The sequence below is a fragment of the Diabrotica virgifera genome, chromosome 1 (assembly GCF_917563875.1).
Source record: "Diabrotica virgifera virgifera chromosome 1, PGI_DIABVI_V3a".
NCBI lineage: Eukaryota > Metazoa > Arthropoda > Insecta > Coleoptera > Chrysomelidae > Diabrotica > Diabrotica virgifera.
Window position 1 is genome coordinate 166584777 of NC_065443.1, and position 72089 is coordinate 166656865.

At 33.2% G+C, this 72089-nt stretch overlaps 1 protein-coding gene and 1 long non-coding RNA gene across 2 annotated transcripts; both read left to right on the plus strand.

Annotated features, from left to right (window-relative positions):
• Positions 1 to 18293: 18293 nt before the first annotated feature.
• Positions 18294 to 19124, plus strand: LOC126892002 (uncharacterized). The gene has a single exon (XM_050661406.1). It carries the CDS (start codon positions 18294 to 18296, stop codon positions 19122 to 19124), a length of 831 nt encoding a protein of 276 aa, XP_050517363.1.
• A 12212-nt stretch (positions 19125 to 31336) lies between these two features.
• Positions 31337 to 32295, plus strand: LOC114327041 (uncharacterized). Its single transcript, XR_003651940.2, has 2 exons — positions 31337 to 31796; positions 31853 to 32295. It is a non-coding gene; the product is annotated as an uncharacterized LOC114327041 (long non-coding RNA).
• Positions 32296 to 72089: the final 39794 nt, after the last annotated feature.

Below are 72089 nucleotides of genomic sequence, written 5' to 3' on the forward strand. Positions count from 1 at the left end.
TTGAATGAGTCATATGTGTACCAAATATCAAAAAAATATACAGTGTGGTTCTAAAGTTATGGCTTAGGAAAAAAATGGGCAAAATCGATAAAACACCCTGTAACTGGGTTATAAAAGTCGGTAGGGCAAAAACTGTAGTATATCTAGAACCGGCTCGGTGACCTCTATTCATCATTAAAGTATTTCCGTTTCCCAATGAAACACCCTGTATAGTATTAGCGATATTTTAAATAAAAAAACCATCGGTATGTATATTTATGTATACGATACCTATGCTATAGGTTATAGTTATTGGGGACTTAGCAATTTTAAACCAGTATTTTGAATTTCTCTAACAGAAGGTTTGTTTAAACAATAATTTTCCCTTTTAGGCTTTATCTTATTAACTGAAAACAATCACTCTCGTTTAAGAAAATTTTTATTATGTAGAATATTTCTATTTTCCTTTGGACTGTTCTTTAATGTGGTAATGATATAACTTTTATATGGTTGTTTTACTATAATTTATAACTTTCCTATGGTTAATTATTTTATAGAGAAATTCAAAATACTGGTGTAAAATTGTTGTAAAATTCAAAATATACTGAACCTAATATACAGTGAGGACGTTTGAGTTTTAATAAATTCATTATTTCGAGAATGGGCGAATTTGGAAAAAAATCTTGAGACAGGTCGATTTTTATTTTTAAATTATGACTTTTTGGCATATATATCGTACTAGTGACATCATTTGTCTGGGCGTGATGACTTAATCGATGATTTTTTTAAATGAGAGTAGGGTTTGTGTGATAGCTCATTTAAAAGGTTGTTTAATTCTCTATTCAGTAACATAAACTTTAACGCCTTAATAATTTAAGAATCTACTTCTGAAAATAAAATACAGGATTTAGTTAACATATTAGGGAAACTGAAGATGGTGATAATGCGTGATGCCGTTAGACAAAGAAAAATTACTTTTAAAAAACTGGCTTGATATGTGCTCAAATTGATCTAATTTCCTCAATGACAGAATTAAATGAAACAAAACGTTTAACCGTTCATTGAAGCTGTGCTAAATGCAGAAGGAAGCACATCAATAATAGTACTAGAGGAAAATAGAAATACTCCGCCCAATAAAAATATTACTAAACAAAGGAAATTAGGTTAAGAAAAAACTCATTATTGGCGTTTGAACAAACCTTCTATTAAAGAAATTCAAAATGCTGTAAAATTGCTACATTCCCATTGTGATATAAATTATTGATGTTTTTTATTTAAAATATTGCTAATGCTTTACAATTAGTTATTAGGTAAAGTATATTTTGAATTTCATTTATGTAAATAATCGAACAAGCGAATGAGATCTTTTATTTACTGTTTTAAATAATATATTTATTTTAAATATGCTTTTCAAATATTGCCCGCCAAATCCTGACTAGACTGTCAATTGTCTAGAAGCTCGCCAGCTAAAGTATTATGTTTTCTCTAACCGCGAGTGACACTAAGGGCCAATTTCTCATATCGAGTTCAACTCCAGTTTAACCTGAACTTCTAGTAAACGTCAGTTTAAAGTCAAAATCGTCTTTCTCAATTCCCGTTCAACCGATGGCAGTTTAAACTTGAACGATGCTTGAACGGTGGAATTCGGCCGTTCAAAGATTTCAGAACTCAGTTCAGATGATTTCATGGACTACGCATGCGTTGTATTAACACGAAACGCTGTCATAATATAAATATATCCTATTTTATTATATTAAGCCTAACGATAAACGATAACATTATTTGTGTTTTTATAATATTTATTTATAATTATTAAATGACTATTTGATTATAAATACTTAAATTTAACTTTATTCAAAAACAGCATAAAAAAGGTAGTACAAAATGGCGACAGGTTTTTACCTTTTGCCATCTATTGGCATTTCTCGAAAGCTGTAGAACGAGCACTGACATGAACGCGCAATGAGAAATGCATTCCAAACAGAACCGGAGATCACCCGTGAACCCGGTTCAACTGAACCATAGATTAACGCAGGTATGAGAAATCGACCCTAAGGGTCGATTTCTCATACCTGTGTTAATCTATGGTTCAGTTGAACCAGGTTCACTGGTGAACTACTGGTGAACTACCGTTTTGTTTGGAATGCATTTCTCATTGCGCGTTCATGTCAGTGCACGTTGTACAGCTTTCGAGAAATGCCAATAGATGGCAAAAGGTAGAAAACTGTCGCCATTTTGAACTACCGTTTTTATGCTGTTTTTGAATAAAGTTAAATTTAAGTATTTATAGTCAAATAGTCATTTTAATAATTATAAATAAATGTTATAAAAACAAAAATAATGTTATCGTTTATCCTTAGGCTTAATATAATAAAATAGGATATATTTATATTATGACAGCGTTTCGTGTTAATACAACGCATGCGTAATCCATGAAATCATCTGAACTGGGTTCTGAAATCTTTGAACGGCCGAATTCCACCGTTCAAGCATCGTTCAAGTTTAAACTGCCATCGGTTGAACGTGAATTGAGAAAGACGATTTTGACTTTAAACTGACGTTCACTAAAAGTTCAGGTTAAACTGGAGTTGAACTCGATATGAGAAATCGGCCCTAAGGGCCGGTACTTTATGTCTTGATTAACAGCCCGTTAGTTAACGGAGGTTTAATCGGGACCTCTTTAGGGTCTCTTGCGTTGTAATAAATGCAATTACAAATTACAAGTATTATTATAATTATAAATAAGTATAATAATAATTATAATTGCATTTATTACAACGCAAGAGACCCTAAAGAGGTCCCGATTAAACCTCCGTTAACTAACGGGCTGTTAATCAAGACATAAAGTACCGGCCCTAAGTATTTCAGCTGGCGTTTCTTTATTATATTGACCAGTTGTGTTGTTTGGTTCAGCCGTCTAAAAACCTCCTGGTTAGAAATAGAAGACATGGCTCCGGCTGCGCCGTGCCGTCGTGTTCGAAGAATCGCGCTTGGTTTAAAGACATCAATCATATAGTATTATTTTATAATGGCAATTTGCATATTACTATGACCATTTTGTTTCACCAATTGTTTTACGTATAAAATAAAATTACCCTTCGTAGTTTGTTTCTTGACAAACATCCACCCACTCATGATCTAAAGAATCTGATCTTGAAAACTTCTGATCTTCAGGACACATAAAATTTCCAAAACATCTTTCGTGAATATTCACATTTGCATCTAAAAGAAATCGAACCATGGATGGATCTTCATTAACGATGGCAATATGTAATACATTTTCGCCTAAAATAAACATCAACATATATTACATTTAAAATGGTAATCACAAATTTAAGTACAAAAGTAAATGATGATTTTAAAATTAGAGTGGTACATTGGTTTCGCCAAGAAAACGGTCTAACAATGAACATCAAGAAGACAAAATGTATGAGAATATAAATAAAATTCAAAGAAATCACGGGAGCTCCTCATAAACGGAACCAATGTCGAACGAGTAAACCAATATGCATATCTTAGAACAATGATCAACTCCACAAATTATTACTTCCAGGAAATTAAGATTAGAATAGAAAAGGCTAGAGCAAATTTTAACAAAATGAGAAGAGTGCTTTGTACCAGAAATTTGAAGTTAAAAGAGCTAAAACTTAGTTTTCTTTAGTCTGCTTTTAGAGCTAAAACTTAGTTTTGTTTTATGGAAGCAAAGCTTGGACATTTCGAGTTGTGGGTGCAGGGAACAATTGGGAAAATATGGACAGAACACGTCACAAACAAAGGTGTTCTGAGAAAAATGAATAAAGAAATGGAAGTCTAAAATAAACTCAAAACCAGAAAATTGGAATATCTCGGACATGTGGAGAAAGATGCAACTTGCCCCTACTCATTATGCAGGGAAAGATCCGAGAAAAAAAAAAGCATAGTGAAGACATAGAATAAGATGGCTACGCAACCTGAGAGAATGGTATGAATGTACATCAAATGAAGTTTCAGAGCAGCCATCTCTTAAAGTCCGAATAGCTATGATTATTGCCAATCTCCATCGGGAAGATGGCACTTAACCCGGCACCTGCTACGTGGGGTGCTACCAGCACCCCATAACACATTTTTATCAAATATTTGGTATTTCAAGTTTGGTAACCGAGCTGTGCGTCACAGTAGCTTTCTTTAATATTATATAGCATATATGTGTTAGTGTTTGAAGTGGTTATTTAGAGTCATTCTGAACTTATAGCTCTAAAGTCGAATTGGGGTGTAATCATCTGGCACTTTAAGTTTTAAATTTTTTTTGTATTTTTGATAAACAGGTCAAATTTACATTTTTTATTGAAATAACTGATTTAAATTATTAATATAGACTCTATACTCACTGAATCTTAATTTTTTTAGATATTTTACTTGTCTTCATTTATTATGGCTTGGTACTTGCTAATTTGCTTATAACACCTTTTTCATTTTATTTTTTAACTTTTATAACATATTAGTGGCTAATAAGTTAATAAAACATGTTTATTTATATTCTTGTGTTACTCAACACATTATTTTGTTTTTAAACAAGTAGATCACAGAAAATTTTTGAGGGGTGCTGTGAGCACCCCACGTGGCAGTTGGCGCCTTGCAAAGCCACGTGGCAGGTGCCGGGTTAAAGAAGAAGAAGATAGGTTTCGGGCTACATAATCCTTAGCCTGAAGTTTATTTATGAAGTTTTGAAAGTTAATATCGTGTATTCAGTCAAAATAATCTTACTATGTAAAATTGCACAATGAACAAACCTCGAAAAAAACTGATATACTACTTTAACGTCGTATACTTCACATCTCGTCTACCTGTAATTGTAGGTATTATGCATTTATGAGATCATCAGAATAGCTTGCTGATTTAGACAAGATGATAAACATATCCATTCGTATCATCATCATCATCAACAGCGTTACAAATATTCATGAGTTTTTGCCGCGTTTACTATTGCCTTCCATGTTTGTCGGTCCTGTGTCACTAACACCCATTGTCTCACTCCCATTTTCTCCAGATCTTATTTGACTGCATCTTTCCACCTTTTTCTAGACCGTCCTACGGACCTTCTTCCATCTGGCCTTTACCAGAACATATTGTTTATATACAAGTAATGAAGCTTTAAAGTAGAACAAAACCTCGTAATTTTTACAGAATGGATCGATTTACTTAAAAATTTTAAAATAAATAGTGGATAGTCCAAGGATCAAAATCTATATGATGCCGGAAGGCGCTTTTACCATGGGGGTGGTTGCCACCCCATCTCGGGGCTGGAAAATTTTTATTATATTTTGACCGCGAAAGTTGGTAAAAACATTCATTCTAAGCAAAAAACATTCTATAAATTTTTTTGATAAAGTTAATAGTTTTCGATTTATTCGCTATCGAAAGTGTTGTATGTTTTCGTTGTATCAAAACAACTTTACTTGACAAAAATGTACCTTTTAAAAAAATAAACAAAACCGTTTTTTTTTTTAATTTTTTTTAAGACCAATAGTAATCGAGCTATATTTTATTATATGTTAGCTCTTCTTCGTTAAATGCTAAATATTGTAGTTTCAAAGTCAAAAGACGGGAAAACTATGCATTTTTCGAGGATAACTTGTTCAAACTAATTTAAAGTATTTAAAAATATCTATCACCAGAAATAAAAAAAGTCTCTAGCTCAAAAATTAAGTGACTTATAATGAAAAGAATGTCAGTCCATATTTTTTTCAGCGAAAAGTGATCGGAAGCAACCTCCTAATCACCATCCTAATTAAAATTAGTCACTGACCTTATTTGGTCTTCTTTATTTATGTATTATTAATAGGTTCTAGAAGTTTGACCGGCTTATAATGATTAGTTTTACAAAAAATGGAATTGAAAGCGAATAACAAATTTTTGTAGTTTGGAAAAAATTATTTTTTCTTCAGAATAGAAAGATTAGCATCAGAGATACGAAAAGATGTTTAAATATGAAATTGTAGCTTATTTAATTGCCCAGAACTTGCTTTGCAAAAATTTTTTCTACAGCAAAAATTGAGTGAGCTATTGACAATTAAAACTTGTAATAACACGCAAAAACCACCTTTACCAACCCTTTCAAAATCACCTCTTTTTGCGACTGAGGACTTAATAAGTTAAAAAGGATTTAATATTAATAGGCTTATAGACCTTATAAAAATCTACAATATTCTTTTTTTAACAAACTCTCTAAGATAAGAAATAAAAAATTACCGTTAAAAAATCGATATATTTTTTTGAGAAAAAAAAAACGAGAAATCCAATTGTAAGCATAATAATGTAAGTTAGCGGTGTGTTTAGTCATTGGTCTTATTCAATTCTTATTTTTTTATGTATTATTAATAGATTCTAGAAGTTTGACTGGCTTAGAATGATTAGTTTTTAAAAAACTGGAGTTAGGTAAATCGAATAACGAATTTTTGTAGTTTGGTAAAAACTGTCATTTTCTTCAGAATAGAAAGATTACCATCAGAGATACGAAGAAATGTTTAAATATGAAATTGTAGGTTAATTAATTCCCAAGAACTTGGTTTAAAAAAAAATTTTCAACGGCAAAAATTGAGTGAATCTCAAATGAGTATTATCGAAAAACATTGCATTTTTCGATATAAAACTAACACTCTCTATAGCGAATAAATCGAAAACTATTAATTTTATCAAAAAAATGTATAGAACATTTTTTGCTTAGAATGAATGTTGTTATCAACTTTTGCGGTCAAAATATAATAAAAAATTTCCACTCCTGAGATGGGGTGGCAACCACCCCCATGGTAAAAGGTCCTGGATAAGGCGATTATCCATTCGTATATCGGTGGTTAATTCAAAACCTTTCAATCAGCCAACGACTGTTGCACTCTTTTTGTTTTCTTATCGTCTTTAGGGTTCTGTAGAATAGCTTTCGGTTACTTTTGCTATCTTCTTCCATTTTATCTCAGAATTTTTCCCAATTATTTCTCTTTGGTGCTGTTACTAATATTTTTACTTTTTTTCTCTCATTTTTATAGTTATAGTAATTCTCGTTTATTTCATCTTTCAGATATTGTTTCCCTGCTTTTTGCTTCACTTTTACTTGTTGATTTATTTTTTCGGACCACCACGCTGTCATCTACTACTCCAGTAGTAGATCCTTATAGTTTTTCTATAATAAGGTAGGTGTATACAATATCGCCATGTTTGCAATTCCGCCAGTTTCCTATATTTCTGTTGTCAGTCTACTTGAGTAAAGATGGCGTTAGGGATACCTTCTCTTACTATGAACTTAGTGTTGTGGTGGTAGAAGCACATATGATTATAACCTAAAATTTCAGTTCCATGTGTCGTTTAACCGCCACTGGAATATTGTGAGTAGTTTCTTATAAAAAGTTCTGGTATTTGGTTAGCTCCTCCAGGCTCAAATTGCCGGTAAGTGTTTTTGTCCATTTTTACAAAATTGATAGGGATCCTTTCCGTTGCTGATAACACAAAAATAATTTTTTTCTATGTATTTTTACCGGTGCTTTTTTCACGAAAACAAATTACGTCATTGTTGCTAATACCGCCATTCTTAATGGTTTGCAATATCGCCATTGGCGATATTGTCAAATCAGTTATCACTCTTGGCGATATTACTAGCAATTACAAAGTGACTAGAGAATATGATAATAAATGTTTTTATTTCAGAATAATTATGCCAAACAAACGAAATAAAGGTATTAGAGGAAAATGGAGGGAAGAAAACATGAAAAATGCAATATTAGCTGTTGGAAATGGACAATCCGTTAATTCAGCAAATAAGGAGTTTCAGGTGCCCAGAGGTACTTTGAGGGATTATTTAAAGAAATATCTTACCCCAAAATGTTCCATAGGACGAAAATCTGTTCTTACGAATAATCAAGAAGAAGACTTATGCAATAGAATAATTCGATTGGCTGAAGTAGGATATCCACTAACAGCCAAAGTTTTGCGGCATTGTGTTTTCAATTTTTGCAACACTAACAATATCGAAATTGCCTTTAACAAAGATTTTATGATAGCTGGGCGATTTTGACTCAAAGAATTCCTAATTAGACATCCACAAATAAGAAACAGATGCGCTCAAAGCATGAACCTAGCAAAGGCGCAAAAACTGAACAAATTCATTGTGAATGATAATTTCAAAAAATTTGAAAATATAATGAATAACTTGGATATCATGGACAAGCCGCAGTGCATCTATAACAAGGACGAAAAAGGCTGCAGATTGTCACTGCATCACCAACAATCTGTACTAGCAAAGAAAGGGGCGAAGAGAGTACATCTGGTAGCGAACGAGCATGGTCAAAATGTTACAGTAGTGTCATGTGGTAACACTTTGGGCGCCGCCATTCCGCCTTTGATATTGTATAAAGGAAAGAGAATGAAGCCGGAATGGGCAGATTCACTCCCGCCGGGTAGTATGGCACTAATGACGGCCAAGGGAAGTATGACCATAGAAACATTTAAGCAATGGTTACAACATTTTTCGCAATATCGAACTCCTGGACCTTGCCTTTTAATATTTGATGGTGCCAAGTGCAATTTAGATTATTCCATTGTAACTGTCGCCAGTGAACTCGGCATCACCTTGTATTGCTTGCCAAGTAATACAACGCACGAGCTTCAGCCGATGGATAAGACGGTATTTCGTAGCTTCGAACATTATTGGGATGAGGAAGTTTTAAAGTATTGGGCAAGGTATAAGGAACGGTCCATCACAAAACAACGCTTCGGAATAATTTTTTCTATAGTTTGGGACAAATGTATGACTCCATATAACATAAAGTCTCGTTTCTCGGCTACAGGCATTTATCCGAATAACTCTGACATTCTTCCTCCAGAAGCATTTGCCCGAAGTAGCGTAACAGAAGACAAGAATGTTGAAGGTCCAGGACTACAAGATATTCTGCTAAATAATGAAAAGCAACCAGTTAGAGTCATAACTCCACCCCCAGGGCCATCAAATGTTAGTAGAAAACCTCCGGAAACTGAATTAAGGGACAGTAGTGATTCAGGGGATGATGATGAGTCTGAAGCAAATGAATAGGAGAATAATGAATCTGAAGATGACGAATATGAGCCAACTAAAGAAATATCCTTTAATGAAATGCTTGAAACACCTGAAATGGTATATAAGTATGGTACAAGGAAAAAAAAGGCAGCATTAAATAGTTGCGCACAGGTCGTCACAAAAGACCTTTTTAATAGGAATTCTGACTTCGTGCCAGAAAAAACTTTGACACCAAATGTGTCTGAGAAAAATTCTAAAACTAGGAAAGTCGAAATACGAAGAAACGAACACAAAAGCAAGGATGAAAGTTGGTATTGTAAAGCTTGCAAAGAAGATCGAGTGGCCGACATGCGTCTTTGCGTTACGTGCAAATGCTACATGCATGACGAATGCCTGGGACTTACAAAAGACGACATAATTGCAGCATACATATGTCCTTATTGTTCATAAGTATCGTTAATAAAACATGTTTGGTGTAAAATTTATTTAATTACCCATTTCAATTCCATATTCCATATTAAAAATAAACCTATGCTAAAATGTAACTCCTGGCGATATTGACAACAGGGGTTGACAATATCACCACTTAACGTTATTATTTAAAAGGCCCTAATTAATTAGTGATCATTAGGATAATCTAATTAAGAGGTCATCATTTGTTGGTATATAGTATAGGCCATAAAATGACGGCTTGGCGTTTTCTTTGTTTTAATATTTAATCCTACAAATGTGTGATTTTTCTTAACATGGCGATATTGTATACACTTACCTTATGTTGTTTATATCATTATTGCCTTCAGTTTCTTTTATTGTTTCGAGGTTTTCGTTTACTTTGTTCTCAAATATTTTTGCCATTTCTTTGTTTCTTCGTTTAAACGTTTTTATCGTCTCTTTTTAAATTGGTTTTTCCTTCTTATTTATTTCTTCTCGTATCTTAGTTACGACCATGTAATGGTCACTGCCTATTTCGGGTCCTCTGAGTACTTTTTATCCATTATTTTTCTCCAATCATTGCTTTCAACTACTACCTATACTAAATTTACAATCAAGATTCAGTAGAAATAAACAAACCAAGATACGTTAAATGCTGCTAGGAGCATTCCCTTCATAATTATTTACAATGTATATACATTGCAAATCCCAAATCATGATTTCCAAAGTTTATACATTGTAAATTATGATTCGGGAGTGCTCCTAGTGGCATTTAAGGTATCTTGGTTTGTTTATTTCTACTGCATCTTGATTGTAAATTTAGTATAAGTAATCAATTATGGATTTATCATTTCGACTTTTAACTTCTCTTTTATATATAATATCTATGTACTTATTTGTTTTTAAAAATGTATTAGTTATTGTCATATTGTATGTATTCGAAGGTATGTAATTTTCCTGTATGCACTTTATAAAGTGCCAAAATATCATACCGAGAGATAAATACTTCCAAATAAATCCAAGTTTACACTATAGCCTTACTTATGAGCATAACCAATTTCGCTATAAATTCCAAATAAATTAATATAATAATTTATCCTTCTATGTCTATTCCTTCCTTAAATGTATCACTACTTTGTTATCTCTGTTATAACATTATTTTAGGTTGTAACTAGTAGATTTCTTTTTAACTTTTAAAATTTACTATTTAGCGACTTTGTTATTACCATCACTATTTTCGTTTTCGATTTTTTTTTATTATACTACAGAAATAGTTGGAAGACTCACCGAATGTTAAAACAGCAGGAATAAATTGTCTTAGTTTACTTATTTCCTCTACTTTTTATTATAAAATGTGTCGCATTTAAGATGAAGACAGCCTATATTTCGGCTATCACAAAATAAATACAGATTTGAAGTTTTGCAGTCATACAGGTTGAATGTTCACATTTTTTAAGATACTCAATTGAAATTTAAATTGTTTAAATCGCAGCCTACTGCGACTCCACCAAGGGGGCAAATTTTCGATATTTTGCTTTGCGTTAGAGATACTTTTCGACACTATAAATTAGTTCTTCAATACCATTTATACCATCGGGCAATTACCTAATGGTTGGTCCAATTCATTGTTCATAGTTCTACCTAAGAAGACAACAGCAAAAACTTGTGCTGATTATAGGACCATCAATTTATTAAACCATTTATTGAAAATTTTTCTGAAGGTAATACATGGTCGTATTTAAAATAAATGCAAGGAATGCCGAAGTGACACCCAAGTTTGGAATGAACGTACTTGTTCAAAGATGTCGAGATATATCTGTAGGCATATACTGTTGTTTTATTGACTTCCAAAAGGCATTTGATCGTGTTAAGCACTCTATATTGATCGAAGTTCTACAATACTATGGGTTTTACGGCAGAGATGTTCGAATAATTATTGCAAATTTATATTTATATACAGTTCCACAGGAAGTTGAAAAAGTAACCTGTCATATTTAAAGACTATGATGTACAGCTCGTAAAAATAAGAAATGATGTAACAACACTCACTCCATTGTGAAAAATAATCATTTAAAATATAATAAACTAGATGTTGTAGTTAAAAATGTATTCACGTATATTGTCAGTGGAGATGGTTAGGCAAACTACATTACACAAATGTTTGTGTTCGAAAACTAAAGTCGGTAAACAAATCTTGTTGTCAAAAGACCTAAGATTTAAAAAAGCAATTTTGTGTTGATTTAAAGTTATCGAATTTATTTAACTTATTGGTGGCTGTTGGAATTTGTATAAGTTTAAAAAGAGATCACAATGGGGATGACTGAGGTGTAAAAAAGTCTTAAATAATCTAGGGGGATGTATCATTAAGAAAGCACAAGCTTAAACTTAGGCGACGTATTCCTAAAGCCCTCGCATTCTGCCCGGATTCCTAAGGGTTTAAAAACCAAACCGCTATAAGGTGAAGATGACAGGGGGGGATTCCAATCGAAAACTAGTTCTGTGATGTAGCCCTTTTTAGGGATTTTAAATATATACCTTTTATAAAGGATTTTATTGTTTTTTCATTTAATTATTGTTATAATTTCAGATATTGTTTTTACTTTTTCTACCGCTAATCGTACAAGTAATTGTAATGCTAAAATATTTCTATTTTGGGCGTCGTTATTATCTTAGTCGTTGTCTAGAATGCCGTAGTACCTAGTAGTACTTATGTATAAAAACGAAGGAGATATTCAATCATCTAATATGAAAGAGAGTAGACGGATACTTGAGGAAACAAAAATATCAAAAAATGAGTTTGGTTTCTGTTTCTCGCAATGCACGGTACTCATTAAACTTAGAAAAGCAGATGGATCGATACCTTGAGAGGTTATGATGTGAGCACTCAATTGTGGGTTTCCGTTGAGAATGTGAATAGTTTTAGAGATATGAATGGTTATGATTGCAAACCACAGTCTAAAAATAAGCGTAAACCACAGTCTAATAAACAAATATTATTGGATTGGATGAGGTTTATTATTCTTACTGATCATATTCATTTTAGTTATAAATCATATAACTGAGTAATTATAAAGTGCCATTCTTTGGTGTTTAATGTACATTTATGATATGATGTTAGTAGGAAATACTGAAAGGAAGTAACAACATAGGCTCAAATAGTGGAGATAATATCTTAAAGGAATGGATTTTAAGGTAGAGTTAATACTACAAAAATATTCTAGATGTTGAGTATATTGTAAAATGTAAGAATTTTATTTTTAAAACTAACTAGGATCAATATTACAGAACAATGGGGAAATAGATAGAGATGAACGCGCTAGAGTTAGAGCAGGATAGATCAAATGGAAAGAGGCGAGTGGTGTGTTGATGAAAAATTTCGCATAAAACTGAAAGGCAAGTTCTATAACTCTGTTCATAATCATGTGTGATATGGAATATTGAGTAGTTAAAACGAAAGAACAACTAATCATGTGGCGGAAATGCTTAGATGGGTGAATAGAATGACAAAAAAGCTCAAAATCAACAACGATTACCTATATTAAGCAAAGTCGAAGTGTTGTAGCCAGTTGATACCAAAACGCAAAAGTTGGGCTACTCCAATGACTGGATTTGTTCAACGCTGAAATAATAATTACCCAATACAAAAAAGTTTAAGGTACAAGTTCTTATATGCATAATTGCCCATTCTTCTAAAACAAATTTTTAATTCAACAAATAATGAAACAAAAAAAAAACAAAATAAACAAAAAATAAATATTCTTCTAAAAATATTTTTCAGAATTTCTTTTATAATATTTAATTTTGTTAAAAAAATATTTGAAATATTTACCATAATATTCATCTGACATATAAATATCGTTTATCATTCTGGGATAGAAACGCAATAACCTTTTTGCTAAATCTGCGTGCAAGGACGTAGCGTTTAGTAAACAAAGGTGCATCAATGTCTCCCCAACAGCACCTCTGTCCCTTATTCGCCAACAAAGATGCCGATATAGATGTGGATCTGAAAGATAGAATTAGAAAATTTAAATACAATTTGACAATATGTTCACTGTGAAAAGAATTATTTTTATTTAGAAGACTACATAATTAGTAAAATTTAGCTGAGGTATAAAACATACTAAAAAAGGCATGGGGATTGTTGTCAATCAACGATATTGTTGGGTAAGATTTCAACAACAAAATAACTCAGAAAATTGTGTAGGTAAGAAAACATAGGTGGAGGTATGTGTGTATATTATATATTATAACACCTCTTTCTCATAAATTGTTTTACAACTTGCCCCTTATTCGTATTGTTACATCCAAGTCTTACGTTCCAGTTTAGAAACTTGCCGAACAATTTGATTGCTCGAATCGTTACTCAACGGCACCTACCGAGAGATTTCTATTAAAATCTAGAAGCAAATAAAAAGAAATGAAATTGTAGAAGTTAGCTGATAAAATAAATTTGTAAGGTTAAGTAAATAAATGTTATAAATTAATTGTGTTTTAGTATTGGTGTTAGAAAACTGTAAATAAATTAAAATAAGTGTTAAAAGACTGTAAATAAATCAAAATAACATTACATTGGTGTCAGGTGTGAAGTATTTAAATAAATTAAGTGAAAAATGGCTACGAGAGTTAGCCATTTTTAGAGTATTTAAATAAATTAAATAAAAAATGGCTACGAGAGTTAAAAGCCATTTAAAAGTCACGGATTTACGACGTGAGTTGGACAATAGATAATTAAATTCTGTTACTAAATACTGTAATTAAGTCTGAATAAGTCCAACTGATAGAGGACGCCCTGAAAGAATTGGGATTTATGTATTTGATAGTACGAGATCCGAATAAAAGTCGATCTGTACCCATTGCTTGCCGGATGAGACATTTTTTTATGAAATTTCATACATGACAAATATTTCTAACATGGGCTTTCTGTCGAAATCGTGTCATAGCTATTCTTAAGGGGGCGTAGGGGTTCAAATCAATATTTCAATCACATTTTTTTAAAGTATGGTAGATTTATTTTATTTTTAAATTAAATAGGCATATTCAGTACAAATCATGGAGTATTCAAGAAAAAATTCAAGCAAAAATATTGAAAAATAAGCCAACGGTGGCAAATTTTTAAAGACACCTCAAAAAACAATGGATTATGAGGTGGGCTATTCAGAACTCATCATTGTATCATGGTAAGCAAAAAATTCAAAAATATTTTATTAGCCTATGAGTTTCTCTAGGTAAAGCTGTCGATTTTTTTAGTTTTATCGAATTTTGGCTTTTTGATATCACTCAAAATTCAAAACAACGAATTTTTGTTTTGCAAAAAGGGGTGAAAATCAACCTATTTATTATTGTTAAACAAAAAATAAGCATAAAACAAAAATCATCTCGACAGCGTTACCTAAAGGAACGTCTAAAGGAAATATAAACAAAATTCCATGTGGATTGGACAAGTACTTGTTGAGTTACAATGTCTACATCCTTTGAAAAGGCAGTTTTGAGAAAAACGCGTTGAAAGTATTTTTCAACTTTTACTTTTAATTTCTTTTTGTCAGCCAAATCGTAAAGTGATGCACACCGCAATATGTTCTTGAATCGCGGAGTAATTTACAAAAGAAAATGAGAACAGCTGTTGACCGTTTCTCACTACGCCCATGCGCGCTGGCGCGAACTTGCTGGAAAGCGAGTCGAAGGTAGGGAGATAGTGTTGAATATCCATACCTTCTACTTGCTTTGCAGCAGGTTTGTGCCAGCACGCTTGAACGTAGTGAACAACGGTCAACAGCTGTTCTTATTTTCTTTTGTAAATTACTACGATATTCCGGATATTCAAAAAAATATATATTCCGGATATATATCCGGATATTTAAAAAGATATTCCGGAGTGCATAATTTTACGATTTGACAGACAAAAAAGAAATTGAAAATAAAAGTTGACAATACTTTGAACGCTTGTTCCTCAAAACTGCCTTTTTCAAAGGCTGTAGACTTGGTATATATTTTATTTAGATATTCCTTGAGGTAACGCTGTCGATATATTTTTTTATACTTTTTTTTTGTTTAACAACAATAAATAGGTCGATTTTCACTCATTTCTGCAAATAAAATTCGTTGTTCTAATTTCTGAACTGTATTAAAACGTCAAAATTCGATAAAACTAAAAAACTCTACAGCGTAACCCAGAGAAACTCATAGGTTAATAAAATATTGTTGAATTGTTTGCTTACCATGATCCAAGGATGAGTTCTAATGAGTCCACCGCAAAATTTTTTATTTTTTTTCAGTTCGTGTTAAAATTTCAAACGAATCGGTCGTGTATCGAGTGAGAGTGAAATTACACAGGTTTGTATAGTCATTAATGGACAATATTAATATGGATAATGATATACCTCCTGAACCACCAGAACAACGAAGGCGAGATTATGTAAACAGAATTGGAAACACAAGGATTAAGTAGTATTCAGAAAAATACGCAGGTAACGGAAAACCATGATAATAATAAATAGTCAGAGGCTCCGGTAAGTCAAAATAATACTTATAATCAAAATACAGTAATATCAAAAAGATTTAATTTTACAAATAACAGTCATTTAGGTGATGTAAATACCACTCCGACTGTAAACAACAGTCAGATAATTAAGAACTCAAACAAAAACTTGTATACTGCAACCGAAAATGGACTTTTTATGTTTATATTGAAACTAGCAAACATCGGATATTTACATCGTATTAGTACAGCAAAAATTATAAATATTGCGGTTCCGGAGATTCAAAATAATATTAATCAAATAATCGTTATAGGTAGAAATAATGTCAGAAACTTTAGCTATTAAAAATTATAATGCGTATTTACCAAATTTTCTTATTTAAAAAAAGGGCGTAATTAAGTTGGTAGATAAAGATTTAGATACAAAAGAGTTGAAGTCAATAATTAACCAAGATACGGATACAATATTGATGCTATAGACGTCAAAAGAATAAATAGAAAGGTTATAAATTCAGAAGGAAATGCAAATTTTGTTCCTACATCTACCATAATTGTTACATTTAAAGGGAAAATTATGCCAAATCAGGTAGTTATAAAATAACTAGTGTACGAGGTAGAAACGTATTAACCGAGATTAATTCAATGTTTAAAATGTTTACGGTATGGACACATTGGTTCACAGTGTAGAGGAACAGACAGGTGTAGGTTTTGTGCTGGAGAACATGAGAGTTTAAAATGTTTAGATAAAGAGTCGGTAAAATGCATATTATGTAACGGGAATCATTCCGCAACAGATATAAGGGCTGTGTGCCCAGAAAGAGAAAAACAAAAGAGTATTAAAAATATAATGAACGTAGAAAAAATATCTTATTACGAGTCTAAAACTAAATATCAAAAAAATTTCTCATCGGCAGTAAAAAATAATCAAATATCGAATAACAAAACGTAGAAGAAGAGAAAGTGTAAATTCGATAACAAACGACACGACAACGCTTGAACAACGTAAAGAAATACTAAGTAAACCGAAACCACAATCACAATCAGCATATAGTAATTTTCATAATGTTCCACAGTATCATAATATTTCATCTAATTTACAAATAAATAAAAAAAATGTATGTGATAATATTTTGGAATGCTTTACAACTATTCTAAATAATTTAAATAAATCTTTAGAAGCAAATACATTGTTAGTTTTAAAAAATACTATCGAGAAAATTCTTACTAGAAATGGCTAATATAAATTTCCTACAATGGAATGGTAGATCAGATTTATCAAATAAAGGTTCTTTAGAGACATATCTTTTTGACTAGAATATATCTGTATGCTTTTTTCAGAAACTTGGTTTAAACCAAACATAAATTTTAAATTCACAGGGTACCTATAATATTTTTCGAGAAGATAGAAATGATGGATATGGAGGAGTGGCTGTACTGCTAAGAGGTATTGGTTTTTCTCCATCTCCAGCATTTCATAAAATAAATAATGTAATGTGCAAACAGGTAACCATTCACTTAAATTTAGGAAAAAAGATAAATATACTCTATTTATGTAAAACCAGGGTTAAATATATCTAAAAATGATTGCCAATCTTTTTTTAATAGTTTAAAAAAATATTTTTAGTTGGTGGAGACTTTAATAGTCACACTATGGCTTGGGGTTGTAGTACTACGGATCGAGCGAGTAAAAATCTATTAGAAGCATGCGATGAGAGTGGTACTGTATATTTAAATACTGGTAAAGAAACGGTCTTACCAAGGCCGGGATTTTTTAATAAATCAGCTATAGATATTATCTTTTGTACAACCGATATTGCCCATTTATTTGAATGGGATGTAGACGATACAACACTAGGCTCAGATCATTATGTAATTTGTATGAAAATGAATATAAACGTTAGTGTAAGTAATATAGAATGTAAAACTAATTGGAAAAAATTGAACGTTGATAAAGCAGCTTAGGAGATTTTTTCCTCCCATATGGAACAGTATGCACAAACTCATAAAGGCAGCCACATATATACATACCAAAATTTTATAAACATTGGTCGAATCAGGAATGTAGTAGGGCAGTCGAAGAACAAAAGGTAGCATTATGACGGTACAAGAAAAAAACAACAATGGAAAACTACATTAATTATAATAAATGTGTAGCCCAAACGAAAAAAATTATACAACAGAATAAAAGGAAAACGTGGAAAGAATTTTGCATGTCTTTAAACAGAAACACAGATATTAAAAATATTTGGGGACAGGTTAAAAAGCTAAAAAATGTGTACAAACCACCAATAAATTAAACAATAGAAGGGAATAATACAATTAAAAAATTTAAAAATAAACTTCCTAAGAGATTATTCCAATTACCCAACACGTATTAGAGATGTGATGTTTAAAGCTGATATTAAAGACCTATCATCGAATGCTTATCAAATCTACATCGATGCTTCCAAAAGTACTAAAGGAACAGCATGTGCAGTATACGATCCTCAAACCAATGAGAGTAAGATGTTTAAATTAAACGCAAATAGTAGCATATACTCAGCTGAACTAATACGCATATTAGAAGCCCTAAAATACTGCCATCTTCCAAACAAGACAATTTATATTTTCTCTGACAGTAAAAGTGCTTTGCAAAAAATTAAGCACCTTCAATCTGCACCTAAAATAAATTATATCATCTTAGAAATCTTACAAAAAGCTGAAGAATTAAATAAAAATTTCAAAACAATACATCTAATATGGGTCAAAAGCCATTGTGGAATACTGGGCAATGAAACAGTTGTTGTCTTAGCTAAAAGGGCCATACACGAAGGAGAAGGAACAAAATACAAATGTACAATAAATGAAATAATAACAGTTATTAAAAACGTTTGGAAAACAAAATGGGAAGAAGATAATAAAAACAATCAAAAAGGCAAACATTACAAAGAAATTCAAGAAAGGATTCCCCAAAAACCAAGGTTTATAAAGGGGAATCTTTCCAAAAATGCAATAAGAAAAATTTGTCGTTTGAGGATTAATCACGTACCTGTTCCCAAATTTCTATTTAAAATTCGTTTAAAAACCGATCCATATTGCAAATGTGGAGAAATAGGAGACGCAGAGCATCAAATATTAAATTTCTCACTAATACAAGCTCAAGTGAAAATCTTTTTGGACAAAATATGTAAGTTAAAGGATGTCATACATCCAATTAATTTGAAGTTCTATGGTTAACTATCTGTATTTAGAAGCATATAAATATTGTAAAAAAATGTAAAAACAGTGAAATAAGTAAAAACAATGAACCATTAAGAAGACGGATAACCTCCGAGATGTTGAATTGGGTTTTAGTCTTACCGTAATGAAAAAAAAAACAAAACAAAAAGCAAGAAAAAAAAACGAAACAAAAAAAATATCAAAAAAAAATAACAAAACAGGAAAAAAAAATTGAATATAAAAAATGAATTATATTATAATGAAAAATAGAAGTTAAATGTTAATGTATAATAATAATAATAATAATAATGATATGATATACTTATATGATATGATATGATATACTTAGCAGACCACCGCTACCACGAATAAACTCTTGTAAGAGACTAGGTGCCCTGTTACAAATTGTGAATACTGAGTCCTACCCAATTATATCGTAGAAGCCCACACATTGGAGTATCTGCATATGCTAATCTACTGTGCAGCTACAGCAATTGCCAATGTAATGGGCGTTAAGATCAGAACACGACGGGGTACTAATAACGGAAGGACTGGTAACAGAATTGCACCCTGGGAAAAAAGACTTCTCGGAAAAATTGAATTACTGCGTAGGGATATTGGTCAAGTCACAGAATATATAAGAGGTGTTACAAGTAGAAAAGTCATTAAAAGAGCTGAAGAAATAATGCGGAGCACTGCAAGATACTCGAGATACGATCCAGAAAATAACACAGCCCAACAGTGTCTGGATACGTTAAAACAAAAACTCTCCGTCTATTCAGGACGATTAAGAAGGTATAAAGTTAGTAACAGCCGAAAATGTGACAATGCACTTTTTGAGAACTCTGAGAAGGCGTTCTACCGAAAACTCAATTCCACCGTAGAAAGTGTCGACAAGTCTTACCCAAGCCAAGAAGAAATTCATGAGTTTTGGGGAAATCAACTTTCCACACCAGCTGCTTTTAACAACAATGCTGGCTGGATAGAAGATACGACGCACAACTGTCACCACTACGTCACTGCTAACTACGAACCATTCACGACTGAAGAACTCTCAAATGTCATCAAAGAGCTTCATAACTGGAAATCTCCTGGACCAGACGGAGTTCAGAACTTCTGGCTTAAAAAGTTTTGGAGTATTCATGAGTGCTTATCAACATTAATTAATCATGTTATTTCTAATCCGCAGGAATTACCATCATTTCTAACTCAGGGAACTACTTATTTAATACCCAAGGATCAAAATAACACCCAAGATCCATCCAAGTACCGCCCAATTACTTGTCTTCCAACTTTGTATAAATTGGTCACATCCTGTGTAACCCGGCGTATCTACCAACACTGTGCTCTAAACAATATCATAGAGTCTCAACAGAAAGGATGCGCTAAGGGTTCCATGGGTTGCAAAGAACAGCTTATCATCGACTCAGTCATTTCTAACCAGGCATTCACTAAAAAAAGGAACCTTTTTACTGTTTTTATTGACTATAAAAAGGCCTTTGATTCAGAACCGCATGAATGGCTAATAGATATATTGAAAATATACAAAGTAGATGATAACATAGTGACCTTTTTAAGGCATATAATGAGAGATTGGAAGACTAAAATTCACCTCCAAATACCTGGTGAAAACAATATCGAAACCGAAAATATCGCAATCAACCGGGCCTATTTCAAGGAGACTCGTTGAGTCCATTGTGGTTCTGTTTAGCTTTGAACCCCCTTTCCCAACTATTAAACTCCACTGACTCAGGTTTTAGCATTAAAAGCAATAATACTGTGGTAGCGAGCTCAATCATCTGTTGTATATGGATGATTTGAAATTAATGGCTTCCACTCGAGAACACCTAGAAGAGATGCTAAAAACTGTAGAAACATTTTCTAATGATATTAGTATGCAGTTCGGTCTAGACAAGTGCCGTGTTTTGAATATAGTCAGAGGAAAGGTACAGCCCGGTGGATTCGATATGCAAAATGGCCAGAACATCGAGGCCATGGGCGACAACGATATGTACAAATATCTTGGAGTAAAGCAGGCGCGGAAAATTGACCATAAGCAAATGAAAACTGAGATAACTACTGAGTTTATAAGAAGGGTAAAACAGCTGCTTCGTTCACAGCTTAACAGTAAAAATTTGTTTAAGGCTCTAAACACCTACGCTTGTTCCGCGCTTAGCTATTCATTTGGTATTGTTAAGTGGACAAAAACGGATATAGAAAATCTTCAGCGAAAAGTACGAACACACCTCACAAAGGCACAAAAACACCACCCTAAAAGTGCAGTAGAACGAACGACATTACCCCGGTATTTAGGAGGAAGAGGACTTATGGATATAGGTGAGCAATTAGATAAACAAATTGCTAATTTAAGAACTTATTTTCAGATGCAGGCTGAGACATCTACTCTACATCGCGCTATCTGAGCAGTAGATGACACAACACCGATCAAACTGAGGGAAGCAGAACTGCGCATAAACCACCTTACTAAGGACGAAAAAGTGCACGCCTGGATGGGTAAACCTTTGCACGGGCGACATCCCAATGAGGTCAGCCAAGATTATGTCGACAATATAGCGTCGAACTACTGGTTGACATCAGGAAAGATGTTCCCTGAAACGGAGGGTTCATTACTGGCCATTCAGGATCAGGTTATACCAACCAGAAACTACCTGAAATATATCATAAAAGACCCCCAGGTTCAAAATGACAGATGCCGATATGGATGTCAAGCCCAAGAAACCATCCAACATCTTACAGGGGGCTGCCAGGCATTTGCTGCAACTGAATACAAGGAACGGCATGACGCAGTGGGAAAAATCCTTCATCAAGAGATAGCTATCAAGCTGGGACTTCTCCAAACGGACCATCTCCCGTATTATCAATATGTCCCTGAGAGTATGCTTGAGGATGGCAACTACAAGCTATACTGGGACCGCACTGTGCTCACAGACCAAACAGTGGCACATAATAGACCAGATCTCGTACTAGTTAATAAATTAACAAGACAAACAACACTAATTGATGTGGCGATACCTAACAACAATAATCTACGTAGTAAATTCACTGAAAAGATCGCCAAGTACAGAGATCTAGAAATTCAAATACGAAGGCAATGGAGAATGCAAAATACCCAGACGATACCTATTGTTATATCTACTACTGGAGTCATTCCGAAGAACCTCCTCGAAAGCATAAAAAGGCTGGGTCTAAATGAACATCTTTACAAGACCATGCAGAAAGCTGTACTACTCGCAACGGCCAGATGTGTACGAAAATTTTTGGGAGATACACCTGCATACCAAGTCACCTAGGGCTCGATAACACGGAAAGAGTCCCACCAGAGCTCAATCCTTTTGATACCGTAGGTATCTGGGATGAGTCAATTTTCCCCTTAGAGGGAGTGTGAGCCGTATGGCTAAATCTGGATGATATGATATTGTAATGTATTAATAGTGAAGGAAAATAAACATTATGTTTAAATAGAGTAGTTGAAATGTATGTAAAAATGAGCAAAATCGGCTAGATGGGCGAATGGACCCTAAGGTCCGCAGTCATACAAACCCAAGATAAAAATATTTTTTTTTGAATTTTTTCTTGAATATTCTACGAATTGCACTGAATATGCCTATTTAAATTAAAATGAATACCAAACTTTAAAAAAAAATGTGATTGAAATATTGATTTGAACCCCTACGGCCCCCCTTAATGATAGCTATGACACGATTTTGTTAGGCAACCTATTAGAAATATTTGTCTATGTATGAAATTTCATAAAAAAATGTTTCATCCGGCAAGCAATGGGTACAGATCGACCTATATTCGGATCTTGACTATGAGAACAATGATGCCGCTGTGATTTGTTGGAAAGTAAAGTTTTTTGTGATATTTCAAAAGTTTCTGCTGACATTTCTAAAGTTGCTACGGATATTGTTTCTTTAGACAATAAACTTTCTAACGATATTTCTTTAGATTATGTAAGTATCACATACAGTCGGAAAAATGAAAGAATACCCATAAACGATCACATAAATCACTTTTTTGTATTTGCTGTCTTTTTCTATAAATAACAAACGTTTGTTATAGAAAAAGACATAAAATACAAAATAAGTGATTGATGTGATCGTTCATGGGTATTCTTTCATTTTTCCGACTGTAATTAACGATTATGTATCTTTGTTAAAAGAACAAATTAGCTGCCGGAATTTCCTCTTTTGAAGAAAAGATAAAAGTAATTGAAAATAAAATGGAGAAAACAGGGACAACAGGCAGAAAAATTCGCGATGAAAAACAAAGTATCTGGCCTCTGTTGGAATAAATTTTAACCACTATAAGAGGTATAAACAAACCAGAAAATTGTTGATTTGAATGGAATTTGGTAACTATTAAGAAAAAAAAGTATTATTTAATAAAAAGAGTACATTAAAATATTTTAAATCAAATCGGTATTGTTCTATTCCTCAAATGAATGTTTGTTTATACCATTTATATCGGCAATTTTCCTGCATTCGACCTGCCCCCTATATTTCTTTTCAATCGCGAATACCATAAATTATAGTAGAGATAAAAGATAAAAGATAAAATACACATACCGGCAAAATTAGCCGAACACGTTAAAAATGAGACATGTTTGATGTCTCTTATTTCATAAACCAGTGGTCCGATTTGAGTGATACTTTTAGTATATTATAGCCTTATTTTTTAAGAATATCGTTGTAATAATATTGTTGCTAGACAGGTAAATACCATTTTATACCGGGTGTACCAATCATACTGTGTTTTTTACCGGGTGTACCAATCATACTTTTCTCCCCTACTATGAGGATTTATTGATAAAAAACATGGCTAGTTGTTAAAGCACATAACTTTTTTATTTTCCAACATAAGCAAATGAATCAAAAAAGAAAATGTTAAGAAAGCATAATTCTACAATCGAGTTTTAATTTTAATATTTTATATATGCTGGGATATTCCACAGGGTGTTCCGAACTTTAAGAAAAAACACAGTATGCTTGTTACACCCGGTATAAAATTACGTTTAACTGTCTAGCAACAATATTATTACACCGATATTCTTAAATAATAAGGCTATAACATACTAAAAGAATCACTTAAATCGGACCACTGGTTTATGAAATACGAGACATCAAACATGTCCCATTTTTAACGTGTTCGGCTAATTTTGCCGGTGTGTGTAGATAAAATAGATAACAGAGAGCAAAGAAAGCAAAATATTTTAATCAGATTAAATGTATCCGAGATGAAAATAATAAAATACTAGTTCACGAAAAGGATGTCAAAAAGAGATGGAGAAAGTACTTTGACAGCTTGACAGCTTATTAAATGAAGAATTTGACAGAGAGCCTGTAGAGTCAACCGAGACAGTAACAGCAATGGTCACCAAAATAACAAACGATGAAGTGGCTCAAGCGCTTCAAAAAATAAAGAAAGGAAAAGCGGTAGGACCAGATGATATTTCTGGGGAAGTATGGGGAGCATTGGGAGAGACAGGAACAAGGTGGCTAGCAGGTTTGTTTAATAGAATTATGGAAGTTGGACAAATGCCAGATGAATGGAGAAGCAGTATACTAGTACCTCTCTACAAAAACAAGGGAGATATACAACAATGTACAAACTACCGGGCTATAAAACAGCTTAGCCACACCATGTAAATATGGGAAAGAGTAATTGATAGACGGATACGTCATCCTCATCAGTGGAATTACAGCCCTTTATGAGCCAAAGCCTTCTTCAGAACAATCCTCCATTCGCCCATGTGTCTGCCAACTCTTCTCCATGCTCTAATTCCAATAGATTTTAAATCAGTTTCTATGTTGTCTTGGTGCCTAAGTCTCGGTCTTCCTCTTGCTCGTTGTCCTATCGGCCCTCTTCGGTCGAAAACTTTTCTGACTATGGCATCTTCCTCTCGCCTGATTACATGACCTATCCATCTAAGGCGTGCTACCTTAATGAATTGTACAACGTCAGGTTCTCCAAAATTTCTATACAACTCAAAGTTGTAACGCCTGCGCCACAAACCTTGTTCTTTTATGCCACCATATATTCGTCTTAAAATTTTTCGCTCAAAACGTTTGAGCAGTTCTTGGGTCATTCTGAGTAAGTGACCAAGTTTCTGAGCCATATGTTAGCACTGGTTTTATTAGTGTTTTGTAGACAGTCAATTTAATTTGTCTATGTATTTTTAAGGCCATCTGTCTTCTTAAGCCATAGTGGCACTTATTAGAGAGCCCTATTCTTCTTTTAATTTCTTCACTGACATTGTTATCTTTAGTTAGCAGCGAGCCTAAGTATATGAAGGTGTCGACACCTTCCAGTTCTAGATCGTCAATTATTATCCTTGTAGGTGTCGGGTTGCTTGACCTAGTGCAACACATGGGTCTACCCCAAAATCCCGACAGCCAAGATCCCGCCAGCCACAATCCCGACGGCCAAAATCCCGACACGCCAGAATCCCGACAGGCCAAAATCCCGACAGGCCAGAATCCCGACAGGTTTGATAAGTTTCTTTTTAACATATAATTATATTTATTTCTTGTTTTTTGTTTATGGCCATCTGTTTTTTATTTCTTGTTACTAAACAAAAGTATTTTGTATTAAAAGTATTAAACAAAAGTCGGAATTTTTACTTATGCGAGGATTGTTGCCTGTCGGGATTTTTGCCTGTCGGGATTCTGGCGTGTCGGGATTCTGGCGTGTCGGTGTTTTGGCCGTCGGGATTTTGGCTGTCGGGATTTTGGCTGTCGGGATTTTGGCTGTCGGGATTTTGAACATTTATATTTAGCCCCATTCTCTGTGCAGATGCTCTTAACGACCGAAATGCTTCAGTCAGATATTCTTTAGATCTACCTATGATGTCTATGTCATCTGCGTGTACGACAATTTGTACTGATTTGTTAAAAATAGTACCATTCGTATTAATTTGGGGCTCTCGAATTATTTTTTCCAATGCCAGGTTAAATAAGAGACACGATAGTCCGTCACCCTGTCTTAGTCAATTTTTGCAATGGAAGGGTCTTGAGAAATCGTTCTGGATCTTTACCACGCTCTCTGCTCCTGTGAGCGTAAGTTCAGTTAATTGGACAAGATGAAGCGGTATTTTAAATTCTACCATAGCAAGTAGAAGTTTACCTCTATTAACTGGGTCGTATGCGGCTTTGAAGTCAATGAATATGTGGTGGGTGTCAACGCCGAACTCTAGGGTTTTTTCAAGGATCTGCCTCACTATAAATATCTGGTCCGTTGTTGATTTATTAGGACAGAAACCGCACTGATATCCTCCTACTATTTCTTCAGCGTAGGGGAGAAGTCTTTTGTACAATACGTTGGACAACACTTTATATGCCATACTGAGTAGAGTGATGCCTCTATAATTATCACACACCATCATGTCTCCCTTTTTGTGTAGAGGACACCCAACTTCCAGTCTGTGGGTGTTTCTTTATGTTGCCAAATTGCAGTTATCAGTTTATGCATGTGTTTCAAGAGGGTGTCGCCGCCGTTTTTGAAGGGTTCAGCAGGGAGATTATCCGAACCGGGGGCTTTGTTATTTTTAAGTGTTAAGATGGCTTCTCTAATTTCTTCTTCGGTGGGGAGTGACTGCCGATCATCTTCATTAATTTGAAGCATGGGATCCTCTATCTCGCCATCTTCATAATTGCCACTAAGCAGTTCTTCAAAATGTTGCGCCCATCTGTTTAGTATATGTTCCTTGTTACTAATTATAGAGCCGTCCCTATCTTTACAGGCTATTATTCTGGGTTTGAAGTCTTTTCTGCAGCTATTTATCTGTTGGTAGAATTTTCGTATGTCTTTTCCATTGTGTTAGTTAACAATTTCGTTTAGAGCGTGTTCGTATTGTTCTTCCTTTTTTCTTCTGAACATTCTCTTTTCTTCCCTAAACGTGTAGACAGATACGTGAAGAGACCGAAATATCCGAGAATCAATTTGGCTTTATGCAGGGCAGATCAACAACAGATGCAATTTTCATTATAAGGCAGTTGATGGAAAAATACAAGAGTAAAGAAACAAACGCTCATATGTATTCATTGATCTTGAGAAAGCATATGATAGAGTTCCTCGAGAGATTCTGTGGTGGACACTTAATAAGAAAGGAGTCCCTGGTGAATATGTTAAGATTGTGAGGGATATGTATGAGGGAGTAACGACTAGGGTTAGGACAAGTGTGTGAGAGACTGATACATTTCATGTGAAAGTAGGATTGCACCAAGGCTCGGTGCTTAGTCCGTATGTATTCTTATTATTTTTGGACCAGATAACATCGAGACTACAGGGTAACATTCCATGGTGCTTAATGTATTCTGATAATGTAGTGTTAGTAGGAAATAATTAAAGAGATTTAGAACAAAAACTGAAACAGTGGAGACAAGCTCTGGAGGAAAAAGGTTTAAAACTTAGTAGGACAAAGACAGAGTATTTCCAATGTTCATTTAAAGATGGAGTTACTACAAATAAAATGGTATCTCTGGATGGTGAGCTGATTGTAAAAAGCAATAGTTTTAAAGTAGTGTAACAATGCCGATTCCCGCTCACTTCGTGGTGGAGGCGCAACATCGTGAGCCAGAATCGGCATACCGATTCCCGCTCACATGAGCCAGAATCGGCATACCGATTCTCGCTCACCGTGGGAAAATTCCGGTCCAGAATCGGCATACCGATTCTCGACCATCGTGATACCTATCCATCAGGGTCCTTGGCATCGATGAATGTAGAAGAAGTAGAAGAAGTTAAAGACCAACAATGACCAGAGGATCGTAAGAAGATTGTTGATTTTGAAAAGGCAAGAGGCAACATGTGAAGTACATGACAATGGCCATTCTGAAAGTATATAAAAATGCTATATAATCATCGTCATGACAATGGCCCATTCTGAACATGTATAAAAATGTGAAATGCTATATAATCATCATCATGACAATGGCCCATACTGAACATGTATAGAAATGTGAAATGCTATACGATTATCATATATAGGGCTGAAAATATAATATTTGTACAAAATTACGAAAAATCAAATATTTTGAATTATTTACAAAAATATTTTTTAAATAACAAGTTGTTGTTTATCGACATTCCGGATGTGGATGGTTGATAAGGAAAGAGTGCAGACGATATTTTTGCAACAACAGGAAACCGCTAAAGATATGACAAACCACAATGCTAGAAGTCCGGATGTAGTCAGATGATAACATGTAACCACAGATATTAGTATTATAAACTGTTATCAGTTTCCGGTAACCACAATAACATATTTTTACAGGAAATGTGTTATCGTGGTTAACGGAAAAATATGGTATTTTACGGAAACTATTTTGCAAAAACAAATCCTTGGCATGTGATCACGCTCTGCCTACGTGGAGGGGTTCGCCTATAAATATAGAACCAAACAAGCATACAGCACAGTCGACATCTGAAAGTCTTACAGTAAGTCATAACATAAGTTCGCAGTGCAGTGAAAATAGTGAAGCAAGGTAAGCTATTTGTGCTGTTATTTTTTTAAATATGTATTTGTGAATGTATTGTGTGCCTGTTTTCATTTGTTAAATATTTTTATGTATTTATTATATCCTTTTTCATTGTTCAAAACATTTTCCCAGCCGCTATTTTTTATAAGCCTTGTTTTCCTCTTTCCGTATTTTGATTTCACGTAGTATAGTGTTTCTCTCTTTTCATATTCTGATTTCATTCAGTATTTTATTTAAAAAATGTTTACTTTTTCGACTTCATGTAGCGTCTAACATAATTCACAGCTTTTCTCTCTCCTCCTAATCGTTTAATGCATCTCCACATTTTCGTTAAAACAAATAGAGAAAAATAGAAAGTTTTCGTATTTTTGCAGATGGATCTAACCAAAATAAACAAATTCTCGCTTATTGCAGAGAGAAATCCTGTCCAAAATTTGAGGGACCTACCTGTCGACACTTCATTTATAATTTACTCAGCGAAAATAGTAAAAAGCAAGTTTGGGGAGGTTGTATTGCTTGAACTAGAAGAAAGCGTGGTTTTCCTACCGGACAGAGTGACAGTAGACTATAAGCCATTTGTGCAAGAATTTTCTAGTCAAAAATATTCCCTAGTCTACAAAGGCGCCATCAATATTGGAAAGCAACATCCTGCATCATCTTTTGAAGTTATTGAAAAGTAGAAGCAGTACACCATCCGGACAACAGTCTAGCTTTAGAGGTATGTACTCTTCGTCCTTTTTGCTAAATATTTTATTCTTTCAATTCTCTTTTGCTAATTATTTTCCAATTCCGTTTTGTAATGTATTTCATGCTATCTTGCAAAATAGTTTATTTTCCCATTCTCTTTTTGTCAATTATCTTCCCTCCATCTCAGACGGATCTTGTCAATTTATTTATTTTTCCATTCTATTTTTTGACAATTATTATTTTTCATTTCAATTTTGCCATGTATTTTGTTCTCTTTTGCTAATTATTTTGCGAAATATGTGTGCTATTAATTTTATTCGTACAATTCTGTTATTTTATATAGATTATTCTTCAATTATTTTTTTTATCAATTATCTTCTTCTATTCAATTTTTGTCAAGTATTTTATTCTGTGCTGACAATTATTTCATGTTGAATGCATTAGACTAAAACAAATGTTATTGTAGGTACATCCGCTGTAAACTAACCCTCAGCAAAAACTTCAAGCTAGCAACAATCATCTCTCTGAACCAACTTCAAGCTAGCAACAATCATCTGGAACAACATCATAGCATCTCTCTGAATCAACCTCAAGCTAGTAACAAAAATTGGTGAGTTTTCATTATTAAACTTTATTCAATAATTATGAGTGACATAGGTGATCTTAGTAGCGACATTGTACAAAATTTGGTTAAAGCGCGAGACATTCTGTTTCAAAATTATACACCGCGAGAAGCAAATATTTGGCTAAAACATATTAAGAGGCATTTAACATTGTTTAATAAAGCTATTCGGTATGGAGACTTGGACGTACCAAAATTACGACAATTACAAACAAACGTTGGGCATTTAAAAACAGTCAAATTAGAAATTCAAAATTTTTCTCAACACGTGGGTGGGGGCCTTAATAAACATAACAAAGTTAAATGGGAGGAGGTAACTTCATCATTTGCAAGTCGGGTTAGAACGGGAATAATTATTAATTTGGCTCATAAGGACGTAATGCAATTTTTCGGTGATTGTTTTAAGCTTTTTAAAATTAGAATTAAAAATATTTTAAAAAAATTTAATGTAATAAAATGTAATACCGCATTTTATGGAGAGTTTATAAGAAAAGCAAATCAGGGGGAAAATAGCGAATTTACATATTTTAACACAAAAAATGAAATCATAGACGCAGGAACAGACTTGATGTTGTGGTTCCACTCTAACGTAATTGATAAAATTATGGCGAAACTATCAGAGTTTGAGGAAAAGGGTTCAGGGTGGGCTTTTCAATAAATAATATCTTTGGAGGTTAATATTAACAAATATGAAATCGGGAATGGGGCTTCATCCTTCATTAAGCTACCGGATCAAATCCGAAATAAAAACGCGTGTATCAATGTAAAAAACAATGATGAATGATACTCCTTTTTTGGAGTATAGTGTCAGCGCTGTATCCTGCAAAAGCGAATTCAGATCGGACTAGTTCGTATCCACATTACACAACAGTCTTAAATGTTGATGGTGTGGAAACACCAATGAATATTGGAGGCATTTCGAAATTTGAGAAACAAAATGGTATCTCTGTAAACGTGTATGGGTTGGAAATGAATGTCGCTAAAGAAAAAACATTTTACGTAACAATACCGTTAAGGTTGTGTAAAATTAAATTAACTAGACATGTAAATTTGCTGATGGTACAAGATAAATATTTTCCAAAATTAAACGATTACGAGGCACCTATTGAGGATAACGAAATTGTAGATATCAAATACCATTATTGCATGATAAGGAATCTGTCTCGGCTTTTATCTAGTCAAGCAGGCAATCATAAACATAAAATATTTGTATGCGATAGATGTCTAAATTATTTTAACAGTTTTGACAGACTAAATGATCATGCAAAATATTGTGAGAGAATCAACGACTGCAAAGTTTCATTTCCACCATATCAACATGTTGAATTTAAAAATCATGTGTATAAGTAGACAACACCTTTTGTTGTCTATGCAGACTTTGAAGCAATGCTACAAAAAATTTAAAATGGACCGCTTAAAAGTAAAACAATTAAGCATCAGGAGCATAAAGCCTTTAGCGCCGGGTATTATGTCAAATGTTCTTACGATGAATCATTGGTCGCGTTCACCAGAATAATCCGAGTGCAATCCGATTAATTTGCGCTGAAACGCTGACAGTTTTTTTACTAGTGAACGACTGACGTTTGACATTCGATTGAGAGTGTTCTGTGTTCCATTTGTTTATGTTTTTATTCTTTGTTTATATAATTTATAACCTAGACAGTTTTGTTTTTAAATAAAACTGAAACTGTCTAAACTAAAATGGATAATATTCTTGAAGAACTTTTGTTTGGGGACGAAATTAGCAAATGCCGTTATACATTTAGCAGATGTACCTACCTCAAATTATTCCAGAAGGATGAGATGAAATTAAATATATATAAACCATAATTCAATATCCAATTTAGAGAACATTTTCATATGTCCAGAACTACTTTCCAGGTAAAATTGTATAACAAATTAATAACATCATGTATATTATATTGTTATATTTCCAGGAACTATTTAATTGTATTGGTCATATCCACCAATTTGAAAACAGAATAATTCTATTGGAAAAAATTAATGTTTATGATGTCGATGCTAAGTAAACCAGAGAATTTGTTGCTGGGGATACGTTTGGTTTGCCAAAGAGCTCTGGACATAAGATTTTCACCCAAATAATATAGAATTACAAAAAATTGGAAATAACTAATCTTGAATATCAATGTGTATATTGAGTTTAATTTTATTGTAAATATTCTATAATATAATTTTATTGTAAATATTGTATTAACACATTTGTGGACATATCTTCATATGCAGACAGTAATTTCCCTTTGTAAGTACATGCATATTAGTCGTATCTGCGAATGGGTTAATTGTAAATCGTAATCAATAAAAATTTTTTGTGAATCAATAAAAAACTGGTTTGTTTGAAAATAAATGTAGTACAAATGTGGTCATAATATTTATTTTCATGCTTAGATAAAAACTAAATGTATTGTAACACAACCTTTCATATATCTTCCTCCTCCAGTGTTAAGCAGAATTTGTTAACAAGAATTGTCCCTCCATTCTTTTTTTAATAAGAGGAATTTCTTCCTTAGCGTTCCTAGTATTTGGTTGTGGCTCTAAAATTGCATTTGTTTCACTGAGAGCATCTAAAAGGTCTCTCAATCCTTATTTCGTTTGACATAGCCATACTCGTAGAAATAATTCTATCTGTATTGATGGTATTATCAGAGAACAACGAACACATGGTGGTCTTCAGAGTGCTCCCAACCAACAGTACCTTATGCTGCTGCGTTTTCTTTTACTGTTTTAACCCTTATCCGGGCAAGTGGGGCTCAATAGGCCCGAAATGCCATGTCTTTTATATGGAAGTAAAATGTCTTGCCCGGATAAGTATTAAAGTGAGCTTTCTCGTTTCAGAATTTTTTATCGAATACAGCTTCAAGATAACGTAACCATGCAAAATAATTATTTTTTCCCTTTATAGGATGCCAGCAACAACTTTGTAATGTAAGATTGCTTGGAAATGTGCTTCTGTATGAGCATCATAAAGGGATGTCTACTGCATTCCCAGTTTATCTCAAGAGTTAGTTGGTTGTGATCAAAGAATCGTATTAAAAAATAGATATATCTCCCTCTAGTTCTTTTTTCATAGTACTTATATTAAATTTGGATTATGCCTAATTCCATGAAATGACAACAAATAATATGATTGTAAATAGTTTTGAAAAAGCTGTTTAAACTGTATAATTAAATTTTTTTTAAAACGTCTACTTTTAAAAATTTCGTACCTAGGCCTGGATCCCGCATACCAAAAAAAAGTTGATTAATAGCAAGCTCAAATTTGTTAATAGCTTAACGGTGTCTAGTTGGACACACTTTGATGTATAGAAACACTGGAACAGGGGAAGCCTTAATTGTGGAACGTGCCATCCTGACAAGTTTATGATTGTGAAAACTAGCAGGTTGTTTTTAAGTTTATTCAATAGCAAACTTTGTATATTATAATATATGAAAAAATTTTTGTCCGAAAAATATGTTGGGCAGTTGGCTGAAAGACTTTGGTCGATGGCCTTTTGGTACATTGTATCAATAAAGTATGTCTCTCTCTATGTTGGGCATTTTAATAATTCCGACACGTAGAACATATCAGAGGATAGGAATTATATTGGTGATAAATAGCAGTCTAATTTTGCATGCTAATGAAAGAGTAGCAAATCAATTGGAAGTTCTGTCCGACACAACACATGAGACGTTTTTGTAGTCTGACGTTCGAAACCTGTAACCTGTTCAACAATTAAAACTTCCCGTTCCAGTGTTTGTTTTAAATTAAAACATCAAAGTTTGTCCGACTAGACACCGTTAAGCTAATAACAAATTTTCAGCTTGCTATTAATAAACTTTCTTTTGGTATGCAGGATCCAGGCCTATTAACTATTTAACTCGAGCAGATTCCATTTTACCAGCGAATATAAATCTCATTCAAAATTCGGCATATCTAGATACTTAACTTAATGAAATCTTACCAGAATAATAAACGTTTACTACAAGAACAAGAAAATTTTGATAATAAATTAAAGATTCGGTCAGCTGTAGAAAGGTTTGAACTAATAAAATGCAAATTTAGAGAATTAAAATTTGATACAGAAAATATTCGATTAACGAACATTGTGTTTTACACAATTTTATAATATAGAAGGCAATAATGTTCTGGATAAATGCAATATTGAGTAGGTATGCTAAATAAAGAAATTAATAACATAACGGTGGGTGAAGAAGAATAAAAAATTGGAAATATTATTGAAAATAACTAATATGGTGTATTATTGTATAGGTACCTACCTACCTATATTAAATTTAATTTTATTGTAGGTAAATATTAATTACAAATAGTTGGTATGCAATCATACCAATTTTTATAAGATTTGTGAATCAATCAAAAACTGGATTGTTGGAAAATAAATGAGGTAGGTACCTACTATACAGATATTGTGTTAATATTTCTAGTAACTATATAAATAAAAAAACACAAATATTTCTAACTTAATTTAGATAATAACTATATATAGGATACATATTAATAATACTAAAATAAGAACTACAAATATTTACAATAAATTACATACAATAATTATTGTATTTATATTCAATTTTAATTAAATTATCCATTTTACTTTGAACTTAATTTTAAAGTTGGCGGGATTCAGCTATCACAGCACAATAACAAATTTAAGGCTGAATAAAATGGCGAGCGCTTCCAATCCGATTAATTCAGCGCACCGTTCACTAGTAAAAGAGCTTCCAATCCGATTGCAATCCGATTCCAAGCTCTCTGTTTGATGAACGCAACCATTATCTTTTTATCGAAGCTACGCAGGTATGGACTGTCTAGACTGGTTTGCCAAGGAAATGTCTGATTTGGCAATGTTTGTACATGGAAAGATAAAGCATATTGAGCCCATGAATATTAAACCAAACACTAATGGAGCAACTGTTTGTCATATTTGTGAGAAGCGCTTTACACCCACAGATACAATTGTGGTTGATCATGACCATTTTAACGGGCAAGTACGCGGATTTGCGCACCAAATGTGTAATCTTAACTTTAGAAAACAGTTTGTTGTTCCGATTTTTTTTCATAATCTTAGCGGTTACGACTCACATTTCATGATAAGGCAATTGGCGAAAAAAGGAAGTATCAGCCTACTCCCAATAAACAAGGAAAGATATATTTCCTTTACTCTGAACGATACCGAATCCAAAGTTAAGTTGAGATTCGTTGATCCATTGAGATTTTTGAATTCCTCACTGGATAAACTGGCAACCACATTAAATACAGAAGATTTAGGCCCGGTCTTTTCACCTCCGAATAAATATGCTCTTATCTGGCAGTTAGCTATCTGGAGGATAAATATTTATTCGCCAGATAAAATGTACCCGTCTTTTCACATCAATTTATGTTCCAGTTAGTTATCCGGTAGATAAGCTTAAAAGTAAGTTTGGATTCGGAACACACCTGATTTTTGTGTTTATTTTTATCAGCTTTAACTTAACCTAACATAATTGGATTCAAAGATGATTTTATCGATTTTATTTCCATTTTGGAAGAAGGAAATGTAAGTAAATCAAAGAATTACAACTTAATAGGTTTAGTCACAACTTAACTTAGTTTAGTTACAACTTAATCATAAGGTTTAGAAATACATTTTCATATTTTAATCAGACAACAATATTGTTTTAGAAAGAAAACATTGATTATGCTGAAAAAGTTTACTGAAGAGCTTGAACAAGAGGTAAATCCATTTTAAATTAGTGGAAAACTGTTGATTTGTATGTAAAATAGAAGACAAAGACAAGTTTAAATAAAGACAAGCTAGCTAATGAAACAGATGCAGTGGTAATTTTGTTTACATAATTATATATGTACATATTATATGATTATTAATATTAACTGTTCAATGATGTAAAAATTTGTTAATGTGGGGAAAACTTTTATTTAAATTCAATACTATATTTCTGTAGTGGTATGGCAAAACTTGATGTTATGTCTGACTTCAGCCAGAATGAGATTATTTGCTTGATATGCTATTTAGTAACATTTCTTCAAGTTGGTTTAGTTTGGTATGTGTATGATGAAGGTAAAACCCCCTTTGTCCCACATATCTTTTGTATAAAAGATATGTCCCCTTTTAACTTACAGTAGAACCCCAATTATCTGTGCTATGATTTTCTATTATTCAAGTTGCATTTTTGAGGTTGTATCAAGATAGTGTCATTGTAAATCACTTAACGGAAACTCTATATGACGAAAGAGAGACTCATAATGAAAAATTTATTTTTTCTGTTATCTTTTTATGGTAGGTACATAATATGCATGTGTATACGTACTTATTATACATAAGAAACACATGTTCGGATTATCAGTGCCACCTTCGGTCCTGAGGAGCACGAATAATCGGGGTTCTACTGTATTAGGTAGGCCAGAACTTGATATATTACTTGATTTCTTATGTTGATTACTTTTCGTTTTTGGGTTGGCAAAACATGATTTAAACTTTCAAAATGCCCTCCTGAAAAATTAGGCTAGATGGACATATCAATCATTGTCAAAACGCTACAGATTTATAATCCATCCAACTGGTATATTGAATAGTAAACTAGGAATAAACCAACTATGTATATAAAAACACATAATTTTTAAAGATTGGATAATTTACATGGTAAATTGAAGAATCCCAATAACAAGAATAAAACCTAATTTTAATATTTGTTAGTAGATATCTTTCACTTTTCTAAATAAAAAAAATTAGTTACAGATATGACAAACACCTAGAAGATGGAATCCTGTGTTCTTAAAGAAAAAAGCTAGTTCCAGAAGTAAGCTACCAATAATAAACTAGAGAATGTATTACAAGAAAGAACAACGCTAATACTCAACATAGCTCAATTTCTTCAGATAGAAAAAGAGGAGGAAAGGGTAGAACACAAGCGTGCCAGAGAAAATGAAAGGGCAGAAGAGAGACACAAAAATTCATCGATTTATTAAATGTAATAATTAAATTATACAAAGGACAATTAAATAAAGAATAAAAAATGATACATAGTATATTAATGATCCTTCTATTTACCCATAAAGGCGGGTTGACATTACTAGTGAATAACGAAGGTGGCTCACGCTTACGTATTTTGCCCGTGCTATTGTTAGATATTTTATTCTCTATTTTCAAACTCAAGCAGTACATTTGTATCTATGTATTGCATAAATACAAATGTACTGCTCGAGTTTGAAAATAGATAATAAAATATCTAACAATAGCATGGGCAAAATATGTAAGCGTGAGCCACGTTCGTTATTCACTAGTAATGTCAACCCGCTTTAAAGCTTGTTACTGACCAGGAGGTATGCTATAATAGATATATCTCATATTGCTCACTATAATAATGAGTGAGCCTGCATAAACGGAACCATAATATACATTATAATTCCGTTTATGCAGGCTCACTCATTATTATAATAGACATTATAAATTATAGTTCCGTGTATGCAGCCTCACTCATTACTATAGTGAGTGATATGAGATATATTTTAGTATAGTTCCCCATGCGTGGTAAGCTTAACACAAAAATTTTTATAAGGTTATCAAACATCATAACTTCAGTAAATTCAATAATTTAGCTTATTCCTGGTCTATACTTAGCAATTCATTTTCAAAATTGTCTTTATTTTCATCTCTCTCTATGTTATAAATATATTGCTTCAGTGTAAGATACGACAATTGAATCAATGTAATCGTTTTGTTTTCTACCGTATACAAAAAGGGATGTATTTGTGGACTCATTAAAAATGGCTTCAGTGGATCAGAATCTCCAAGTAACAATCCATTGCTATGATCTGAATTTAAACAGCAATAATACAGAATTACTTATATTTGGCACAAAAAAATATTAGTAAGAAGGTACCTATTTAAAACATATCCGGGGAGTATTACGAAATTGTCAGAATATAAAATCGGTCTTCCTATATTCTATTTTTCGAGAATTTCATGATACACCCAGCATGTTTTGGATACTTAACTGCAGCTTTTTTGTCAAGGTAGGTATCATCTACTGTTTCTGACAGCCATGTGCATACATAATTCTAGTTACTACATATATCAATACCTTTCATTTTGGAATCGTAAAATATTTGGCAATTCAAAGAAGTGATGGGATAAGAAACTATTCTATTTTTATTTTTTACAACTTGTTTTCCTTTGTAAATGAATATAGTTGGGTAGGTATACAATAATACATACAATTATACCTATAACAATACCTATTATAATTTTTTCAAATTATAACCCATCTATAATTTAATATCTAATAACTCTGCTTAAAAAAATACAGTAGGTAGGTAAGTATAAAAACAAAATAACATAAAAATTGTGATTGAGAATTTTTAGAAAGAATAAAATTTTACTTTTGCAATAAATTCAATCAGACCTACAAGATTTTAGGTTATATTTTTAGTTTCCTGGTAATCAGAAACCATTAAATATACGAAAATCAAGTTTATCTTCCAGATAACTTCTTATTCGGTACTTTATTCGGCAGTTAAATATTTGATATTTAACGTCAATTTATCTGCCGGATAACTTTATTCCAGAGTGAAAAGACGCTACTTTTTTTATCTGTCAGATAAACTTCCCCTTAACTATTTATTCGGAGGTGAAAAGACCGGGCCTTAAGGTACTTGGCTCGAGAATTTCCAAATGCCGCTCCTGAACAAATAGAGCTATTGAGAAGAAAAGGCGTATTCCCATATGAATACATTGATTCTATGGATAGGTTAAAGGAAACTCAACTCCCATCTATTGATAAATTTTATAGTTCGCTAACAGATGAAAACATGTCTAAAGATATGTACCAACATGCGCAAAACGTTTGGCAATCATTTGATATTCAAAATATATTGGAATATAGCTTGTTATACATGAAGAACGATATAATGCTGTTAACTTGCATCTTTGAAAATTTCCGACAAAAATGCCGAGGTACATACGGTCTTGATCCTGCCTGGTACTACACTATGCCAGGTTTTTCGTGGAATGCCATGCTTAAATATACAGGTTGCAAATTGGAGTTGCTGCAGGATATCGATAAAATCATGTTTATCGAAAAATCTATTCGAGGTGGAATTAGTCAAGTGAGTAGTCGTTACTCGGAGGCTAATAACAAATATATGCCATCTTACGACTCCTCAAAGCCCAGCAAGTATGTGGTTTATTTAGATGTTAATAATCTTTACGGCTGGGCAATGTCCCAGTGTTTACCATATGCAAAGTTTGAGTGGGTGGACACTAACATCGATGTTCTTAGTATTCCTGACGATGGTGATATCGGGTACATACTACAGGTTGACTTGGAGTACCCCGAACACTTGCATTATTTGCACAAAGATTTTCCATTTTGTTGCGAACATCAAGTTCCACCGGGATCTAATTTTAAGAAGCTTATGACTACGCTCCATAATAAAACGGAGTACACTTTGCATTACCGTAACCTCAAACAAGCTCTCAATGCGGAGCTGAAACTAACAAAAATTCATAAAGTTTTGAAATTCCAACAAAGCTCAAACCATATATCGATCTTAATACAAAACTACGAACTGCAGCAACAACGGCATTTGAGAAAGACTTATACAAATGTATAAGCTATTATTAACTATATAACTTAACTTAACTATGTATAACTATACATACAAATGTAAATATTAGCTAACAATGCTATATTCGGTAAAACAATGGAGAACATACGCAAACACCGCATAGCAAAGCTTGTTTCTAAGTGGGAGGGGAGATATGGAGCCAAAAATTTAATTTCCAGCCCTCGATTTCACAACAGAACAATTTTTGATGAAAATTTAATGGCAATCGAGCTAAATAAAACAAATCTAACATTCAACAAACCATTGTACATTGGAATGTCTATTCTAGACATATCTAAAGTCTGCATGTATGATTTTCATTATAATTTCATGCTACCAACTATTGGAATTGAAAATTTAAAGCTGATGTATGGGGATACAGATAGTTTTGTCTATGAAGTAACATGTGATGACGTTTACAGGGATGTCATTCAAACAAATCTATCTAAATTCGACACCTCGGACTATGCCGAGGGTAACCCCTATAACATGCCACAAGACAATAAAAAAGTGCTTGGCTTAATGAAGGATGAGGCTAATGGACGCATCATTACTCATTTTGTAGGACTTAGATCGAAAATGTACTCGTTTAAACTGCAATACACAAACGAGGAGCGGCAGACCGTGTGGCAAAAATACAAGAATACCATGGATGATGCTGCTATTGAAAAAATTGTAAATAACTTGGGTGTTACGAAAAAATCTAAAGGGGTTAAGTATTCGGTAGTAAAAAATGCTATTACGTTTGAGGATTACGTGGAGTGTCTAAAATAATTTACCACAAAAAGCGTTACACAATCAACATTTCGTTCCTACGCACACAACATGTTTACCATTATGCAAGAAAAAATTGCATTAAGTCCTTATGATGATAAACGATGTTTACAAAAAGACTCATATGACACTTTACCTTGGGGTCACTATGCCACTACAATGATTGAATAAACTGATAATAAATGGAAAACTTGCTTATTATCCGTATATAATTTTTGTATATTGTTCATTTATTATCAATTGTATACCTTATGTAATTCATAGTAATAAAACTTTGTACACAAATATGTTTTGGTTTTATTTAATAAAAATAAAAGACAACATATTTAATATCATTTATTTTTTTACATAAAATCTGTTAAATCATTTACAAGCCTAATTTTATAATAAAATACATATTCCCTTAAAGCTAAACTTAACAAACTATTTGGATAAATAGCGCAATATGCGTTAAAGGCTTCAACTGGTCCATACAAAGAGACTTTGACACACAAATTTTTCTTAATGAAAGTTGAAATGTTTATATAGAATTCGCAAAATTGTAAACTCTTCAACAGCATCACTTTATGGGATATCATGCTCTGGTCTGCTTCTATAAGTTGAATGACATCGTTTTCCCATAAATAATATTCGACTCCAAATTTATCAATGGCTACTAACTTTACATTCTCCATCACCAATTGTCGTAGTGTGTAGAAATCGCCGCACTTTAATTCGATTGGATCATACTCATCGGCAAAAGTAGGCAGGTCTGCTTGGAAAAAATCAACCAGTCTTTCTTTAAACCACTCAATTATGGTTGACCACTCGTTTGTGTGTAAACTGATTTTGTTACAAGTACCATGACGATACAGCATGATGGATGGTGAAAAATCTCGAGCTGGAGATAATCCAATTTTGATGTTGAAAGAGCTCATTGGATAGGTAGATTCTAATAAATAATATGGCTCATTTGTGGCAGCTTCTTCAAATTTTGCCAATAATCGATCTAATTTAGCGTCAGGACTGGGTGGCTGACTGTCATCATCATCATCATATTCTACACTAAATGATTGACTGTCGTAGCCGCTATCTTGAGAACACATGGTGTTGTAACTGAATACGCCGCTGCCCTGGGAACTCATCGGGTCTGTTGGAACTACGTATGTCGGTTCGTTGTTGAAAGAATTTATACTGTTCCCTTCCCCCACTCTTTGCGGTTAACTGTCATCTTTTCCAAAAAATGTATTGCTACGCGGCGGATTAAAAGGTAGATCCTTAAACTACATCTGAACTATTGATCCAACTGTTGTGTTTGCTATCCAGTCCTAACCATTTAACATACATCTTGGTGCCTTTTCGTCTAAGTACTTTTTCAACGAAGTAAATGTCGGGAATTTTCGTTTTCTGCAATTCTTCTTCGTAAAACCCACCGCTAATCGGCGCACCTTGCATGTCTTCTAGCAAATGCGTTATAGGATTTGTTACCTTCACTTGTACAATTTTAAATAATTCTGTAGTCCAATTGGGTGTGTAGGCCTTTTCAAAGAAATGTTTTGCCTTTGATACACGTACAATATCACCAACTTTAAATTTCCGCGGGCCGGCAATCTTTAAGTGACTATAACTTTTGTGTAAAATGGCTTTTTCGTTGGATTTCTTGACCTGAGATGGCTTGTATCCTGTTTTACTGTACTTCGTATTGTTGTATTCCTCGGTGATTAAAGGTAGGACATCTAGCCATTTGTATGATCGATGTAAACTGAAATACTTGTACAACTTTGCTTTCAACGTTCTAATAACTCGTTCACAAATGGCAGCCTTTTTAATCGTGTAGGTGCAGTAATGATTAATGTTGTATTTTTTCATTAAATTTTGAAATTTTTTGTTGTAAAATTCGGTTCCCTGATCATATTGTAGGGTTTTCGGCACTCGTTGAGTATGGGCGAGAATGTCCGAAAATTCCCGAGTAATTTCCTCACCTGTTTTGGTCTTTAGAGGGCGTGTCCAAACAAACTTTGAAAAACAATCAATTACAACTAGTATTAGTTTTTAATTTTTATTTTGGTGCGCATAAGGACGCATTTCAGCCAAATCCATCTGCCACAAGTCATCGAGTCCTTTGATGATTGTTCGTCGACGAGGATAGTTTCTTCGTGCTGGTTTATGCAATTCCTTCACCACCTGTTCTTTAGACATTCTTATATACGATTTTCAATTGCTTTTAGACGGGTATCTATATTCATCGAATGAAGGTTGTCTACTACACCCTGTAATGCCACGTTCATTTCTTTTATCGTCTTCTCCATCCGGTCTACTTTCAACGAATTTTTTGTAACTTTATCTGCAGCCGTGCTAACGTTTTTATCTATATCATCCGAATTGTTGATGATGTCTTGTTTAATTGTAGCAAGAGTACCATTAATTTGGTTTATTTTAATTTGCATCGAAGCGTCATGTGTCTGTAGAATGGGAATTGTAGTTTTATAAAGCTCTTTTCTTACTTCATTAAGGCCGATGGTTAAATCCTGTATATCATTAGATTCTTGCTGCAACAACTTATTTACATTATTCTCCGTATCCTTTTGTACTGTATTCAACTTATCTTTGATTATTTGTTGTAACTTTTACTCGAGAATTGGGATTGTGGTTTTATGAAGCTCTTTTCTTACTTCATTAAGGCCGATGGCTAAATCCTCTATATCATTAGTTTTTGCTCCAATACCACACCATGTGTTTGAATTAATGGTAGGTGTACGTTACGCAACTCTATTATTTGTGTATCAACGTATTTTTTCGTTGCAGCATCACCATTTTCCGATGGGTCCTTTACATTGCAAATTTTCACATGTTCGGCATTAATATTTCCGTCAGAAGTATGTGTAAATGTAACTCGCGTCACCTTTTGAGTGCTACCACCACCACGAGAAAGATGACCGAATTTGTCGACGCTCATAATGGAAATAATGCTGTCATTCCCAGTTACTCTATTATATTAGCTTCTTTTAGTTCATTGATGATAGCCACGATTTCGTTGTCATTAGATGTGTTGCCGGCGTCTTTCGAAGCCACCAAGAGTTTCAGCCGATCAACTAACTCATTGACGTCATCCCAATAAATATACTCTAAGAGTGCAGCGTTGTATGTTAAACGAGAGTCATCCAACCCCGTTCCTGTGACCGTAGATGAAGATGCTGACCGAACTGTTTTTTGCGTTCTGTGTTCGAGTTCTTTTTGTGATCGAGTTGCATGCTTTTTCATTGCTCTATCAGGTGGTTTGAATAGAGGTTTAATAATAGCATGGTATTTTTCTCCGCTGGAACCTTTAAGACGTCCTAAGGTGTCCAAATGAACCTCTGTGTTAATCAACAGTGTTTTATACTTTTCTAAATCCTCATCATTATACTGTTTTGGGTTTGGGTTGGCATAAAATAACAGGTGATATAAGCCTGGCGTACCACCTAACCTACGTTCTTCACAATCACGTTCTCGAATTATTACTATGTCTCCATTGTTTTTATCAAAGTTTATTCGACGTTTTCCCAATATCCAGCCACCAATAGTATCGTAAAATGGACCATAGTTTCTATCGATTTTATCGGCTTTTATCAAATATTCTTTTATGTACTTGTGACTTATTGGAGGATATCGGTCGATAAATTCTTCTGTGCCATCCATCGGAATCTCGTTGGAACCGGAGATTTGCTCTTGAATAATGTTTTCATCAGGTGTCGCTACATCGGGTGCATCAAGAAATAAATCCTCCTCATCCTCCTCCTCCTTTTTCACCTATTCTTTTTTAACTTGTCTAAACTTGTTATCGATAGCATGATGTAACGTTTTTTATGATTGAGCAATATCCTTGAGAGACTTCGAATAAAATTTGTTTTAGTCTAATGCATTCAACATGAAATAATTGCCAGCACAGAATAAAATACTTGACAAAACAGCATCCAAAGTATTAGATTATCGTTAAATGGAGAATACTGGCCAAACGAGAGAATGCAGTTGGATTTTAGCAAAACTGACTACAACGAGGCCTATTTCAACTATACCGAATTTTACCCAAGCTACATACATTCCCAACAAAAACGACCTCTACTCGATTTCTCAGCTTTTAAGAATCGTGCATTGTTCGTTATCGATTGTTCGAAACAAGAAGAAAGCATGAAAGCATCCACCGTTGACGTAAAACTCGATATTGAAGCGAATAACGGTTTTCCCGACAACACCAAGGCCTATTGTATTATTATTCACGACTGTGTAATGGAGTACTTCCCTCTCACCGAAATTGTAAAAAGTCTAACTTAGACGCATGAAGTGTCAGTAGTACACGAGCAGTCATCATGAGAGTAGCATTCGTAGATATTCAGGGATTCGATATGGACGGGTGGTTTGTTCCCAAAGAACTTACCATCGAAATAGGTTTTAAACGAAGTCATTACATCTTTTTACCTCCGAAACCATTCAATGCGCTAAGTAAAGAGGATAAGAAGACTGCACCATACGTGGAGAAAAAACTGCTTGGTATTCGATATTCTGATGGAGATGTAGAATTGTCCAAACTAAATGAAATACTTGAAACCAAGTTGTTGTATGCCGCTGATTACATATATGTCCGAGGAGAACAGAAAGCTGAATTTTTAAGCAAGAAATGTCACATTTTTGGAGTTTTTCCCCTTATTATTGATGTTTGCAAGTTTGGAAACGTTGGTCCTGCTATAAATCCCTGCCACGCTGTTGGACTATTTTCATGCACCGAAAGAAATGTGGATCGTCTACGACACTGGTTTTCTTCTACTGTAATACCGTTGTAATTTTTCTATGTATAAATAAATAATTTAGAGATTTTTTTTTGGTTTTTATTTAAACACCTTATTTACTGATCAAGTCTTATATTACATGAAGATTCAAATTTTCTCTCTACAATTTCAAAAATAATTTTTAAAATTAAGATAAATACAGATGCTAATATTACACAAGACATTGCAAAGACATTGTCTATTTCACTTTTCACATTCTCGCTGTTGCTGGCCCCCATGGTGTAGGCTGAATACGTCTTAACGGATATGTAGCTTGTGGTAGTTTTCTAAAGGCGTAAAGGCCATGCTGCAGCTCTTCAGACCTCCACGTTTGCCGCTCAATATGCAGACTATCGAATTGCCTATTAATTTGTTTTAAATCTTCATATGATTTAATGTCTTTATTTAACAGGTTGAATTTAACAGGTACTTTGAAATTCCATTACCCTATGTATGTACTCGATGGGTTTCATACTAGTACTGATCATGTTCTGCGTGAAATGTCTCAATAAATTCCAACTTTGGAGCACACCTCCTGCGTCGAATGTCGCGTAAATGTCACATCATTCGCGTTCAAGTGTCACGTTAAAGAGGTACACTGTTAGGATGGTTTAAAGATAAATAGCCTATACCATTAGGGAATAGAGTGTAGCAGAGACCATTAGAGGCCATTAGAAACCATCAGATCACGTTATTCACGTCACGCTATTCACGTCACGTCATTCACGTCACGTCATTCGCGTCACGTTATTCACGTCACGTTATTCACGTCACACCATTCACGTCACGTAAATGAAACGTCATTCACGTAACATCATTCACGTCACGTTCTGTTAGGCACTATACGGAAAAGAAGAAGAAGAATTGACAGTTAATGTTGAACGTTGACAGAAGAAGAATTGACAGTTGGCTTCTGTGTCGCCACCGCTTTCATTTGACACCCCATACGTCAAAATCGGATCATTAGCAAAGAAGATATGCTGTAATGCCGTTTTGGCAATGTCTATGTGTGGTTGTTTTTGTCTCAACTTATTTTCCGTACAATAACATATTTTTCCGTTAACCACGATAGCACATTTCCTGTAAAAATATGTTATTGTGGTTACCGGAAACTGATAACAGTTTATAATACTAATATCTGTGGTTACATGTTATCATCTGACTACATCCGGCCTTCTAGCACTGTGGTTTGTCATATCTTTAGCGGTTTCCTGTTGTTGCAAAAATATCGTCTGCACTCTTTCCTTATCAAACATCCACATCCGGAATGTTGATAAACAACAACTTGTTATTTAAAAAATATTTTTGTAAATAATTCAAAATATTTGATTTTTCGTAATTTTGTACAAATATTATATTTTCAGCCCTATATATGATAATCGTATAGCATTTCACATTTTTATACATGTTAAGTATGGGTCATTGTCATGATGATGATTATATAGCATTTTTATATACTTTCAGAATGGCCATTGTCATGTACTTCACATGTTGCCTCTTGCCTTTTCAAAATCAACAATCTTCTTACGATCCTCTGGTCATTGTTGGTTTTTTACTTCTTCTACTTCTTCTACATTCAACGAGCCATCGATGCCAAGGACCCTGATGGATAGGTATCACGATGGTCGAGAATCGGTATGCCGATTCTGGACCAGAATTTTCCCACGGTGAGCGAGAATCGGCACGGTTCTTCTACTTTTTAAGTACCTGGGATCGGTATTACAGAGTAATGGAGAAATAGATGGAGATGCATGCAGTAGAATTAGGGCTGGATGGATGAGGTGGAAGGAAGTGAGTGGTGTGCTGTGTGACCGGAAAATTCCAATGAAGTTGAAGGGAAAATTCTATCAAACAGCCATAAGACCGGCTATGATGTACGGAACTGAATGTTGGGCAGTGAAAAAGAAAGAGGAACAACGAATGCATGTGGCGGAAATGAGAATGCTTAGATGGATGAGTGGAGTGACAAAAAAGGATAAAATTAAAAATGAATATAATAGGGGAAGTCTAGGTGTGGCACCAATTGATGCCAAAATGAGAGAGTATAGGTTGAGATGGTTTGGTCATGTTCAACGTCGAGACGCTAGTCACCCAATACGAAGAATTGCTGAAGTGCAGATTCCTGGAAGGAGTAGGAGAGAAAGACCAAGGAAGACGTGTGGGGAGACGATTAGGCAGGACATGTTGGTAAAGAAGATTAATATTGATATGACATAAGATAGAATTGTGTGGAGAAATGCAATTAGGGAAGCCGACCCCGCATAGGGATAAGGCAAAGAGAATGATGATAGTAGAGATAAAAGAAGACGAGACGAAATGTAAGTTGGAGCCACAGCCCACATTTAAAAGGAGTGTATGTTCGGCTCGTGTTAAAGTCCCAACTTCCTACGAAAAATCATTATGGAACAACTACATGAAGTAGTTAGAATTAGTTGCAAGCTCGAATGAATGGTCCGAAAAATAAAAGGCTGTAATCCTGACTACTGCTCTTAAGGGGAAAGGCGCAAAATGTCGCTTGTCAAAATGTTCAATGTGTTTCAAATGTATTCATTTTTTTCGAATCCTGAGAAAACTAATAAATATTTTTGAAAAATTTAAACGCAGAATGAAAGATTACGTTATTACTGAGGGCCGAAAGTCCCTTAGAATAAACAAAATTTTTCTTTTGAATCAAATATTTGCAATTATCACACTAAATTTCCTCTTATATTTTCACCCCTGTAACTTATGAAAATAAACATTATAGAAGTCTTCAGGGACTTTCGGCCCTCGGTAATAAAGTAATATTTGGGTCATTCCATATCAACTCAACACACCTAATTTCCACCCCTCTTCAGATTTGGTTATAATTTGGAATACTCATAGTGGCTAATAAGGGAAACAAAAATACAAAATTTTAAATTTTTATCTCAAGCCGTTTCCGAAATATGGTTATGTAAATTTCCCAAAAAAAATCCTAAACTCTGCGACCATACTTTATTGTCCAGAGAAATAAGGTTTTTGTCGGGACACTTGACCAGCCAGGTTGCCAATGGATTTTTCGGGTACTATATACCTAATAGATTATAAATACAAAAATTCCCGTCACAGTTCGGACGAGAATTTTAGTTATTAACAAATAAGGGTCAGTTTTGTACGATCATTCATACCGAGTACACGTATAATTACAGGTGCTTAATAGTGATTAAGACAAGTTTTTGAGGCAATTAATAATAATCTAATTTCGGGCAGTGCCTATCTCGGTCCAAGAAACAGGTAGGTCTTTTAAAAATGTCCCAAGTCGGCGCAAAGATTAAAACTGCCCGATTTAAAATATACCAGCTCGGCTCATGAGATATTAATTGTTACTATAAATAATTTTATATCTCAATGGAACAAATAGATTTATAGAATAACTCATCTCCACACTCTTACACATCTCCACTTTGTTTCACCTGAAGCTAATTTTGGTTTTTGTTCTTTAAATTTATAACGTTCACACACTAATAAGAATTTTCCTCTTTGACTAAACATTTCACTTATACTGGGCTTTAAAGATGTCATTATGCTCTATTTTGTCTGGATACCGAACTAGTAGTTAATTGAGAGATAAATTGATTCCATTACGAGGTGTCGAGCGAAAAACATCGTTCTGTATTTTGTCGTGTTTTGTAAAACATAGTGACAAAACAGTGACATTAGTGTACCTTAAACTAGAAATAGATGTATGTATTGTATAAATCACTCATTATTAGTTGAGATCTATTTTTTGTTTCAACTGTTAAAAACACAGAAGGAAAATTTAAAGAAGGTTACCTTACAATCGGCAATCTATTTTTATTTTAAAATGGATAAAAAGCTGAACCTTTACCATGATACATAGAAGCTAAATTAGGTATAATTTTTTGACCCTTTGACTACATGAGCAGTGGCGTAGCAGATACCCAAACACTCAATATGTCTCAAACATCTAACCAAACTTTATCCTATGTATCAGTAGCGAAATCGATTCCACGGCCAACATTTCCAACCAAGAGAAACCGTTTCTTAAATTCGCAGAAGAACGCAAAATTTCTGTATATTATTGAAGGAAGGGGTATTGAGGTAGGATGTTTTTCTATGTTAATAAGAAATTTTCCCTAATCTATAATTCAAAGATAAAATTAATATTATACCTACTAATGGGGTACTAATACCTACCTGTTAACCTTCGAGCCGACCTGGGAAGTTTTTAAAATGTACCTGGGGTATCGTAAAGGATAGTGAGCCGAGATGGGAATACCCCCTAATTTCACACCGGGCTAAATTAATAAAAAAACCCAGTGTTGTGAAGTGTTTATTGTTTTTTTGTGTTTATATGGTGGTAGTTTACAATAATGGATGAAAACTCTCCCCCTGATAAAGGGGGAACCCAAAACATGGACCAGGAGGAAGAAAGCGAAAATACCAAGGAACCAGAAAAAGAAATCAAGCTGTTCAATCTACAAAAAGGGTATCTCTATACGAATAAGGTATATGTATTCATTGAAAAAATAAATACGGAGCAGATTGGAAAAATTTACCCCATGAAGGTGGGTCACCTTTTTCATAAAAAATTAGGAATTAAAAATATTCTTAGCATTGGCAGAGTAGGGAGAAATAGGGTAAGAGTACAACTTAAAAGCCCCAAAGATGCAAATTATCTAGTTAAGAATGAGAATTTAAAAGAGCAACAACTAAAAGCATACATTCCAAATAACCTGCTTCAAAGAAAAGCCATCATAAGGAACGTAGATACTGCGTTGAGTGATGAATATCTTTTCGAAAATATATTATCCAATATATCAGTAACACAAGTCTCTCGACTTAAAAGGAAAGTTGATATAAATGGAGAAAAAGCATATGTACCTAGACAAATGGTATTACTTACTTTCGAAGGTAACATTTTACCTAGAAATGTATATACAGGGTGTCCAGAAACTCTACCGACAAACGAAGACAGGAGATTCTTCAGATAATTTTAAGTCAATTTAACCCAATTCACTTAGTCCGAAAATGCTTCCTAAGGGAGCTAGAGCTCTTTGAAGATGGCGTCTTGTAATTAGTTTTTCTTAAATACCTCCAGAACGCTTCCATTTAGAAAAACAAAAGTTGGTACGCGTATTTATCTTCAAGATATAAATCTAATCCATCCATTACAAATTTCTAGTACCGATCATAGGCGTCCGTTTTGGGTAGGGCAACGGTTATTTTATCACATAACTTTTTTATCTTTAACTTTTATGCATTTCTGATACTGGATTATTAAATTACGGAGTATTCTAGTACTAAAAGGTACTCTTGTTTGAAATCTGTAGGACACACCTTTTTCTAGAAAAATCGATTTGAAAATTTTTCGCTCTTTGAATTAAAAAAATTTTTTTCAAAAAAAAACTGTTTAGAAAGACTAAAACTGGTACATTTATTTATATTCCAGAGATAAATCGATTTCATTAATTGCGAATTTTTATTACTGGTCATAGGTGTCCGTTTTGGGTAGGTCAACAGTTATTTTAGAGCATAACTTTTTTATCTTGAATTTTTGAGCATTTTTGACACTAGATTATTAAATTATGAGGTATTCGAGTACTAAAAGTTACTCTTACTTTATGTTGGTAAAATACTTCGTTTTTTGTTGAAAAGTTCTTTTCATTTTTTTTCAAATTCCAAAAATTAAAAATTTCAAATCGATTTTTCTAGAAAACGGTGTGTCCTACCTACTTAAAGCAAGAGTACCTTTTAGTACTAGAATACCTCACAATTTAATAATACGGTGTCAAAAATGCATAAAAGTTAAGAACAAAAAAGTTATGCGTTAAAATACCCGTTGCTCTACCCAAAACGGACGCCCATGATCGGTACTAGAATTTTGCGATAGATGGAATCGATTCATCTCCTCTGAAAGCTAAATATGCATACCAATTTTCGTTTTTCTAAATCTAAGCGTTCTGGAGGTATTTAAGAAAAACTAATTTCATGACGCCATCTTCAAAGAGCTCTAGCTCCCTTAAGAAGCATTTTCGGACTAGGTGAATTGGGTTAAATTGTCTTAAAATTATCTGAGGAATCTCCTGTCTTCGTTTGTCGGTAAAGTTTCTGGACACCCTGTATAAACAGCGTGGCCTGTTCCGTAGAACCGTATGTGCATAGAGTTGTCCAATGCTTCAAATTCTTGCAACATGGGCACATTTTTCGTAATTGAAACAGTACAAAAACGAGATGCATAAACTGCTCACAAGAGAAAAACGATGATCATAATTGTAGCGACCAGCAAGACAGTTATTGTATACACTGTTAAAACTTTGAGCACAAATCCATATCCAAACAGTGTCCAAAATTTAAAGAACAAAATGAAATTAGAAGTCACATCTTCTTCTTCTTTAAGTACCGTGCCCAAATTTTTAGGCGTGGGTAGCTTCCATAACAATTTGCCGATATCGTTCTCGATCTTGTGCGGCATGTAACAATTGATCTGCTGATAAGCCAGTCCATTGACGAAGGTTTCGGAGCCATGAATATTTCTTTCGACCAATTCCTCTTTTTCCGTCGATCTTTGTATTGAGTATTAACTGCAGTATCCTATATCTGCTACCTCTCATTTTATGCCCCAGACATTCAAGTTTTCTCTTTTTTATCATCTTCATTAAGTCACCTTCACCTTGACCTACTCTGTTTAAGACTTCTCTGTTTGAAATGCGTTGAACCAAAGATATTCTGAGCATTCTACGATACGACCACATCTCAAAGGGTTCTAATTTGTTCATCATGTTAACCTTCATAATCCATGTTTCACATCCATATAGTAATACAGGATGCACATAACATTTTAGGAACTTGATTCTTAGTTGTAAGTTCAGCTGAGAGTTGCTCAGAATAGATCTAAGTTTCATAAATGCTTCTCTTGCAATTTCTATACGAGTTTTAATTTCTTCATCCGGATTTAGTGTCTCGTTTATCCAACATCCTAGGTATTTAAAATGGTTAACTTTTGTTATTGATTCATCACTGACAATTAGTTGCAGAGGGCCGACGCGACGTCTTGTTTACTAACCACAAGTAACTTTGTCTTTGTGGCATTTATGTTGTCCGTTATTGGAGCATTCTCTAGTGACTCGATCTATAAGGAATTGAAGATCTTCGATATTTTCAGCCATGATCACGGTGTCGTTTGCATATCTGATGTTGTTAATAGTTTCTCCCCCGATTCGAACTCCACATTGTCCTTCCAAGGCTTCATTAAAAATTATTTCTGAGTATACGTTAAACAAAGTTGGGGATAACACACAACCCTATCTGACACCTCTTTGAATGCAAATTTTGTCTGTTTCTTTGCCGTCTACCAGAATAGAAGCTTCTTGATTCCAATATAGATGTTGTAAAAGTCTCAGATCTTTATCATCTATTCCAATCATTTCTAGATATTCAAACAACCTATCATGTTGAACTCTATCAAACGCCTTCTCAAAATCTATAAAGCAGACCTAAATTGGTTTCTGTACTTCCCATGATCGTTGAAGTAATGTTAACATTGAGTACAAAGCTTCCCTTGTTCGCAATCCTTCTCTGAAACCGAATTGTTTGTTTCCCTTTGTCTCTTCACATTTCTGCTTGATTCTATTAAGAATTATCTTAAGAAGTAGCTTGAGAGAGTGGCTCATGAGACTAATTAGTCCAAAGTCTTTACATGATGATATATTAGGTTTTTTTGGGAGTGGCATAAATGTAGACTCTAACCATATCTGTGGCATCAATCCAGTCTAGTATATATGATTATAAATATTTGTTAGTTGTGAGACATTGTCGTCATCCAGAAGTTTGAGCCAGTCTGATGGTATTTGGTCAGGGTATGTAGATTTCCCATTTTTGCTCTGTTTGATGGCTTTCTCTACTTCCGCTTTTAAAATACTAGGACCAATATTTGTATACTTTGTGGTGTTAAGTGGTGGCCTCGTATCCAGAAAAAGCTCTTTATAGTTAATCCATTCTTCCTTTTTTTCATCCAAGTCGAGAATTATTTTACCTTTGGAGTTTCTCATAGAGTGAGGAGTTCTTTTTCTCTGAGTGTAGGTAATTTCTTTAAGCTTTTTATGTATATTAAACTCGTCGTATTTTCTTTGTAGTTCTTCCATTTCACGACATCTTTGTTCCATCCAGTCCTCTTTTGCTCGCTTAACCTCGTATCTTATTTGTCGATATATATCTCTATACCGAATCTCGTCTTTGTTTTTACAATTTCTTCTTTGTTGAATAAGGTCTAGTATTTTATTGGTCATCCAATCCTTTTTCTTTATTGGGTCTTTTTCTGGTTTCAAAACTTCGTTTGTTATGGTGACCATGGCGGAATTCATGATATCTACATTTTGATCGATGGCACATGGCACGAAAAAACACATGGCAAAAAACAATTTAACTTTTGTGGAAGCAAAGGACAGTCTAAAAAGATCTTATACATCTGCTGTTACTACAAAGAATAGCTTTGAAGCATTAGGTACGATAAATAATGAAAGTTTTCCACCTCTTCCAAGGCAAAACAATGTCAGACATAATATTTCTAAACCATCCACATCCAGTATCCAACAACAAACACAAAAAGTACTTCCAAGTCAACCTGAAACTTTTTCTCAATTTAAAAAAGGAAAGCCCAATCTCCTTTAGCTGAAGAAATGTTCCCTTTTCAGTTTGGTCCAAAAAACCCTCTGCCACCAAATGTTTTACACAGTTCCGATCCTGATCCTAACACAGATGAAGTTATTAATATTTTTTTCAATTTTTTTAAAAGTGTACTCAAAAAGTTTGATACTTTTAACGATTTAGAAAGATTAGATAGAGCATACAAATATGATAAAATTATTAAATATAATAAATTTAAATAATGACTAATAAAATAGAAAATAAGATAAAGATTTTACAATGGAATGCGCAATCGGCTGTAGCTAATAAATTGAGTTTAGTTAAGTGTTTAAATGAAAATATAATTGATATTGTCTTAATTTCAGAGACATGGTTTAAGCCAAATAAACAATATAATTTTAAAGGCTATAAAATTATACGTAAAGATCGCCATGATAGTTATGCTGGTGTGGCAATTCTTGTCAGAAATATATTTCGTTTTGAAGAAATTTCAATTACAAAAAATTTTAATAACAATATTTTGATATTGAACAATACACTGTGTGGAATACAGATATTAAACAACAGTGAAATAACGCTAAAATGTTTCTCGATATATTGCCCACTAGATATACGAACAACAGTTGCAGACTGGGAGGCAATTCTTAATTGTACCAAGTCTAATAGCATTTTCGGAGGAGATTTCAATGCGCATCATCAAACATGTAGATCTTACAAAAATAAGAGCAAAGGCACGCAAATAATAACCGCTTCAGACAACACAGAATTAGTGGTACAACACTTTAAAATACCGGAGCCCCCACAAGGTTCACAAATAATGCGAATAATTCAGTCGTAGATTTAACTTCTGCAACTCGATATAGCAATTAATTGTGCATGGGAAACTTTATCTGATGTACTGGGCTCAGACTATTTTCCAATTATTATAGAAATTAATAAAGGAATGGAAAGTAAAGACATCATAATACATCCTAAAATAAAATGGAACCTAAATAAAGCAGACTGGAGCTTGTATCAAGAAATTGCGGATACATACTTCTCACAACCCACTAAAAATAACAACAACGTGGAACATAAGTACAACTTATTAATTGAAGGGATAAATAAGGCAGCCAATGCCTCCATACCCATCTGCCAACCTTTTAAAATGGGCAAAAAAAACCTCTCTTCCACCATGGTGGGATCCAAGCTGCGATGATGCTATTAAAAAAAGAAAACAAATACTCAAAACACACAAGCAACAAAGCACCATGGAAAACTATATGAAATGTAAAAACGAAAATTTAAAAACCAAAAAGTTTTTAAAATATAAAGCCAAATTCTATTGGCAGCACTGGTGTGAAAACTTAACTAAAAATACACCATTGACAAATATATGGATACAGGCCAGAAAAATGAATAGAAGATCTGGGTAAGTTAATACATCGGGGAATTATGAATGGCAAGAACAATTTCTAGATAAAATTTCGCCAGCCAATGCCTTGAATTATACAGCACACATTTTTACAAATTAAGAACAAAATAATACCAATCATAAAATATTCAGTGAACCTCTCAGTCTGCCAGAATTAAACTATAACATAAAAAATAGAAAGAATACATCACCTGGTTATGATAATATTAGATATCCTATGATATTCCAACTACCAAACAATGCCAAGATGTTCCTAATCAAAATCCTAAATGACATCTGGATTAATGGGGAATATATAGAAGAATGGAAAAAGACTATTGTACTACCAATACACAAACCAAACAAAAACCCCCACCTATGTGATTCATATAGACCTATTGCACTTATGCCAGGTATACTCAAGATTTTTGAAAGAATAATTAAAAACCGACTGGAATGGTGGTTAAATACAACTGGCTCTCTGCCAACCACACAATACGGTTTTAAAAAAGGTTTTGGCACCATTGATGCGGTGACACACTTAGTTACAGACATAAAAATATGTTTAACTGAAAATGATTAAAATGGCACGATGTTTCTAGATGTTAAAGGTGCCTATGACAATGTCAACTGGTTCATTCTATGGGAAAAAATGATACAATTACAAATCCCTCAAGAAGTTGCTAACACCATGTGCAAATTGTATATAAACAGGCAAGTAGGACTCAGAGGATGTGATGACTGTCCAGTGAAACATCAAGGATCTGTTCTTGCACCACTACTCTTCAATATATATCCCAGGCAACCAAATAACGTTTACAAAACGTTGAAAAAACGTCATAACTATCACCAAACGATGTCTATATCAAAAATCACGTGTATAAGCTACATAATAACACATCTATCTTCACAGCTGAGGCAATAGCAATTCTAAAAGCACTAGAATATGTACAGCAGGAAGAGAAACAGAATGCCATTATCTTTTCCGATTCACTTTCAGTTCTTAAAATTTTAAAATCCAACTCAAACACAACACATGATATTACCTTTAACATCCAAACAATTATTAAAAAATCACAAGATCAAAATAAATTTATAAAATTCTTCTGGGTTAAAGCACACGTAGGAATAACAAACAATGAAATTGCAGATAAAATTGCCAAAGAAAGCATGGAAATGGGGGAACAGATAAATTGCGAATTAAATACGGATGAACAAATAAACATATCAAAACATAAAATAATGAGAAAATGGTCCTACTTGTGGCAAGAATACACCTTTACAAATCCAACACGTTACACCAGACTAGAAACCAAATTGAGGAAAAAACCTTGGTACAATAAGTACGATTACAATCGCAAAAGCATAACCACTATTAGTCGAATGAAGTTTGGTCACGCATGTTATCCAGCACACTTACATAAAATAAAAATACTTGAGAGCGATCTTTGTGAAGTTTGTAATAAAATCGGTGACCTGGACCACATATTTTTTGATTGCCAAAAATATTGGGCTCAATCCAATGAGCTGTTCAGAAAACTTCTACAATTGAACATTGAAAGCCCATATATCATAATGCATCTTCTTGCTTTAAACAGAAAAGAAATTTACGATTGTTTGTTATATTTCGTCAGAATAACAAAGATACAAATTTAACAATACCTTTTGCTGCTACCTTATGTCTTTCCTTAATGTATATTGTGTAATATGTATCTCCTTGCATGGAACATGTGTCACTATAATATTGTCTATACCTAAGTTGTCATTGTCTCATGTCATGTGTCACTGAATTTAATGTCAAGATGGTCAATGAAATAAAGTATATAAAATAAGTGTCTATAATTATTGTTTAAATATAACAACAAATATAAATTATTATAAAACATGGCGCAGTGCATAAAAGCCTAAATTTGTAGCAGAAAGTATGTGCTTAAATTTACAAGTATAGCAGAAGTTTATCCAAAGAAACTCGTGTTCAATATAAGGCATAATGGCGTTCTCTGGACCAGTAAAATTGCCACCCGACTTCAATCTCCAAGCCCAGAATGCAGCTGCTGAGTGGAAATTTTGGAGAATTTCATTTCAGGATTATTTAGTTGCCACCGGACAGAATGAGTCCGCAGATGAGGTAAGACTTTCTATTTTAAGAAATATGATTGGTGCTGAGTCAGCTCGGATAATGTCCACATTTGAAGTGCCAGAGAACTTAATAAATTTGAATATGTACTACAGCTCATTGAACAATATGTAAACCCACGTGTCAATGAATGTTTCGAACGATATACGTTCTATAAAAGAATCCAAAAAAAAAGTTGAGAATTTCGAACATTTTTTGACTGATTGTAGGCACCTAGTTAAAAGTTGCAATTTCAATGATATAAATCCAGTACAGTCAAATGAAGAGAGAGTGAACAGAGTAAACAACAAAGTCTTCTCTTTCAAGAAAATAACACCGAAGTAAACGTTGTACATAAGAAGTTTGACAGAAATAAATATGAAAAAAGAAACAAATATGATGTAGCAGAGAAGAATAGAGAAATGTTCAAGTGTAAAAGGTGTGAGAAGACCCATGGCAATGCCCTGCCCTAGACAATGCCCTGCTTACGGGAAGAAATGTAACAAGTGTGGTATAGAAAATCATTTTTCAGTAGCATGCATATGTAGTTAAAAACGTCAGAAAGGTAGATCAAGAGGCCAACGACTCAAGCGAAGATGATACATTTATTGGTAATGTAAGTTCGAAAAACCCCATGGTAAGGGTAAATGCATGGGAACAAATTTTAATCATTGAAAATAAAAAGTGTATAGTTAGACTCGACACATGTGCTGATGTTAGTGTAATACCATTATCTGTTTTTAAAAAATTAAACAAACAATTTAAAATTCGTACAACTAATTATGTGTTAAAAGGGTTTGAAGGCTCAGAAGCCAAAACTATAGGAGTAAGCAATTTAAAATGCAAACATAAAGATAAGAATATATATGAAGATTTTGTAATAGTAGATAAGGCAAGCCAGGTTCTATTAAGTGGGCAGGCATGTATTAATTTAGATCTCATTAAAAGAATCAATAACATAAATGTAAATGCTGAGGGATGCTGAGGTGCATAAGGATGTTGAAATAGTTACTATATGGAGATGGTAGTCCAACTCTGAATCGAATATAAACAAAACCTGCCTTGAACCCTTTTTTATAAATGTAAATGTTATAGATAATTTAGTAGCGAAAGAAAAATTTTACAAGCCAATATTGAAATTTTTAACGGCTTTGGTAGGTTTCCAGGTAAACATAATATTATTGTAAAGGAGAATTTTGAATCAGTTAGTAGACCACCCACAAAAGTACCTATTGCCATTCGCGGTGAGCTTCAGAAAGAATTAGATAGACTAGTCAAAAGAAAAGCTATTGTTAAAGTAGGTGAAATGTCCCCCATGGCTAGTGTAAATAGACTTGTTTTAGTTGAAAAATCTAATGGCAAAATACATCTCTGTTTAGACCCTTCTGATTTGAATTCTCAAATTATTAGGAAACCAAAAGTAGGTTTAAATATTGAAGAAATATATTCGAATATAGTAGGCAAAAAACTTTTACAGTATTTGATTTAGCGGCTACCATCATTTGGAACTTAATAAAGAATCCTCTTGGAAATGCTGTTTTGCCACACCATTTAGCATTTATCGCTAAACAGGTCAAGGCAAAATTTAACAAAGATAAACTACAGTTTTGTAAAAGTAAAGTAAAATTTATGGGACACATATTCTCTCAATCAGGTATGCAGATAGATGAAGATAGAGTTGAGCCTTTAAATAAATTATCTCCTCCTACTAATAAAAATGAACTCCAAAGAATTATAGGTTCTTTCAATTATGTAAGACGGTATGTCAAAAACATGTCTGAACTTATGCATCCACTATGCGAATTATTAAAGTCTAATGTAGAATCTTGTTGGTTACCTAAGCACCAGGATGTGTTTGAAAAGCTAAAAGTCATAATAAATCAATCTTCAGCATTAGTACCATTTAACTATAATAGAGAAACAGTACTACAATGTGATGCATCCAAAAATGCTCTAGAATGCTGCGTGTTCCAACAGTACGAGAATAATGTCCTCAAACTAGCTGCTTGAGCGTCACGTATGTACTATGAATGATTATGAGTTGAATTATAGTCAAACAGAAAAAGAGATGCTAGCAATATACTTTGGTTGCCAGAAATATCATGATTTCATTTATAAATGTAATGTAAATGTGCAATCTGATCACAAGCCGATAGTTTCAATTATGAAGAAACCTATTCATAGCATAGGATCAGTTCGATTACAGAGATTACGATTAAAACTACTTAAATATTCAATAAACGTTTACTATGTACCATGTAAGAACGTACAATTTGCGGACATGCTCTCAAGATCAAGTTTAAAGGGTAATAACAAGCCAGATCCGGATATGTTTGAGATGGTACATTCAGTTACTAAACATTTACCTATGAGTGAGAATAAAAAAGATCAGTTCAGACTTGAAACAGGTAAAGACCAAACATTATCAAAAATATGTGACTATTACTATAATGGTTGGCCAAAACCTAGCGTAATACCTCCAGACTGTAAACTATATTTTCCATTAAAGGAATCAATTTATGTTGAAGCAGGAATCATCCTGATACAAGACAAAATAATTGTTCCTCAGACTCTTAGGTTAGAAATGATTAAATTACTCCACAAAGGGCATATAGGAACTAGTAAAAAAAATAAATAAAGCTCGTAAATTATTCTATTGGCCCAATTTATCTGTTGATATCACATCTTTTATTAAAAAATGTAGAGTCTGCGAAAAGCACATGCCGGCAAATTTTAGAGAACTGATGCTACCCCACTCTACACCAAAACTTAGGTATAACAAAGTTGGTGCAGACATTTTAGAATTTGGTAATCATAGTTACTTAGTTGTCATAGACTATTTTTCACAATGGTTGGAATTAATTTTACTAAAAGATAAGACATCTGAATCTGTGGTTAATGCCTTTCAAGATATTTTTATTCGTTCTGGTTATCCACAAGTTATTATTGTAGATAATCTTCCTTTTGTGTTAAACCAATACCTAAAATATTATAAAGAAAAAGAAATTACAATAAAAACATGTTCCCCTCACTACCATCAAAGTAATGGTATGGCAGAAAAGGCCGTTAGTATTAGCAAACAAAGTTTAAGAAAATGCAGAGAAGATAAAGTAGATTTTAGGGAATGTATACTTGAATATAATAATTCTCCTATAATTAATCTTGACGCTTCTCCTGCACAAATTTTGCAAAGTAGAAATTTAAGAAGTCAAATACCAGTAACTATGAATACGTTAGAACCAGAAATTAAAAAAAACATTTACAATAAACTTGTAGCACAAATAGAAATAGTTAAATGTAATTATGATAAGTTAGTCCGTAGAAACCCTCAAGAGTTTATAAAAGGGGATAGAATAGTAATAAAATGTAAAAATGATAGAAATTGGATAAAAGCCACTGTAATTGAGAAAGCTTTGGAACCGAGATCTTATTGGGTGAAAAAAGAGTGTAATAATAAAATTGTTCGTCGTAATACATCTCAAATGAAACTGTCAAAAACTAAGTCTGATTATAAATTACTGTGTGAGCCAGAATTATTACCTGATGTTAATTTCTCTAATCAAAATAACATTAAAAATACTAAACCTAATTCTCCTCACGACTCCCCCAATAAATCATCTAATTCAATAGCTACTCTTGAACATAACAATTGTAATAAATATAGTAACTCCGCAATTAATTTAAGTAGTCATGAAGAACTTATCAGTGAATCTCATAGTGAAGTGAATGTGCATAAGAATAGTTCTCCCGACAGAAATGACTGTAACATTCGCTCCCGTTATGGTCGCGTAATAAAGCCCCCCTCTCACTTTGATATATATACATCTTAAAGGGGAAGGTGTGTAATATGTATCTCCTTGCATGGAACATGTGTCACTATAATATTGTCTATGTCTAAGTTGTCATTGTCTCATGTCATGTGTCACTGAAGTTAATGTCAAGATAATCAATGAAATAAAGTATATAAAATAAGTGTCTATAATTATTGTTTAAATATAACAACAAATATAAATTATTATAAAACATATATAAATACAGGGTGAGGCAGATAACTGGCCTATTAGAAATATCTCGAGAACTAAAATCAACAGAATCATGAAAATTGGAATACAGGGGTTTTGAAGGATGATCTATTAAATGAAAATATTTTCATCTCTTTGCAACTTCCGGTTATACCGGAAGCTGCTTATAACTTCGTTTTTTTAAATGGGACACCCTGTATATTTTTACATTTTTGGATGCTCTTCGATGTCTTCTTTCTTAAAATTTGAGGATTTGTAATGTTATACAGGGTGTTTTAAAAGATAATTACGTTTGTTTATTAATTTCGTAGCAATATTCACACCCTGTAGAATTGTAGTAGTTTGACAACTAAAACTCTACTTACGTTCAAATGATTTTTAATATAGTCTACTATTGTTAAGAATCATTAGTATAGCTAAATTTTTAATTTTAGTATACAGGGCTGGTCGAAACTCGGAATGAGTATTTTCTGAGTTTTCTTAAATGGAACACCCTGTATTTTAGTATTGTAATGAAATGATATTTTATCGTACTTTTTTATTTCTTAAGCAGTCCCTATACCTAACTGCTTTAATTTGTGCTTAATTGTTAGTCGCAATAACAATCTTAACTACGTAGCTATTTTGATAGCTAAACCATTATTGGTAATTTTAAGGATCGGTCTGAATTAATATGTATTTATTTCTTAAAAATTGTTTGTGATTGAATATTTTCATGGCCAACCTAATAAAATTTTACGTATTTTTTGTTGCAATTAATGTTTAGCTTGAATCACCAATAACTCACAAATTAAGGCAGTTAGGTATAGGGAATACTTATAAAATAAAGAAGTACTATGAAATATCATTTCATTACAATACTAAAATACAGGGTGTTTTATTTAAGAAAACTCAGAAAATATTCATTCCGAGTTTCGACCAACCCTGTATACTAATATTTCAAAATTAGCTATACTAATGATTCTTAACAATAAAATTATATTATTATAACTATATTAAAAATCACTTGAACGTAAGCAGAGTTTTTAATGTCAATATATTACAATTCTACAGGGTGTGAATATTGCTACGAAATTAATAAAAAAAAAAGTAAATATCTTTTAAAATACCCTGTATAATATTACAAAATCTCATATTTTAAGAAAGAAGATATTCAGGATGTAACGGTCACGTTACGAAATTAGCTCTTTAATTATTATTATAATTATTTTCCCTCGGTCTCTCATTTAAATTCTCTAATTTCTCGTAAAGGACTTCTGACGTGACGTCACACTTCGGTGATGGAACGTACTATGTACGCCACCTATCGAGCAATAGTATTTCGTGTTCTGAGGTCGTCCTTGTGACAGTCGGAAAGAAACTCAGCTGAGCTTTCACTTTTAGTTGGGAATTGTTCAGAGTGGCATGGGACTAAATTTCGATCAAGTACCGGTTAATACCTAGTTTAAAAAAAGAAAAAATGTGAATTCCATTCCAACCCATTGAGGATTATTTGGGAGAAATAATTATTCTTCCAATGGGGTTTTCTATACAACATCATCGAGTCTCATGGTAACTACAATTTTCATATTAATTTTTTTTTATAACAATCTGTTGTCACCCTTTCATGGTGAAATATATACTTTTTCCGATTAAATCTTATGTGTAAATTTATTCACTAAAATTAGTAGTTATCTTTAATTATTCCAAAATCTTTCAGAGAAAATCCTAACTCTAATTGTTAGCTATGTATCTCTGTATCTGTATCTTTTAGCTTTGAATTATTCCATTAAGCAATATCCTCTAATTATGTTAAAGAAATCATATTTATTCTGTATTTAAATCCCAAATCCACGTGGCTGTAATTAGAAATTCTCACATAAAGTTTGTCAAGGTTAAGTATTCAGTAATTTCTTGTGCCTAACACTAATGAGTTTTTATTACTATCTATACAAAAAAACACTTTCTTGGTTTTTCTTCTATCTTTCCTTGGATCCTTTTTTTTCACACACTAAGCAACTGAAGTAAACGGAAATTTTGTCTTTTTAGCCACTCCCTTGAAAACTTAGACCTCCCAGTACCATCGGAGAGGTAGGACAATTTCCAACCACAAGTCATCATGGGTAGTAATTTTGGGAACAAGCTATTTGGGGGCATTCCGGCTCCTTTTCATTCTACACCTGGACCTACAGGAGGTACCATTTCGTACCGTCCAGGTGCTCATTTTGGGATGCAGTAGCGGACTTTTAGGAGTCATTTGGATTTGTTTGGGAACATTTAAGTTTGTGTGGATTTGAGTAACTATAGTGTTTATATTTCAGACATTTGGTTAATGTAATATTTCTTTTCAATTTAGCTTAACTTTGGTTTTTATTATAACATATTTCAATATTAGTGTATTAGGTTCCCAAACTTATTTACGATCTATGGTAAGTTACTTGTGCACAAGTTAATAAGCCTAGAAAATTAGGTTTTTAATACTTTATTACTGCTTTGATATTGGTTTATGTAATTCGGGTAAATTTATTTTGTAATATTACTTGCTTGTTTCCCAAATATTTTATTGTTATTTGCTTTATTCCATTTGTTCGGTTAATTTATGTCATCGTCGGTATTTATCTCAACTTCATTTCTATTTCATTCCTTGTATATTTAACTTGCGTACTTCATTATTGTATTTTCCCTTAGTGAGGCTTGGGCCTATTTATTTGTAGTATTTTCATCTTTGTCAGTTTCCTTTAGTTGTACGTAGCAGGCGTACTATAACCATTTGGTAGAAGACTCATGTGAGTTGTACCCTATATATATGTAAGAGGTATTTAAGTTTGTAACAGATAACATTATTGTTGTTGTCTTTAAAATATATATAGCTTCTTGTATAACTTATGTCATTTTAGAGTTACATGATATATGCTTGTCTAACTCAGAGATTGTTAAAAATCTAGTAGTTATTTTAATAAATATTTATTTATTTTGTATATCATGAATTTTATTATTCCTTTATGTTTGTTATTACAGGTTTGATATATTTAATATTTGACAGCAGTATAAGATACCTGGGAGAATGATCGAAGATCATTTTCATGGCGCCCATGATTTGTTAGATTTATTTATCTTGTTCGTCTTTAGCAATTATCCATCTTCATTCAGTTTCAGTACATTATTCTTATTTTATTATTTCATCTTTTAGTCATCATTACTATCTATATAGAGCTACTGTTCTTCGACAGGCATGCAAACGAGCCGTATCCATCCTTGAGTGTCAAGTGGTTTTCTTGCATCTCTTACTAGCCAACTCTATTCAGTTTGCCTCTGTCTTCCCACTTCTACTTCTTTCCCTTCTAATTCCCCTTTCTTCAGTACTACTGCAAAGTAGTATTTTTTTTCCGACTTCGGCTTCACTGCTGAAGCCCCTTCATTTCTATTTTCAATATAGACACAACTATTGAGTGATAAGTAGTAAACTTTTTTTTCATTACTTCTGTTGGAGTATATCACTCCAACAGAAGTTCATTTTTGTTACAAGGAGAATCGCAAAATGTAAAAATATACAGGGTGTCCCATTAAAAAAAAACAAGTTATAAGCAACTTCCGGTATAACCGGAAGTTGCAAAGAGATGAAAATATTTTCATTTAATAGATCATCCCTCAAAACCCCATTATTCCAATTTTCATGATTCTGTTGCCTTTAGTTCTCGAGATATTTCTAATAGGCCAGTTATCTACCTCACCCTATATATATATATATATATATATATATATATATATATATATATATATATATATATATATATATATATATATATATATATATATATATATATATATATATATTTTTACCAATGTTTCTTGGGTTTAGGTTCATAAAAAAAGCTTGTCTAGGATGTTATGACCATATTTATTGATATATTATCCGACGTTTCGGCAGGAAATCCATGCCTTTTTCAAGGATTGACTAAAACAACATTTATTGAAAGCTACAATACAATTTAAAAGAAAATCGACTTACCATGCAATCGTAAATTTAGTTTTGAAACAAGTACACAAATAGACGTCACAATTAAAACAATGTTAAAATGTTAAAGCATAGGAACGGAGAATTCTAGAAGAATTTATTTCAGCAGTCGAAACAACATTAAAATCAACATATTTTATATATAAAAACAAAATTTTCCAACAAACAGATGGATGCGCTATGGGTGCTAGCATATCTAGCGCCATAGCTCAATTAGTTCTAGAGCACCTAGAGGAAATTGTTTTGAATAAAATAGATTTCAATATTCCTTTTTTCTATCGATACATAGATGACTGTTTAAGTGCAGCACCAGAGGACAAAATGAATGTTTTGCTAAATGAGTTCAATAACTTCCACCAAAAACTCAAATTCACGTTAGAAGTTGAAAAAAATTGTCAAATCAATTTTCTGGACCTGACCTTACATCGAGACAACAGCATCATAACTACTTCATGGTACACCAAAAAAACCTGGTCGTCAAGATACCTAAACTTCAACTCTCATCACCCGTTGTCCCAGAAGAAATCAGTAGTTATTGGCCTAGCCGACAGAGCCATCAGATTGTCTGATCCCATCAATAGACCTCATGCTATAAAAAAAGCAAAAACAGCACTAACACTTAATTCATACCCACATCACCTCATTGAAAACACCTTCAAGTCACGACTACATACATTTTACAATAACAAAAACAACAACAAAAATAACAAGGAAAAGAAGAAATATATGTCTTTGCCTTACATACAAGGGTTATCTGAACAACTTTCGAATCTCCTAGCCAAGCATAACATTACAGTTGCTCACAAAGGATATAATCTCTTGAAAAAGAATTTTACTAAACTTAAAACTAAAACCCCGCAATCAAAAAAATCACATGTTGTATATGAAATTCCTTGTTCAAATTGCGATGGGGTATATATCGGACAAACCAGCCAGCTACTAAACTCTAGAATTCGGTCTCACAAATATGACAAAAATAACACTACAGCCCTCACAAAACATGAAAACGAAAAGAAACACAAATTTGATTTCGATAAAACTAAAATCCTAAAAAGTGAACCCAACAAAAAGAAGAGGGAATTGCTAGAGTCCATAGAAATTAAAAAAAATAACAAAGCTGTCAATGATAAACGGGATGTCAAAAACCTTAATAGGGTATATTTCAACTTAATCTAAAATTAACTATGTATATAATATTTCAGCACGCCTATGAGACGAAGACAACTATTTTGACTTAACATAAAATCAAACATCAATAAACACCATAATAATTTTTGACACAGTTCATTACTCTCTTAACGCAATGACTTAGTGGGTCCGTTCCTATGCTTTAACATTTTAACATTGTTTTAATTGTGACGTCTATTTGTGTACTTGTTTCAAAACTAAATTTACGATTGCATGGTAAGTCGATTTTCTTTTAAATTGTATTGTAGCTTTCAATAAATGTTGTTTTAGTCAATCCTTGAAAAAGGCATGGATTTCCTGCCGAAACGTCGGATAATATATCAATAAATATGGTCATAACATCCTAGACAAGCTTTTTTTATGAACCTAAACCCAAGAAACATTGGTAAAAAAATATATCAAGGTTCAAGAATTAAACTCAAACATATATATATATATATATATATATATATATATATATATATATATATATATTGATAAGGGGTACCTTGTCGCCTCAGAAACAGTGAATCGGTAGACGTTGTCGCCTCACTTTGGTGAGGCGACAACGTTTTGGGCTGAAAATTTTAGGACAGCTTCCCAACCACCTTATGAGTCGATATGCAAAAAATAGTTTTGAGGTGACAACGTACCCCTTTTCACTATTTTTTGGCACGTTAGTTCGGCAGTATATCACTGGCGCTAGTATCGGCATTGCAACAGTGACTGGCTGTATGTTGTCGCCTCAGCATATAAATTCTACTTTTTGGTTAACAACCGGTACCTTGTTGCCTCAGATTTTGGCAACGTCGCTTTCAGTTTGCATTTGGTATTAGGTCGTGAAATATAAAAATATGCGCTGTCGGTACCGTAACAAGGCAGCTAAAAAGTTTATGATATAGTGTGCAGCTTACGATTTAAAATTGTTGCCCTTATACAGGGTGTCCAGAAACTCTACCGACAAACGAAAAAAGAAGATTCCTCAGATAATTTTAAGATAATTTAACCCAATTCACTTAGTCCGAAAATGCTTCCTAGAGCTCTAGGGAGCTAGAGCTCTTTGAAGATGGCGTCTTGTAATTAGTTTTTCTTAAATACTGCCAGAACGCTTCTATTTAGAAAAACGAAAATTATTACGCATATTTATCATCCAGATATAAATCGATTCCATTCATTGTGAATTTCCAGTACCGGTCGTAGGCGCCCGTTTTGGGTACGGCAACGGTTATTTTATCCCATACCTTTTTTGTATTTAATTTTTAAGCATTTCTGACTATGGATTATTAAATTGTGAGTTATTCTAGTACTAAAAGGTACTCTAGCTTTAAGTCCATAGAATATACCATTTTCTAGAAAAATCGATTTGAAAATTTTTCTTTTCTTGAATTAAAAAAAAATTAAAAAAAACTATTTAGAAAACGAAAACTGGTACGTTTGTTTATATAGAGATGAATCGGTTTCATTAATTGCAAATTTTTAGTACCGGTCATATGCGTCCGTTTTGAGTAGTTCAACGGTTATTTTATCTCATAAGTTTTTTGTGTTTAATTTTTAAGCATTTTTGACACTAGATTATTAAATTATGAGGTATTCTGGTACTAAAAGTTACTCTTGCTTCAAGTTGGTAAAATACACCGTTTTGTTAAATTCTTTTCAAATTCAATAAACGAAAAATTTTCAAATAAATTTTTCTAGAAATCGATGTGTCCTACCGACTTAAAGCAAGATTACCTTTTAATTCTAGAATACCTCACAATTTAAAAATCCAGAGTCAAAAATACTTAAACGCTAAAGGCAAAAAAGTTATGCTGTAAAATAACCGTTGCCCTACCCAAAATGGACGCTTATAACCGGTACTAAAAATTCACAGTGGATGGAATCGATTTATCCCTGGAAGATGAATAGGCTTACCAAATTTCTTTTTCTAAATAGAAGCGTTAGAATAGAATAGAATAGAAATATGCTTTATTGTGACTGAAAATTATACAAATTTTATGGACAAAGCTTAATTAAAGTCAGAAAAAATAAATAATATCTAACAATAACAATAACAAATACAATTTTCTGAAATTTGATAAATCGTCAATATAAAAAAAAATATACACAAATACAAAATATAAGTTATTAAAGTAAAGAAAAAAAAACAAAATCGATATATTGCAACAATTTATAGAAATTGCAAAGTGAACATACAACAAAGTAAACTATTTATAGACATAGGAACTAATAAGTTTAAGCTGCTGCATGTGACACCCAAAAATATAGATAAGTTTGGTTACTTGTACATTACTGTAATTTCTTAGTTAGTCATTAAGAAACTCTTCTACTGAATAATATGGTCTTTTAGATAGATGAGCTTTTGTCATTTTACGGAACTTGGGGAAAGATGTTGCAGATTTGAGTTGTAAAGGAAGATGGTTGTATAGTTTTTTTGCGGAATATAATATAGATTTCTTTACTAACTCAGAGGACGGGATCGGTAAATATACATCAAAATTTGAATTTCTGGTGGAGTAGTCATGACGAGGCCTTGCTGGAAAGACATGCATGTGTTTACGAATTAAGCAAACAGTTTCTAAAATATATAAAGATGTAAGGGTTAAAATGCCGTGATCTTTGAAGTAACTTCTGCAATGTGTTGTTCTTCTGAGGCCAAATAGATACCTTATTGCTCTTTTTTGTAATTTAAAAATAACATCTAATTGGGCAGCTGTACTAGAACCCCAAAAAGGAAGACCATATCGAAGATGAGACTCGAACAAGGAAAAATATGTTAGTTTAGAAGATGCTACATTGAGTTCTTTCGAAACAGATCTTATAGCATAGCAGGCTGAGGAGAGTTTCTTACTTAACAAATCGATATGAAGGGACCATTTGAGGTTGCTGTCTAAAAAAATACCAAGAAATTTTACAGAATCAACGGTAGAGATCTGGCTGTTATTAACAAGCAGGGGCTGAAGGGCACTTTTATAGGATAATGCTACTGTCTTATCCACGTTAAAAGAGAGTAAATTAGAGTCAGACCAGGTTTTTATCTTAAGCAAATCAGAAGTTATAGTTGCATGAAGAGATGCAATAGTTAAGTTGCTCCAAGTGATACTGGTATCATCAGCAAAAAGAAAAATTTTTCCATCGATTTTTAAGTTAGTGATGTCATTTATAAAGATAAGGAACAGTAGAGGACCCAATACTGAACCTTGTGGTACTCCACATATAATGTTTTTGAGATTATGAGATTTGAGATTCAGAATTATTTTTGAGATTTTGGGAAAATGTCGTGATTTACACAATCAAAAGCTTTGGCGTAGTCACAGAAAACAGTGGCAGTATAAAGATTATTGTTTAGTGCTTGGTAAACCTCATGAAGCACAGAAAACAAGGCATCAGTGGTACATTTATTAGTTAAAAAGCCGAACTGATTTTGGGATAAGATGTTGTTATCAATGAGAAAGGACATAAGACGGGTTTTTATGAGTCTCTCAATAATTTTTGAAAGTACCGGTAGTAAAGCAATAAGTCTATAGTTGCAAGCATTAGATTTTTCACCACCCTTATGAAGGGGAATAATAATGGCTATCTTTAGGCACTCTGGGAATTTGCCTCTTTCAAAGGAATCATTAATTAGTGAGACGAGGATCTACAACACATTTTCTGTGAGATTTGAGAAGATTTTTATGGATAGTCCATCAGTACTACAGGATGATTTGCTTTTGATACTATTGATAGTTTGGATCAGTTCAGATGTATCGATTGGTCTTAAAAAGAATGAATTCGAGAACACTCCTGAATTGGGGAGATAGGAAATGGGATGTTTTTGTGGCAAAATAGTAGAAACCTCCCGTTCTGGAGGTATTTAAGAAAAACTAATTACTAGATGCCATCTTCCAAAAGCTCTAGCTCCCTTAGGAAGCATTTTCAGACTAGGTGAATTGGGTTAAATTGTCTTAGGGAAATACCTGATGAATCGCCTGTCTTCGTTTGTAGGTAGAGTTTCGGGACACCCTGTATAAACAAGTTCTATAAGAGAGAGAGAGAGAGCATGCCGGAATAAAAATATGTTATCTGGTCGCATAGGAAATAATAAAAATTACAAACAGAATATTAGTAATCATGGAGCGTATGTAATACTTAAGTAGTTATTATAATATGGAACTGAACAAGTCTATGCCCCAAATGATCATGAAGACGAAAGGATAGGAAAATTCTAACCAGTCATTAATTTAATTCTAAAAAATAAAAAAATCATTATATCATGTGACTTTATTACAAAAATAAGAACATAAATGATTTTTCTGTAACAGCAGTAGAAAAAAAAATAACAGTTATGACAGAGGATAAACACTGATATACTATCGAAATTATAGAAAGTTGAAAAACACTAAAATGAACCTGAATGGCTTAACTCAAATAAAAAAAAACTAAAATCAAAATAAATATCTTTATGTGGGTGACATGCAAACGGGAGCCAATCTAAGTAAATTTCGTATAGGAATTTATCATTGAACAGTTAGTAATAGTAACAGTTTCAAAAATCTCAAAAATGAAACAACAAAACACTATCCAATATCAGAAGTTTACTACTTCTGCTCTGAAAGAAAAACCCGCATTCTGACATTAAAATGTTTGAATAGAAATGACAACAGTAATATTTCAGACAACAGAAATGACAGAAAGTTGAAAAACACTAAAATGAACCTGAATGGCTTAACTCAAATAAAAAAAAAACTAAAACCAAAATAAATATCTTTATGTGGGTGACATGCAAACGGGAGCCAATCTAAGTAAATTTCGTATAGGAATTTATCATTGAACAGTTAGTAATAGCAACAGTTTCAAAAATCTCAAAAATGAAACAACAAAACACTATCCAATATCAGAAGTTTACTACTTCTGCTCTGAAAGAAAAACCCGTATTCTGACATTAAAATGTTTGAATAGAAATGACAACAGTAATATTTCAAGCAAAAAAAAATATAGGACGATAAAATGAGAAGCCAACAAAAATACATTGACAAGACATGAAACGAACAAAATAACTGAAAATAAGATCTTGATAGATGGCGATGTAAAGAAAACACGGGAAATACATATCATCGAAGTAGCCTTATTCTATTATTTATTTTATTTACCATTGATATTGCTCACCAGATTAATATCCTTATAGGTAATTTGCATGTTTGTACTTATTTGTTTACGATTTTTTCTAGCCCTTCAACTGATGCGTTATCTTTCCTGACCCTCATATATTTAGGTTTCTTAATATTAGGATTCAGTCCATAACGCTGACTCACTTCTGTATCTTTATTGATTATGTCTTGTAAGCCTTCTAGCAAGACTATTAGCAAATGACGGTATCATCTTAAACGACAAAACAGAATTTGCAAGCAAAAAACCGTGGTGGTTCCAGTAATAATCACGTTTCTGAATCGCAAACCCTTACAGCCTGTGTAATGGATCCAAAAAACGTTGTCCCCAAATTAAATGTTAAGGAACAAGAGTCTTCGACAAAAAGAAAGATGTATAGCATTTACATTTACGTTAATTTTGGTAATTCTTACTTAAAAAACCACAAGAGAGGGTATAAACTATGCATGTAGCGAAAGAATGCGAACCCTCTCTATATTTCTTATTAAGCATAGAACGATGGTAAATAATAATACGATTTCTTCAAAGCATATTT

Excerpts from the sequence above, each read along its gene's own strand:
- LOC126892002 (XM_050661406.1), top strand. The coding sequence starts at position 18,294 with ATGTTTAAAGCTGATATTAAAGACCTATCATCGAATGCTTATCAAATC.